The sequence below is a fragment of the Pistacia vera genome, unplaced genomic scaffold (genome assembly GCF_008641045.1).
Source record: "Pistacia vera cultivar Batoury unplaced genomic scaffold, PisVer_v2 Contig95, whole genome shotgun sequence".
Classification (NCBI taxonomy): domain Eukaryota; kingdom Viridiplantae; phylum Streptophyta; class Magnoliopsida; order Sapindales; family Anacardiaceae; genus Pistacia; species Pistacia vera.
The window spans coordinates 70,001-124,414 of record NW_022196834.1 but is presented as its reverse complement, the minus strand read 5'-3'; the positions used below and the strand labels follow the sequence as shown (position 1 = coordinate 124,414).

The following is a 54,414-nucleotide window of genomic DNA, read 5'->3' as shown; positions in this document are numbered from 1 at the left end:
ATCATTCATTCACAGAAGTAATCAAAGAAGACCAGTAAAACTCATCTAGGTCATTTCATCACGGATCAGTTTTGATAAACAATATGAGATCAATCAGCCGATTTTAAGGGGTAGTCAATGATATTATTCTCTATTGCTTGTCAAAATCAGTGAGAAGGTGGCCAATAGTCATAGTTGCTGTGCCTGAGTTCCCTCTAAATTTCTAATATTTATACAGTGGTCTCTGGAAAGTCCAAGAGAAGTTCCAAAAATCAAGCCGTTAATGCAAAAAGGATGATGCTTTCTTTATTTCTTGTCAAAATCAGTAAGAACGTGGCCAATGGTCATAGTAGCTGCGCCTGGGTTCCCCCTATATTTCTACAGTGGTCTCTGGAAATTCCAAGAGAAGTTCCAAAAATCAAGCCGCATTAATTCAAAGAGGATGACGCTTTCTTTCAAGAAATGCTCATTCATGTTAGTTCACAAGATAAAAGGAACAATGGTTGGAGTTGGACCATGCAAAGTTCCAAATTTTAACTAACAAAACTGTTCATCAACTTGCTAACTGCAAAATCTAAAATTCTCTCTGATATAACCTTTAGAGACTCATGTGATTCAACTGTCTTTTTGTATTCCGTGACTTAGTATGCTACAGACAAATTTAAGTTTCTACGCAATTCAACACCAGTAATCACGGCATCCAAAGTTCAAATCACGCCTACTTAACCCCTTATTTTCTCACTTAATTTATGCAATTTTAAGACTTTAAAGATAATCAACATTGAATGTCTGCGTCTTATTTTATATGTAAAACTTTTAATTCGAGAAAAATACCAGTGACTGCAGAGAATTATACTCTGTAGCCTTGTCATTAATATCTTTTTAGCACGACTTTAATGCCCCTGATTTTAAACTCCGGATAAAGTTGGAGTATTTTTCTCACTACAAACGTCCAAATTTATGCAGCTGATCCCGTGAGTAGCATGACTCTCGCTCTCAAGCCTCAACGACCAACGACTATCCAAACTTAATTCCTGCTTGGTTTTTTCTATAAATTGCTTCACCACCTCGGCATACTCAAATCCATCAGCCTCACTTACCTCATTACCTAGCGTCCCTGCTACTTAGTAGTAGTTTTGTAGTACTGCATGTTAGTATCCAATTCTAATCTCTGATTTTGGGGAAGCTGCTAAGAGGGAAGAAAATGGCTCCTTCTTCTAGTACTACATTTTCACTAACAATGATGATTCTTAGCTTAAGTCTTCTTTCTCTTAGCTTATTTTGCTCTGCATTTACCTCTCAAGATTACTCTGATGCTCTTGAAAAGTCCATCCTGTTTTTTGAGGGACAGCGGTCTGGGAAGTTGCCGTCTAACCAGCGGCTCACATGGAGGGGAGATTCCGGGCTGTCTGACGGTTCCTCTTACCATGTATAGCGTTGTTAATTATATGAGTTATAATGCTTAAAATTAGGCAATTAATAATGTTAATAAACGTTACATTTGTGCGTTACTTGGTTTTGAATTTCAGGTGGACCTAGTGGGTGGGTATTACGATGCAGGTGATAACGTAAAGTTTGGCCTGCCTATGGCTTATACAACTACGTTACTGTCGTGGAGTGTGATTGAATTTGGTAGCTCAATGAAGAACCAGGTTAATAATGCCAAAGCTGCCATCCGTTGGAGCACGGATTATCTTTTAAAGGCAGCTACTGCAACTCCTGGCACCTTATATGTCCAAGTAGGCAAAACAAAATGCTTTATTATTGTTAATTAGTAGACTAATTAACCACTATAAAACTTTAACATATTCAGAGATGCATACTAACTCGCACGAAGAATAACAAATCTTTGCATGAAATTTGATTGGTGTCTCATTCAGCTCATTTAAAGTGTGTCATTGTAGAATAACACATGTAGAATTACACCATAAAACATGCAGATTGTAGAAAACGTTAAGAAAATAAAGAAAGCCTTTTATCTGCGTGTGTTATAGTTTTGTTTCATGCTCATGCTACAGGTAGGAGATCCAAATATGGATCACCGTTGTTGGGAGAGGCCTGAAGACATGGACACGCCACGAAATGTGTACAAAGTCTCCACTCAGAACCCAGGGTCTGATGTAGCAGCAGAGACAGCCGCAGCATTAGCTGCAGCTTCTATTGTGTTTAAAGATTCTGACCCTTCTTACTCCTCCAAATTGCTTAAAACTGCTATGAAGGTTAGAATAACATGCATACAAACTGCATAATTTTTACTAGTAATATAATATCTGTTTACAAGAATGAAGATTGTTTTCGTGTAGGTATTCGATTTTGCAGACAAGTACAGGGGTTCTTATAGTGACTCCCTCCACTCAGCGGTTTGCCCATTTTACTGCTCTTACTCTGGATACCAAGTAAGACACATCAAATGGTTCTTGCTTAATTTATTAAGTTAAACATCATCATCACCATCACTTACCCCAACTCTGTTAACTAGGACGAGCTTCTCTGGGGTGCATCATGGCTACATAGAGCTTCACAGAACAGTTTATACTTGTCTTACATCGAATCCAATGGCCAAACTTTGGGAGCAAACGACGATGACTACTCCTTTAGTTGGGACGACAAGCGAGCAGGAACCAAGGTCCTTCTTTCCAAGGTTTATTCTAAAACTCAACTCCTCACCCTTCTGCAATATTTCAAAATTGAACAAAAGCTTATATAAGTTGTGTCATTTCACAGGCGTTCTTAGAAGAAAACACACAAGAATTTCAATTATACAAAGCTCACTCAGACAACTACATATGCTCTTTAGTACCAGGATCATCTAGTTTCCAAGCTCAATATACACCAGGTCAGCCATACAATTCCTGTTGTTTCCTCTGTTTTTCAATTGATAAGTAACCACTTCATTATTATAATGTTTAATTATCTTTACAGGGGGACTTTTGTATAAAGCAAGTGAGAGCAATTTGCAGTATGTAACTTCCACATCTTTGCTCCTCTTGACATACGCCAAGTATCTTAACTCAAAGGGAGGAGCTGTCAAATGCGGGACTTCAACTGTAACAGCAGGAAATCTCATAACACTGGCGAAGAAACAGGTGGATTACATTTTAGGAGATAATCCAGCAAAAATGTCTTACATGGTGGGGTTTGGAAAGAAGTATCCACAGCATGTTCATCACAGGGGCTCATCGCTTCCATCAATTCATGCACATCCTGGTCACATTGATTGCAACAATGGGTTTCAGTACCTCTACTCTTCCTCATCCAATCCCAATCCCCTCGTTGGAGCCATATTAGGTGGTCCTGATAATAAAGACAGTTTCTCTGATGATCGCAATAATTATCAGCAATCCGAACCTGCTACTTATATCAATGCACCGTTTGTCGGTGCCCTTGCTTTTTTCTCATCCCAAACCACCGCAAACTAAATCAATGTATCTTTGTCGTCTCTTTCTTGATGATTGGCAGTTCGGTAGTGAAGTTAACCGGATCTAAAACGCTTCCAGTTCTGCTTGAAATATGTAAGACTTTTTAGTGGCAGTGATATGTTCCAACTATGGATCTGAATAGGTGTGGCTGTTGTCTTGTTGATGTATTACCTTTGCTATTTCCATATCCTTTTACTTTAAATATGGGATATAAATTAAGTGATCCCCTAAAGTTTCATGTAATAACAAAATCCTCCTAAGATTTGTTAAAAAAAAAAAAAAAAATTCTCTAATCATTAGTAAACCGTTAAAACTTGCAATATTATGAGTTCATAAATATTTATCATATTATCCTCCTAACGAAAACAAGTAATATTATGTATAAAGTTGAAAGAGTAATACTACGCCTACAAACTTTCTCTCACAAACATGATATGCCGGCTAACAATTGACCACTAATGTGTCACATTGCAAATTCCTCCAAATAATTGATAATTTCTACTTTGCTTGATATTCTTTTGGATAATTGATAGTTTTCTACTTTACAACATTATTAGATAAAATAAAAACTAGTGTAGTTTTTTTTTTTTTAAATAAAAAACTTAATATTAATGTGAAGTACCAAAATGAAAAAAAATATATATATTTTTTTCAAAATATAAAAAATTTCAACTTTTGTAAAGAATTATTGTTCTTCCTATACATTAACAGTCATAAGTTGGAATTAGGGAAATTGGGATTTCAGCTTTGTTAACCTAGTATCACTCTTTTATAAATTAGATCCTAAATTATTATGTTTTTTTTTTTAAATTTACACAAAAAATAATTAAGAAAATAAAATGAAGTCATATTTATTGTCACCTTTTCATTTTTGTAGGAGTTGGGCCTTGTACATTTATAAAGTCAAGTCCATCCCCCTAGCCCATATTCATATTGTCCTGACCAATAAAGCCATACCTCTCTTATAATTTATTTATTTATTATTATTTTTTGTGATTGTGGTGTTTGGACCAGTCTGCGCACACTTCAACTAATCATTCAGGATCCTGAAGTTAACGACCAAATAAACCCTCCAGTGGTCACCCCTATTAACAACCAAAGGAAATCAAACTCAATACTTCTTGAGTAATACACTCAATAATCCCTATAACTCCACCCAATCACCTAAAGGTGGCTATTATGATTTACTTGTTTACCAGTTCAATTATATCACAAATTGCTAGAGACTTTGCATAATAGAGCCCATCAAGTTAATGCAACAGACTAAGCCATCATTAGTGACCATTTCTTCCCATTAACCGATAAAATCCAAAACTAAGTTAGCAAGATTAGAATTTGATTTTTCGACAGTCAATAATTAATACTATGTATATAAAGTTGTAANTCCTATACATTAACAGTCATAAGTTGGAATTAGGGAAATTGGGATTTCAGCTTTGTTAACCTAGTATCACTCTTTTATAAATTAGATCCTAAATTATTATGTTTTTTTTTTTAAATTTACACAAAAAATAATTAAGAAAATAAAATGAAGTCATATTTATTGTCACCTTTTCATTTTTGTAGGAGTTGGGCCTGGTACATTTATAAAGTCAAGTCCATCCCCCTAGCCCATATTCATATTGTCCTGGCCAATAAAGCCATACCTCTCTTATAATTTATTTATTTATTATTATTTTTTGTGATTGTGGTGTTTGGACCAGTCTGCGCACACTTCAACTAATCATTCAGGATCCTGAAGTTAACGACCAAATAAACCCTCCAGTGGTCACCCCTATTAACAACCAAAGGAAATCAAACTCAATACTTCTTGAGTAATACACTCAATAATCCCTATAACTCCACCCAATCACCTAAAGGTGGCTATTATGATTTACTTGTTTACCAGTTCAATTATATCACAAATTGCTAGAGACTTTGCATAATAGAGCCCATCAAGTTAATGCAACAGACTAAGCCATCATTAGTGACCATTTCTTCCCATCAACCGATTAAATCCAAAACTAAGTTAGCAAGATTAGAATTTGATTTTTCGACTGTCAATAATTAATACTATGTATATAAAGTTGCAATCCCAACTCTGTTGAAAAAGAGTTTGTTTGCTAGTTGTTGTCCTAGTCTTTTGGGAACTTGTTCTGTTCAGCAAGTTAGCTTTTTTCATTTACCTAGTCTGTAGGTGTTAGTTTTGGCACGTTGTGTAGTGCCTATTTTCTTGCTTTTATTTGTTATGTATAACCCTATATAAAGGCAGTTCTTTTTGTTGAATAAACACATAGACAATTACTTTCTCTTATTTACTTTTGTCCTTTAGTTTTTATTAAAAGTCTGTCCTCTTTTACTTGTTTCAGCAGAAACACTACTTTTTCGCTTCTTTATTTGTAACATTGGTATCAGAGCCTGGGAGAGAGAGAGAGTGAGAAAAGTAAAGTTGAGAGTGCCAAACAAAACAAAAAAGAGAGTCTGTGAGATAGAGTCGTACAAGCAGCAGTTTCATTTCTATTTCACCTAGTTTCTTGTTTTTGCAACAGTAGTAGAAGAGATCGATGGCCTCTTAAACTTTTGTGCAGCCAGCCATTCCATGTTTCGATGGCCACTATGACCATTGGAGCATGCTAATGGAGAATTTTTTGATATCAAAGGAGTATTGGCATATTGTTGAAGTTGGAGTAGCATAACCAGTAGCAGGCACCATACTAACAGACCAACAGAGAACTGATTTGGAAGGGAAAAAGTTGAAGGATCTCAAGGCAAAGAACTATCTCTTCCAAGTGATTGATTGTTCAATTTTGGAAACCATTCTTTGCAAGGACACCTCCAAGCAGATTTTGGACTCCATGAAGAAGAAATTTCTAGGGACAGAAAGAGCGAAGCGAGTTCACCTTCAAGCACTTCATGCTGAATTTGAAGCTCTCCGAATGAAGATAGGTGAATCAGTTTCAGAATACATTTCAAGGACAATGGCAATCACGAACAAGAGGCAGATTAATGGAGAAAAGCTCGAGGATGTCACCATAGTTGAAAAGATTCTTCGATCCTTGATAGCAAAATTTAACTATGTTGTTTGTGTGATTGAAGAATCAAATGACATCGACACACTCGCCATTGATGAGCTACAAAGCTCCTTGCTTGTCCATGAGCAAAAAATTGTCCAGCAGGATAAGGAAGAACAAGCCTTACAAGCTGCAACACATACCAAAATTTCAGGTCCTGGCAGAGGTAAATGGAAGGACAAAAAGATCATGCTACTGATTCAAGAGGGAAATGGAAAAGCCATGATAACAACCACTCAAATGGCTATAAATCGAAGTCTGCAAACAAGTCAAAAGTTGAATGTTTTCGATGTCACAGGTATGGCCATTATAAGTCTAAGTTTCGAACTAATCTGAATAAGCAATGTAGAGAAAGATCTAATTTTGCAGAGAAAGAAGAAGTTGTTTCCCTCTTGATGGCATGTCATGCAAATCAAGGCACCCACCAAAACTTGTGGTATATAGATACTGGCTGCAGCAATCATATGTGTGGGGATAAGTCAGCGTTCTCAGACTTGGATGAAACATTTCGCAACTTTGTAACTTTTGATGACAACTCCAAAGTTTTTGTCATGGGCAAAGGAAGTGTACGAATTCACTCCAAAGAAAAATCTGATCAGATTATTTCTAATGTCTTTTTTGTTCCAGATTTAAAGACCAACTTGCTTAGTGTTGGTCAGCTTCAAGAGAATGGATACTAGATTTTTATTAAAGATGGAGTTTGTCGCATCCAATATGAGAAATTAGGCTTAATTGCTCAAGTCAACATGACTACAAACTGAATGTTCCCACTGTATCTAGACAACACTACTCAGAATTGTTTCTCTACAAAATTGATGGATGAGGGATGGTTGTGGCATTTTCGCTATGGACATCGGAATTTTGGTGGACTAAAGACGCTACAACAGAAGAACATGGTGACTGGACTTCCACAAATTCAGACTCCTTCTCAAATTTGTGAAGAATGTGCTGTTGATAAACAGCATCAAGATCATTTTCCTAAAGGAAAATCATGGAGGGTGAAGAAGGTGTTGGAGCTAGTTCACTCTGATATATGCGGACCCATTAATCCAACATTGAATGGTGGTAAACATTATTTTATAACGTTCATTGATGATTATAGTCGAAAAACTTGGGTTTATTTTTAACAGGAGAAATATGAAGCTTTTCAGCTTTCAAAAGCTTTAAGATGCTGGTCGAAAAAGAAGCAGGCAAACCTATTAAGATTTTTCGCAGCGATCGTGGTGGAGAATACACCTCACACGAATTTGTAAAATTTTTGTGAGAACCATGGTATTCAAAAGCAATTTACAGCAGCATATTCGCCATAGCAAAATGACGTTTCAAAGAGGAAGAACTATACAATTCTAAACATGGTGTAGACTATTCTGTCAAAAGGTCATATCCCAAGAAGTTTTTGGCCTGAATCAGTCATCTAGAGCATTCACATTTTGAACAGAAGTCCTACTATAGCTGTTCAAAACATGACACCTGAAGAAGCATGGAATGGGCACAAACCAGGTGTCAACCACTTCAAAATCTTTGGTTGCATAACATATGCTCATATTCCAGATCAAAAGAGGAAAAAGCTTGATGACAAGGGAGAAAAATGCATTTTTCTTGGTGTTAGTGAGATGTCAAAAGCATACAAATTATACAATCCTATCACTAAGAAAATTGTCATTAGTCGTGACGTAATTTTTGATGAAGGAAGATTCTGGAAATGGGATGAAAACACTACCAAACAACAAATACTAGCTAATTTTGATGGTGAAAATGAAGAAGAAAGGTAGCAGCCCTTACAAGAACAAATTCCCGCAATTTTTGTACCTGCAATTCCACCAAATAAAGCTCCAACTTCAACTAAAAATTCACCACCAGCAGTAGAATATGATGAAAATGTTGATGCAACAGCAAGTTCGTGTTACTAGCGTGTTAGAAAGAGGCCAGTATGGATGCAAGATTATGAGGTAACTGGGATTGATCAATCTGAGGATCCACCTACTCATTTTGCTCTATTTTTAGATTGTGATCTGTTAGACCGATCGTCACGATCACAAAATTAAACCTAAGTACCATAGTTAGCGGTAAGCAGGGTCAAATCCACAGAGAGCAAGACTAACGACCTAATGTATATTTGAGTTAACGAAAGAGAAATTGGCAAAATGATTGATTAAAACTAAGGAAACTAATTACTTGCAGGAAATTAAAAGCATTAAATAAATTGCTAACTAAAACACAATATTAAAAGCGTTGTCGCTACGGGTTCGGTTTGACTCAAGACCAACTCTCACAATTCCTCTCCTCGCTCTTCAATTTCCTAATCCTACAAGGCTAGGCAAATCAATAGAAATATCTCCCGGCAATCTAGGCATAATCTATCCTGTCTCCCCGTCGTCTTAGTTACAGATCGATTGGTTAAAGACTATCATTGACTAACCGAAAAATGCTAAACCCTTAAACACCACTAGTTGGTACAACGTTAACAAGTACAACCTATCAACCTGTATCATCCAATCAACTAATTACACAATAAATGCATTCCTAGTAGAGATGACATTAAACGCTACTACAACTTGATTGCAATCAGTACCGAAGCAATTTAAAGTCATAATCAACATTCAATAATCTCAAACCGACATTCAATTATGCGAAAAGTTATATATCAATAAACGTTCTCAATGGACATTATCAATTCAACACGTCGAGTATCAGAATAATATTAAAGTATCGCAAACAAACTGAAACGAAAACAAATATAATCTGAATACAAGAAACTTAACCAAATATCCAACATTCGGGCTCATCCAACTAGTCGAGAGCTAATGAGGAGATCAGTGGAGTCAATCTCGATCTCGCCTACACCGTAACGGACAACCGGGAACTCAGTCGCTCATGGTGGTGATGACGGAGGCTGAAACAGTGGAAACGGAGCTGATCATGGCGAAGAGGAGGTAACCGACAGCGATATGATGCGAAGAAAGGCTAAAAACGACCAACGGACAGCCCAGAATACGAACAGCCCAGAATACGAACAGCCGCACTTCGTCAGAAAACGTTAATTTTCCGACGGGTCTCCGGAAAACGGTGGCGGAAATGGGATCCGAAGGTACCGATGGAAAGCTCTGGTGATGGGGAGTTCAGATCAGGTCCTGGGGAGGTGAGAAGTAACCGGAAATGAGCAGGATCTGGCCTGGAAGATGAAGAGTCACGACGGCTAAATCGGGGATTCCGGCGGTTTTCGCGGCGGCTGAAGTTAGGAAAGTGTAGATCCGGCTATGGGGAAGGAAGATCTACCCTTGGGGAGCTGGAACGTCGCCGAAAAATGGCCAAAACTGGCCGGGAAGACGAAACGACGCGGTGGTGGAAGGCGAAGCGTCGCGGCAACGTTTGGTTCGCGGTGGTGGCTTGTGGTGGAGGCTCGCCGGCGGAAGATGAAGGGTCGCCGACCTGGAAGATGAAACGTCGTCGGTCGGCGACCAAATTCCGGTGGGAGGCTAGGGTTTTGGGTTGGTTTGTGCGCACGTCCCCCTTTTCACGATGGTCACCTGGAAGTTTATACCCATTGCGACAAATATCCATTTGGTCCCTGCATATTAAAAATGACAAAATCAACCCCAATATTATGACAATTTGACCCCTGAATGGCATAAATGAGACAACATCAGCCCTAGAAAATAAATCACATCCTAATATCAACTTACACAATCTCAAATTTCAATCCAAACATGCCAAATTAGTAAGAAAAACTCAAAATATGATTTTTAAACATAAATTCATAATTTCTCTTAATTGTCTCAATATAACTTCAATTCAATAACACATAGGGTCTTTTTGTCACCAAAGTAGAGTCACTTTCATGACTCTAACATGATCCTACAATTTTTGAAGATGCCGTCAAAGAATCGAAATGGAGGAAGGCAATGGATGATGAAATTACTGCCATTGAAAAAAACAACACATGGGAGCTGACTGATCTTCCTAAAAGGCACAAGACTATAGGTGTCAAGTGGGTTTACAAAACAAAGCTGAAGGAGAATGGAGAAGTTGACAAGTACAAGGCGCGCTTGGTGGCCAAGGGCTATAAGCAAAAATTTGGTGTTGATTACAAAAAGTGTTTGCTTCGGTTGCAAGGCATAATACAATCATATTGGTGATTGCATTGGCAGCTCAAAACTCATGGCCTATTTTTCAGTTGGATGTGAAATCTGCATTTCTATAAGGAGACTTACAAGAACAGGTATTTGTTGATCAACCTCCTGGTTATGTGAAGCTAGGTAATGAGAATAAGGTATATAAGTTGAAAAAGGCTTTCTATAGGCTGAAACAAGCTCCAAAAGTTTGGTACAGCCATATAGATGCTTATTTTTTGAAGGAAGGTTTTAGAAGATGTCCATATGGGCATACTCTTTTTATTAAAATTGAAGATGGAGGAAATATGTTTTTTGTATGCTTATATGTAGATGATTTAATTTACACTGGAAATGATAGGGCCATGTTTGAAAATTTTAAAAAGTCCATGATGAGTAAATTTGAAATGTCTGATCTTGGAATGCTGCATTATTTTCTTGGCATTGAAGTTGTTCAATCAGCTACTGGAATTTTTATTTCTCAAAAGAAGTATGTGCGAGAATTTTAGATAGGTTTCAGATGAAGAATTGCAATTCGTTGAATACACCAACTGAGTTTGGTTTGAAGCTAAATAAAGATCATAAAGGAAAGGAGGTTGATGGAACTCTTTACAAGCAGATTGTGGGAAGTTTAATGTATTTCACAGCAACAAGGCTAGATATAATGTATTCAGTGAGTCTCATCAGCAAATACATGGAGAATCCGACAGAGATGCATTTGCTAGCTGCCCTGCAAGGTACTAAGGAATTTGGGTTGTTCTACAAGAAGGGAGAGAAGTCAGACTTGATTAGTTTTACTGACAGCAATTATGCAGGGGATCAAGATGATAGAAAAAGTACTTCAGGCTATGTTTTTATCCTTGGTTCAGGGGTTGTTTCATGGTCATCAAAGAAACAGTCAATCGTCACTCTATCAACTACTGAAGTGAGTTCGTTGTTGCCAGTTCATGCACATGTCAAGCCATATGGTTGAATAGAATTCTTGAAGAGCTTCATTTCAAGAGACAAGGGCCTACTGCAATTTTTTGTGACAACACTTCAGCAATCAAACTCTCAAAAAATCTTGTTCTACATGGGAGAAGTAAGCACATAAATGTGAAGTTTCACTTCCTAAGAGATCTTACAAAGGCTGGAACAATTGAGCTCATCTACTGTAGAAGTAAGATCAACTTGCAGATATATTCACAAAGCCTCTAAAATTTCCTTTGTTTCTGAAGTTAAGAGAATTGTTGGGTGTTTGTATGTTGGATATTTGAGAGACTTCAGAGTTTTTTGTTTTGTTTTTGAATTGTGTATTAAACTGAATGTTTGAACATTAGTTTAAAGGAGGGATTGTTGAAAAATAGTTTGTTTGCTAGTTGTTGTCCTAGTCTTTTGGGAACTTGTTGTGTTCAACAAATTAGCTTCTTTCATTTACCTAGTCTGTTGGTGTTAGTTTTGTCACGTTATGTAGTGCCTATTTTCTTGCTTTTATTCGTTATGTATAAGCCTATATAAAGGCAATTCTTTTTGTTGAATAAACACATAGACAATTGCTTTCTCCTCTTTACTTTTGTCCTTTAGTTTTTATTAAAAGTCTGTCCTCTTTTACTTGTTTCAACATAAATACTACTTTTTCTCTTCTTTATTTGTAACAAACTTTAGATCTGAATAAATGGGTTATTAAAGTATCAACACCATAATAATCGTAGGATTATCTTCTTTGAATTCTTCTTAACTATACATGATTTCTTACTTTATTTGTTATTCTTCTTGATAATTAATAGCTTCTTATTTTACAACAATAAAAAATCTTACCCATTCCTAATTTTATATTAGTGTAGACCTAATACAAATTTTTTTTCATTTAGAACTTGAGTAATGCTACACTTACATCACTCTTTTACACAATTTTCATTACATCATGATATGGCATATGTCACAACCACACAAATTTTTAATTATTTTGAATTTTTAATATTATAATAGAATTTGTGTGGTTGTAGCATATGCCACATCATGATGTTTACAAAATGGTGTAAAAAAATGGTGTAAGTGTAGCATTACTCTTAGAACTTATACTATTATTTATGAGTTGACGAATATTTACATAATTATCTTTTTAAAGAAAACTAATATTAGGTATATAATGCTTGAATCCAAACTCTCCATCCTAAGTCTAGGGATGGGCATGGGTCGGGTTGGGGCCGAAGACCCCTGTCTTTGGTCTCGGCCCAAAAGTCCAAAGGGATTCTCCGATCCCAACAGTCGAGCCGAGCCGAGTTTTTGACTTAATGAGCTCGACTCGTGAAAAAGAAGAAGAATTTGAGCTGAGCCTCTAATTTCCTGACTCGACTCGACTCGTAAAGAGAGAAAGAGAGCCTGGCTTGTGAGCCAGCTTAATGAGCCGAGTTAGAGCCAGCTCGTAGCCAGTAAAAAGCATGAAATTTTTTTTTTAAAAATTCGGTGCAGATTTTCTCTCCCTCATATATTACTCTTTCTCTTTCACTGCTTTTTCCTTTTAATTTATTATTGATCTACTTTCCCTTCTTTTCTCTCTCTCTCTCTCTCCAGACTCCAATGGCTCACGTTTCTCTTTCTTTTTTTTTTCTTTTTATCCTTTCTTTCCCCCTGTTTCCTTTGCTCTCTCTCGTCTCCACCAACTCTGAAGTTATTTTCTTCCTCTTCTCTTTTGTTACTTATTACTTTTTGCTTTCTCTTCTTTTCTCTCTCTAACGACGCATGTTTCTCCTATTTTCTCTTTCTTTCCTTCTTTCTCCCTTTTTCCTATTTTCTCTTTCTTTCTTTCTTTCATTCTTTCTCCTTGGTTCCTTGCACTCTCCACCAAATTTGACGCCGACAACTTGCCTAAAATGGTTTGGTTTGGTTTGGTTTTAGGGGAAATGATTTTAGTTACATTTTTAGGGATTTTAACATCGGGTGTTTTTGTTATTTCGTTAATACCCAAAATATATTTTACTTTCTCAGTTGCTATTTGGCAAGTTACCAGGAGCTTGGGTAAGTGCAGAGTAGAGGTCAATGGATCAAATAGTAGTGATGGATTGAATATTCGCCACCAAAATCAGCTAGAAATCAACTAAGAACAAGAAATTCTAGTTTTGTGGTGACAAACAATCGACAAGAAATCAAATGTTGTAATAGAAATGTTTTATAGAGAAGAGACTGCAGGTTCAGATAGTGGTGATGGAGAGAACTTTTTGTCATCATAATCGACCGAAATAGGCTTTAGATAGTAAAAAAACATTCTTTGAGTGAAAAGTGATATTTTGAAACTTTTTGAGTAAGAAATGTCATTAAGGCAAACCTTGGGTGGGATAAAGTCGTTCACTCTATAAATTTAATCAATAACTTAAACCATGGTTACCGAATAAGATTTTTTTTTTTTATATTTGGTTAATTTAAAATAAAGCCAAATAAATTATTTAGGTGAAGAATATTCCTCTAATACGAAATTACCATAATGCCCAAACCGACAGACGGCCATTCTCGTAGAAACTTTCAAAATCTGGCTCCAATTTCGTAATCAAGTCAGAATAAAAATCTTTGTTTCCTCTGGTTTAACACGGTTAGGTGTAAATGAAAGGACTAATTGGTTAAGTGTTAACATTTTCTCTTGACTTCAATTCCAGACTATAAACAAACCAACCAGAATAAAAGACCAAGACCAAGGGAAAGAACAAAGAGAGAGTCGGATCCCTCATCTGTTAGATCTGAAATTTCTCTTACTCGGCAGATTGTTCTCAGATCTAATGGCTCTTTCTAAATCCTTTCTCTTCTCCTTGTTTCTATTCATTTTGTTTTCACTTTCTTTTGCTGAAATCCGATTCACGGAGATCCGATCCGACGGCCGCCCGATTATTCCTTTTGATGGGTTCGGCTTCACCCACCGTGGCCGCCTTGAGCTCAACGTTTCTAAGATCACACTCTCCAATCGTAATCCTGAACTTGACTTCTCAAAAGTCGGATTATTCCTCTGCACGCGTGACTCCTGGCTTCACGTGCTCCAACAGCTCGAAGACGGTGAGGTCACTTGTGCACTTCAATCCGATCTCATTAAGCACGTCTTCACCTTCAAGAATCTCAACGGAAAATCGGAATTCTCAACTCTCTATGTTGAAAATGATTCCGATCAATACACGCTCGTTTTTGCTAATTGTCTCCAGCAAGTCAAGGTCTCCATGGACGTTCACTCGGCCATGTACAATCTCGAGGGAAGATCGAACAATCGCGATTATCTCTCGGCCGGTAAAACGGTTCTCCCTAGGGTTTATTTCCTCCTTTCATTAATCTATTTCGTTCTCGCCGGACTCTGGATCCACGTGCTGTACAAAAAGCGACTCACTGTTTTCCGGATCCACTTTTTTATGCTGGCCGTTGTGATTATGAAGACGTTGAATTTACTTTGTGAAGCCGAAGATAAATCTTACATTAAACGCACCGGTAGCGCACACGGTTGGGACGTTTTGTTTTATATTTTCAGTTTTTTTAAAGGGATCATGCTCTTCACGTTGATCGTTTTAATCGGTACCGGGTGGTCGTTTTTGAAACCGTATTTACAGGATAAAGAAAAGAAAGTGTTGATGATTGTGATTCCACTTCAGGTGGTTGCCAATATTGCTCAGGTGGTTATTGACGAAACGGGGCCCTATGGTCAGGATTGGGTTACCTGGAGGCAAGTGTTCTTGCTTGTCGATGTGGTGTGTTGCTGTGCCGTATTGTTCCCAATTGTTTGGTCGATCAAGAATTTGAGGGAGGCTGCTAGGACAGACGGCAAGGCTGCCGTTAATTTGATGAAGCTTACCTTGTTTAGGCAGTACTATATTGTGGTTATCTGTTACATCTACTTTACACGTGTGGTGGTTTATGCTCTTGAGACTATAACTTCGTATAAGTATCTGTGGACGAGTGTGGTGGCAGGAGAGTTGGCCACGCTGGCGTTTTATGTGTTTACCGGTTATAAGTTTAAGCCAGAGGCGCACAATCCTTACTTTGTGATTGATGATGAAGAAGAAGAGGCTGCTGCCGAGGCTTTGAAGCTTGAAGACGAGTTTGAATTGTAATTGGGCTGATTTGATTTTGGGACTTGAGGTAGAATCTTGCCTACTCATGTCCTTTTTTTCTTTTTGTAATTTTGAGTTAACACTAGTAGGTAATTTCATAAAACTTTGATGTATGTTTGTGAATGCCATAGTACTTGTAAGTACTGATACATGAATATTTGGGGTCACTTCTGGAGAATTGGTTGTGTATTAATTTGTTCTTCATCTAGTTAATCAGCTCAAGATGTGATAGCATATATTCTTTGATGCAAATACTTGACAGTTCATAAACTTCGAAAGAATGTATGTGCTTCTTGACATCATGATTTTAAGCAAATGCATGTTAAAAATGGACATTCGTGTTGCACAGTTGCTTTGCGCTTACTGTTAGGTGTGTCACATTGTTGTTGCTTTTAGTGACTGATCAACACTTGCTTTTTGGGTGAGGGAATAATTTTCTCTTTAATCTTTTGTTTTATATTCTCTTATGTTGTGTTGGATAGATTAAGTTTAATTTGGGGGTGAGTACTTTGAGAATGAGATCTGGTCATTGTATAGTTCCCGTTGCAAATTTTGGCTTGGCAGTAACATGTAAATTTGTGAGGTGAGAAAGTTGATTTCTGGCTATCAGCTTTTACAACTAAGTGGCAAAGCTTAGCCAAAGGTGATATGTTGTATAGGTAAGTGTCTATTAGTTAGACCATTCATTCCATGGTCTAGAATAAATGTAGGAATCTACACTTGGAAGGTTGAGTATCACTTCAATTGAATGGTGGCGTTAAGATCAGTTTCATACTTATTGCCTCCCCTGTATGTTTCAATTTTTTTGCCCTCATGTTATCGATTGTTACAGAATGGTGACTTTCCGTTTGTACCAAATTATTTTCTTAGAAAATTTTGTTTCTTTAAATCTGTGTTATTTGTTATTTTGAGAGCTTGGAATTTTTTTTTTCAATTAAAAGGAGGTAAATTAAACACTATATCCTTTGGACTAATTGTTATAAGTTTGCATATGGTGGTAAGAATTTCTTTAGAGCCATTAACATGCCTTTTAGGTTATAGTACTCCAATAGATGGGTTGGATGGTTAGCAGAAGCAGGTGTTGGTTGGGGTAGGTCTGATGTTTAAATCTTGCCAAGCCACATATCAGTGGCTGTTGATGCATCTCTACTGACTTACCATTTTTATTTCAACAACCTTGGAACATCCCCAACCAAGGTCATCATTTTGGAATTGCGTTTGGTTGGTACTGTGACTTGTAAGCACAGTATGAAATAGCTTCTCTTCCATGAAAGCAAGATGGTTTCTTTGGAAGTTGTCCTCCCTATTTGGCATTGATATCAAGCCTCTCCATTGCCCTGGTATATCACTTGTGTCTTTAAAATTGAAGGAAAAAACTTTGAAGGATCATAAAAATGCAATTGCAACTCCCATGGACTTCAAAAGTTGGAGACTTTGAACCTTGTTTACCTGCCAACCTTCTGATTAAAAGGATAATCAATAATGTCTTAAACCCTAAAATATAGAAGCAAATGTTTTGCCAATGCTTTTAGATCTTCATCTTCAACATATATACAAAGGCTATAAAGAAGTATCATAAGTGATTTTAATGAAAGGTTTGATGGTAAGTTGGCAAAGGTGATGGGGAGCAGATGGGAGCCATGTAGTTTGCATTTTTTCAGAAACATTAGATTTTGATCTGCAAATTAGGAATGACATAGCCAATACATTGCCCTTTCGGACATGTTCAAGGATGTGACACTGTTGTAATTTATGCTTCAATACTGTGAACGCATGATCTTCATACTAGGCGGAAAAAAAAATAGGGAATGATATGAAATAGACTGCTAAAATCTCATTTTTTTTCTTTATAGAATTGAATGTGTATATGATCAGGTTAGCAGTGAAGAAGATGTTTCAGCCATTGAGCTTTCCATTTCCTTGTTTGATTATGGCACAAGTGAAGAATCCTAAAAGGGAGGGGTCCAGCGTTTTAGGTCATATGGGTGGTTGAGATATGCGAATTAATTGACAATAAAGCGAGTAGAGTAGTAGGGACGCCTCCTAAAATTGTTCACTTGGACCTAACCCATCTTCAACAGTCTCGGCCAAGCCAACACTTTTAGGCTTGTGTTTCAGATCCCTCGCCCTCACAGATTCAACATTTGGGTCTCTCTCTCTCTGGAAGATCAATTCAATTTTCTGCTTATTTTTGCATACCTATCAAGGTCAGACTTGGAACACAGAAGATAGCAGAAAAAAATATGAAGATAATCAGTCAATTTCTAACCCAAAACAGATGGCTTTTTTTGTAGTTTCTAGTCCAACCTTACCGAGGATCCCTCTCACTATCTTGTGATTGTGCATGTGTAAGCACGGGTGCATAATAACACTAGGTGTGAAACAACAGATGCCATTTTTGTTTAACAAGATTTGACTTATGAGCTACTACTCTCTGGTTTAGTGACTTTCTTGACAGGCAACAAGGCAATTATCATCAGCAGTAAAATGAAAGAATTACTGGTACTGTCAAATTGCGTGGGCCCTGTGAAAGACATAAAAGGAGACATGCATGTGGAACCTGAAGAAAAATTGATGAAAGTTGGGGGACCGCATGAGATGATGATGCTTATAATGTTTAATTTGATGAAGCTTACCTTGTTCAGGCAGTACTATATTGTGGTTATCTGTTACATCTACTTTACACGTGTGGGGTTTATGCTCTTGAGACTATAACTTCGTATAAGTATCTGTGGACGAGTGTGGTGGCAGGAGAGTTGGCCACGCTGGCGTTTTATGTGTTTACCGGTTATAAGTTTAAGCCAGAGGCGCACAATCCTTACTTGTGTGATTGATGATGAAGAAGAAGAGGCTGCTGCCGAGGCTTTGAAGCTTGAAGACGAGTTTGAATTGTAATTGGGCTGATTTGATTTTGGGCTTGAGGTAGAATCTTGCCTACTCATGTCCTTTTTTCTTTTTGTAATTTTGAGTAACATAGTAGGTAATTTCATAAAACTTTGATGTATGTTTGTGATGCCATAGTCTTTTGAATTCTTCTGAATTATACATGATTTCTTACTTTATTCGATATTCTTCTTGATAATTAATAGCTTCTTATATTACAATAATAAAAAATCTCACCCATTTCCTAATTTTATATTAGTGTAGGCCTAATACAAGAATTTTCCCATTTAGAACTGATACTATTATTTATGAGCTGACGAATATTTACATAATTATCCTTTAAAAGAAAACTAATATTAGGTATATAATGCTTGATTGGTTGAATCCAAACTCTCCATCCTAACTGAATATGGTCGTGTCACCTCACATTTACTTGCTGTTCTTTTAGATTTAGAATATATCAGTACTTAGTAGGACCCTCAACTTTCTATAAAATTTACACAAAAAGATATTTAAGAAAAATAGAACGGCGTCGTATTTGTTGCTACTTTCCCGTTATGTAGGAGTTGGGCCAAACGTCAAACAAGCCCATATTCAGATAGTTTTGTCTTGGAATCCATTTCAAGTCAAAATCTAACAAGTTTCCTGTATTATAATATAAATTTGAGTAAACGACATTTACCCACCCAAGGTTTGTCTTAATGACACTTTTTCACCCAAAAAGTTTCAAAATATCATTTTCTTACCCAAAGTTTGTATTCTATTAATACCCAAAATACACTTCACTTTCTCAGTTGGTGTTTGGCGAGTTACCAGGAGCTTGGGTAAGTGTAGACTAGAGTAGAGGTCAGTAGATTGAATGATAGTAACTGATTAAATATTTGTTATCGGAATCAGTTAGAAATCAAGTAAGAATAAGAAACTCTAGCTTTACGGCGACAAACAATCGACGGGAAATCAAGTGTCGCAATAAAATGAGTTTTATAAAGAGTAGATCGAAGGTTCAGATAATGGTGACGGAAAGAATTTTTGCCACCATAATCGATCGGAACAGGCTTTAGTTAGTAAAAAAAATATTCTTTGGGTGGGAAAGTGGTATTTTGAAAAATTTTGGGTAGGAAATTATTAAAGCAAACCTTGGGTGGGAAAAAGTTGTTTACTCTATAAATTTAATCAATAACTTAAACCATGGTTAACGTGACATCATTATAAAGTATAAACCAAATAAGATTTTTTTATTTTATATTTGGTTAATTTAAAATAAAGCCAAATAAATTATTTAGGTGAAGAATATTCCTCTAGCACGAAATTACCATAATGCCCAAACCGACAGACGGCCATTCTCGTAGAAACTTTCAAAATCTGGCTCCAATTTCGTAATCAAATCAGAATAAAAATCTTCGTTTCCTCTGGTTTTATAAGGTTAGGTGTAAATGAAAGGACTAATTGGTTAAGTGTTAACATTTTCTCTTGACTTCAATTCCAGACTATAAACAAACCAACCAGAATAAAAGACCAAGACCAAGGGAAAGAACAAAGAGAGAGTCGGATACCTCTTCTGTTAGATCTGAAATTTCTCTTACTCGGCAGATTGTTCTCAGATCTAATGGCTCTCTCTAAATCCTTTCTCTTCTCCTTGTTTCTATTCATTTTGTTTTCACTTTCTTTTGCTGAAATCCGATTCACGGAGATCCGATCCGACGGCCGCCCGATTATTCCTTTTGATGGGTTCGGCTTCACCCACCGTGGCCGCCTTGAGCTCAACGTTTCTAAGATCACACTCTCCAATCGTAATCCTGAACTTGACTTCTCAAAAGTCGGATTATTCCTCTGCACGCGTGACTCCTGGCTTCACGTGCTCCAACAGCTCGAAGACGGTGAGGTCACTTGTGCACTTCAATCCGATCTCATTAAGCACGTCTTCACCTTCAAGAATCTCAACGGAAAATCGGAATTCTCAACTCTCTATGTTGAAAATGATTCCGATCAATACACGCTCGTTTTTGCTAATTGTCTCCAGCAAGTCAAGGTCTCCATGGACGTTCACTCGGCCATGTACAATCTCGAGGGAAGATCGAACAATCGCGATTATCTCTCGGCCGGTAAAACGGTTCTCCCTAGGGTTTATTTCCTCCTTTCATTAATCTATTTCGTTCTCGCCGGACTCTGGATCCACGTGCTGTACAAAAAGCGACTCACTGTTTTCCGGATCCACTTTTTTATGCTGGCCGTTGTGATTATGAAGACGTTGAATTTACTTTGTGAAGCCGAAGATAAATCTTACATTAAACGCACCGGTAGCGCACACGGTTGGGACGTTTTGTTTTATATTTTCAGTTTTTTTAAAGGGATCATGCTTTTCACGTTGATCGTTTTAATCGGTACCGGGTGGTCGTTTTTGAAACCGTATTTACAGGATAAAGAAAAGAAAGTGTTGATGATTGTGATTCCACTTCAGGTGGTAGCCAATATTGCTCAGGTTGTTATTGATGAAACGGGGCCCTATGGTCAGGATTGGGTTACGTGGAGGCAAGTGTTCTTGCTTGTCGATGTGGTGTGTTGCTGTGCTGTATTGTTCCCAATTGTTTGGTCGATCAAGAATTTGAGGGAGGCTGCTAGGACAGACGGCAAGGCTGCCGTTAATTTGATGAAGCTTACCTTGTTCAGGCAGTACTATATTGTGGTTATCTGTTACATCTACTTTACACGTGTGGTGGTTTATGCTCTTGAGACTATAACTTCGTATAAGTATCTGTGGACGAGTGTGGTGGCAGGAGAGTTGGCCACGCTGGCGTTTTATGTGTTTACCGGTTATAAGTTTAAGCCAGAGGCGCACAATCCTTACTTTGTGATTGATGATGAAGAAGAAGAGGCTGCTGCCGAGGCTTTGAAGCTTGAAGACGAGTTTGAATTGTAATTGGGCTGATTTGATTTTGGGGCTTGAGGTAGAATCTTGCCTACTCATGTCCGTTTTTTCTTTTTGTAATTTTGAGTAACACTAGTAGGTAATTTCATAAAACTTTGATGTATGTTTGTGAATGCCATAGTACTTGTAAGTACTGATACATGAATATTTGGGGTCACTTCTGGAGAATTGGTTGTGTATTAATTTGTTCTTCATCTAGTTAATCAGCTCAAGATGTGATAGCATATATTCTTTGATGCAAATACTTGACAGTTCATACTCTTCGAAAGAATGTATCTGCTTCATGACATCATGATATTAAGCAAATGCATGTTAAAAATGGACATTCGTGTTGCACAGTTGCTCTGCCCTTACTGTTAGGTGTGTAGCATTGTTGTTGCTTTTAGTGACTGATCAACACTTGCCTTTTGGGTGAGGGGATAATTTTCTCTTTAATCTTTTGTTTTATATTCTCTTATGTTGTGTTGGATAGATTAAGTTTAATTTGGGGGGTGAGTACTTTGAGAATGAGATCTGGTCATTGTATGGTTCCCGTTGCAAATTTTGGCTTGGCAATAACATGTAAATTTGTGATGTTGAGAAAGTTGATTTATGGCTATCAGCTTTTACAACTAAGTGGCAAAGCTTAGCCAAAGGTGATATTTTGTATAGGTAAGTGTCTATTAGTTAGACCATTCATTCCATGGTCTAGAATAAATGTAGGAATCTACACTTGGAAGGTTGAGTATCACTTCAATTGAATGGTGGCGTTAAGATCAGTTTCATACTTATTGCCTCCCCTGTATGTTTCAATTTTTTTGCCCTCATGTTATGGATTGTTACAGAACAGTGGCTTTCCGTTTGCACCAAATTATTTTCTTAGAAAATTTTCTTTCTTTGAATCTGTGTTATTTGTTATTTTGAGAGCTTGGAATTTTTTTTTTTGCAATTAAAAGGAGGTAAATTAAACACTATATCCTTTGGACTAATTGTTATAAGTTTGCATATGGTGGTAAGAATTTCTTTAGAGCCATTAACATGCCTTGTAGGTTATAATACTCCAATAGATGGGTTGGATGGTTAGCAGGAGCAGGTGTTGGTTGGGGTAGGTCTGATGTTTAAATCTTGCCAAGCCACATATCAGTGGCTGTTGATGCATCTCTACTGACTTACCATTTTTATTTCAACAACCTTGGAACATCCCCAACCAAGGTCATCATTTTGGAATTGCGTTTGGTTAGTACTGTGACTTGTAAGCACAGTATGAAATAGCTTCTCTTCCATGAAAGCAAGATGGTTTCTTTGGAAGTTGTCCTCCCTATTTGGCATTGATATCAAGCCTCTCCATTGCCCTGGTATATCACTTGTGTCTTTAAAATTGAAGGAAAAAACTTTGAAGGATCATAAAAATGCAATTGCAACTCCCATGGACTTCAAAAGTTGGAGACTTTGAACCTTGTTTACCTGCCAACCTTCTGATTAAAAGGATAATCAATAATGTCTTAAACCCTAAAATATAGAAGCAAATGTTTTGCCAATGCTTTTAGATCTTCATCTTCAACATATATACAAAGGCTATAAAGAAGTATCATAAGTGATTTTAATGAAAGGTTTGATGGTAAGTTGGCAAAGGTGATGGGGAGCAGATGGGAGCCATGTAGTTTGCATTTTTTCAGAAACATTAGATTTTGATCTGCAAATTAGGAATGACATAGCCAATACATTGCCCTTTCGGACATGTTCAAGGATGTGACACTGTTGTAATTTATGCTTCAATACTGTGAACGCATGATCTTCATACTAGGCGGAAAAAAAAATAGGGAATGATATGAAATAGACTGCTAAAATCTCATTTTTTTTCTTTATAGAATTGAATGTGTATATGATCAGGTTAGCAGTGAAGAAGATGTTTCAGCCATTGAGCTTTCCATTTCCTTGTTTGATTATGGCACAAGTGAAGAATCCTAAAAGGGAGGGGTCCAGCGTTTTAGGTCATATGGGTGGTTGAGATATGCGAATTAATTGACAATAAAGCGAGTAGAGTAGTAGGGACGCCTCCTAAAATTGTTCACTTGGACCTAACCCATCTTCAACAGTCTCGGCCAAGCCAACACTTTTAGGCTTGTGTTTCAGATCCCTCGCCCTCACAGATTCAACATTTGGGTCTCTCTCTCTCTGGAAGATCAATTCAATTTTCTGCTTATTTTTGCATACCTATCAAGGTCAGACTTGGAACACAGAAGATAGCAGAAAAAAATATGAAGATAATCAGTCAATTTCTAACCCAAAACAGATGGCTTTTTTTGTAGTTTCTAGTCCAACCTTACCGAGGATCCCTCTCACTATCTTGTGATTGTGCATGTGTAAGCACGGGTGCATAATAACACTAGGTGTGAAACAACAGATGCCATTTTTGTTTAACAAGATTTGACTTATGAGCTACTACTCTCTGGTTTAGTGACTTTCTTGACAGGCAACAAGGCAATTATCATCAGCAGTAAAATGAAAGAATTACTGGTACTGTCAAATTGCGTGGGCCCTGTGAAAGACATAAAAGGAGACATGCATGTGGAACCTGAAGAAAAATTGATGAAAGTTGGGGGACCGCATGAGATGATGATGCTTATAATGTTCTTTCTTTTGTTTTACTTTTTTTTTTTTTCCAGGACTCCAGACATTTAGAGCAATATTCCAATTTTGATCAAGTATTTGTCTTGTGGAATCCTATAAATCAAACCCGTTTTAAGCTTGGGAATTCCTGTGAAGCTACTTTAGGTGTACGCTAATCCAATTTTAATCAAGTTTGTTGATTAGCAGAGAACTGTATCCAAGAGGAACATTCTAAACAAAAAATTTGATGCTTTGTGGCGAAAATTGTATCAGAATCTTCTAAAGTAGAGGACAATATCTACACTTGGGAGTAAATGAAATGGTTTCTCCCCCAATAACAATTCAAGGTTTTGACCGAAAGTCACAATGGCAGGTTGTGAAAATTGATGGAAGATTGTGATAAATAGTCCATTTATATCCCTGCGGTGTAGTGTCCGTTGAATAATTTATCACTTTGACTAATTTACTCTAAATCCGGCTGGCTGTCTGGGCCACTACTTATTTATAGGAGATTGACTAGTTAAAGGCCAGCATATTATATGAAATGAATCACAAGAAATAAATTTATATTTAAGAAAAGGGAGATGGAGATGGATCAAAGTAAAGATCTGGAAAGCAAGAGAAAGATGGTTTTGATTGAGATGAGGTGCATGTGATGTTATCTTTCTTTACAATCCACACCCTCAAAGCAAAGTTCCAGGATAAACGGGCCTACCTCAATTGCTTTCTTGACAGAGAAATCACCATTAAGAAAAGAAAAAGAAAAGAAAGCAAAAAGCTAAACAAAGAAAAGCTCACATTAAAAAGAAGAAGAAGAAGAAGAAGATATATGAAGGAGGGTGATGATGATGATGATCACTAGCCCTGAGAATTCCACAAATGAAACTAACATTTCTCAAGAATCCATCAGCACCACCACTTGCCCCAGCTGGAAACTGTACGAGAATCCATTTTATAATTCACAGCATCATAAAAATCATCATCGTCAACAACAACAACAACAACAACACCAAAGCTACAAGCATATTCATAATCTAAACCTTCCTCTCTCGGCTCGTAAGATCGCAGCTTCTTTCTGGGATCTAACCTTCTTCAGGCCAATCATGGAGACTGAGCTAGATATTGCACGAGCACAGATAATTGAATTGAAAGCTGAGCTTGATTACGAACGTAAGGCACGTAAGAAGGTTGAGTCTTTGAATAAGAGACTGGCTAAAGAACTGGCTGAAGAGAGAAGAGGAAGAGAAGCAATGGAGAGAGTGTGTGAAGAGCTTGCTAGAGAGATTTCATCTGATAAAGAAGAGATAGATCGCATGAAGAGAGATATGGAGGAAGAAAGAAAGATGCTGAGAATGGCTGAGGTGTTAAGAGAAGAAAGAGTTCAAATGAAGCTCTCAGATGCCAAGATGCTCTTGGAAGAAAAGTTAATTGAATTGGAGAAAACTAAAAGGGATAAAATTCCAGGACTCATTAGTAGAGCTTCAAGTAGTTCTGGTAATCTTTCAGGAAAATTTTCCAGGTTCGTTCTGGGCGAGAAATCTATAGATGATAATATTGATATTGATTCAAAAGACTCAACAAGATTAAGTTTGGGTTCAAGTGAAAAGTTGTCTTGCAATGATAATGTTAATTGTGTTTCATCCATGGCAATCCAGCGAAGAACATCAACAGAAGCTGAGAATCCACATATAAAGCGAGGGATTAAAGGGTTCGTTGAATTTCCCAGAGTGATTAGAGCAATTGGATCCAAAAGTAGACATTGGGGAACAAAACTGGAGTGTCAAAAGGCTCAGCTAAGGATTCTACTTAATCAAAGGAATCCAATTCGATCCAATAATCTTATTTTGAGTTAAAAGAGATCGTCAGTAATGTTGTTCAGAAGTGCCTTCAATTCTATGTCTTGATTAATTTTTGTTCTTTCTTTACATGTAATATTTTTCATACCGTCTTGTTCATCCTTTATGTTTCCGCAAATGATTACCAGTACTATTACTCAGTACCCGAAACTTCATTGTTCCAAGAAGTTTTAATTATAATCAAGAATGAAGTAAATATGTTTTGGTTTGTAATTGTTGTAAAGACATTATGATAACATATTTGAGTTTATTATTGTATCTTACATACTTTGGAAATAAGAAATGTGTTTCTCAGATCTGCTGAAATGCCCATATACCTTTCTCAGCAAACAGGCGGTGGATCTTGACTTCGGATATAAATGTTTATTGAACAACTTAGAGAGGTTATAAGATTATATTAAACATTTTCAGGGAACAGATCCCATAACACTTGAAATTAGTATCCTAATTTAATAAAGTCGTTTTACTTTCCAACTCTCATATGCTGTATATGGGTTTTATAATTTCAGACTTGGGATTTCAGTTTGATATAAAAAATACAGCCAGAGAATTCGGTCCATTCCAAGATATTCTTCACCGATTCACACAGTTCTTTTTTGTCGCCATTAGATACAGAGTTTAGCAATCTGGACTCATCATTAGGATCAAACTTGTGAAAAAGCAGAAAAGTTGGAAAATGATTATGAAACATGAATCTGGATTCTGGCATAATTAATTTGAAGCACAATCTCAGGGATTAGTCATTAGAGTCATCACACTCTGGCAGTCGTGTACAAGAAAAAAAAAAAAGGCTTTTACTTTCTGGATTCGTATTCATTTCGTCTTCCGTTTTAGAATGTTCAAGTATATCAGTCTAGGCGTTACTTTTCATTTACTTGGTTCGCGGTTGTTGCTCCTGTCCTGTGTTGATCCCTCAAATCATGAGACTCTGAGTCTGAATACATAAAATAACCCATTGGAATGGTCACATAAATCACCCCACCCCACAAATCTCCAGACCCAGACAAGGAATTAATGTGTAATTTAACCTAAATTAATTATTCCTTAACCACCAATACTTATATATAACACTGAAATTACAAGTGAAGAAGCTTGTTGATGTAAATATCACTCTTACTCTCTCATCTTCTTCAGCTAGCAACTACCCAAATTGGCTTAAACTAGGTTGAGGTTATAGCTAGGTATCTAGGATGCTATATTTATAATACTTGTAGTCACCATCAGAATTAAAGCAGTAATTAGTAGTAGAAATTTTATCTCAATTAGGAATTAATGGGTCCAGACTCCAAGAGAAATATTTATTGAGACCTAATCCAAGAGGAGCCCATGCCCATCGATAGTTAGTTACTGCATCACATCCATTACAACTTGGTCCCCCCTCACCATCACACGAAAACCAAGTGGCCCCCGCTCCATCACCATCTTCAACGTTTAACGGAAATGGTGAATATTTTTGGACAGAGATCGTCAGTCAACTGAGTCAAAGTAAATCACCATGGCCAATCAATTGATACTTATGCAGAGATACAAGTTGATTAATGTTTTGGTCCAATCAAACGAAGCGGTGAGTTGAGTTACTAAATCTATGCACTTGACGTGAAAAATGGAACGTTAGATAAAATGTCTTCTCTCTCTATCTCTACCTCCCAGTGGGTTGTCAGTATTTTTGTAAGTAAGAGAAAGAGGTGTGTAGAGATGTGATTTTGTCTTTATTCTACAAGAGGTGCGAATGTTGGAAGCTTAGGAAGCAAACTCCAAACGCATGGCTCAAAATGGCGGCACCGCTAGCTACATCCATACCCACATAACCCATTTTATCTAAAATCAAACACAAAGAAAAAGAGAGAGAGTTTTTTTTTTGTTAAAGAACTAGCAGTGAAATTTAAGAATCGGTTGTTTTTTCATTGTTGATGGGAAAGTTGTTGTCCTTTTGAGGAAATAAATGGGAACAAGAAGTGAGTTTGTGGGTAGAAAGAAAGGAGTAGTGAGAGAGTGTGGGTCGGGTTTGAGGATGCAAGAAAAGCAAAGTGATGGAAGTAAGAGATTGATGGTGTTTGATGATGATAAGTTATTATCTTCTTCTTCTGCTGCTTCTTGTTGTGAGAGCTCTATTACTAGTGGTGGTTTTGTGGGTGGTGGTGGTAGTGGTAGTGGTAGGCCCTTGTTTTGTAACACAAGCAACCAAGTTGCTTGTATGAGCGATATATACGATGTTGTCGGTGTTGCTTCTGCTTCTGGATCTGCTACTAATACTGCAACTGCACTATTCCTGCCCAAATCTCTAAACTCGTCTAACTTTGACTCTTCATTTTCTTTCAATTCCTCAGGTAAAGTTAACATTTTTCTGTGTGTATATTAAGTTCTACCTCTAATCTATTTATTACATTTCTAGGTTAAAGAAGAATTTTAGTAAAGTTGTGAATCTAAAGCTGATGTAATGCCATTCTCTGCAACAGTGGGAGAAATGGCAGCTTCTGTGAATGTGAGACTACCTTTTACTGCTGCTCAGTTGCAAGAACTTGAGAGGCAGACCACGATATTCAAGTACATGATGGCTTCAATACCTGTCCCTAATGAACTTCTCTTCGCCATTACCAAAACCCCATCAATTCTTCCTCCTCCACACTCCAATAGTAATTTGTCTTTCTTTTATAGCGCTTTCTTGCATTAATATTCATGTTAATGCTAATGTTGTTCTGGTTCATGTTCTCATCTTATGTTTCTACATGGACTATCCAATTATTAATGTTGGTTATATGCTGTATTATATAGAAACAATATTTAATTCTGATGGGTCCTTGCCTTGATATTGTCAAAGATGATCAATTTATTGTTTATTAGCTAGGATTTTACTGAGCTTTACTGAACACTTATGGGTTTGATTCTAGTGGTACGAGCTTCAATGGAGTTGGGGGTTATGAGCCATAATAGCTCGGATCCGGAGCCATGGAGGTGCAGAAGAACAGATGGGAAGAAATGGAGGTGCTCTAGGGACGTGATTCCTGATCAAAAGTACTGTGAACGCCATTCTCACAAGAGCCGTCCCCGTTCAAGAAAGCCTGTGGAATTACCAGCTCACCAAATCAACAAGAACGATAATATTGTCACACAGTCTTTGAACCTTGCATCAAACACCATCAACAGGCCTTATCAAACGTCTCATCTTCTTAACCAGACCATGGGCTTATCTGCATTATCCAGTGATCAACAACCCAGGTAAGTTGGGGGTTTCAATGTTCTCTCTGCTCTGAATCTGAGGACACAATTAATTTATCAGCCATACTATATATTAATGTTATGCTGCAAACCTGCAATCCCCTTCCCTAGTTCTTATCCCTTGTCTATTGTGAATGTTATGACATGGGCCTTTTTGTTTGTCTTTTATACTTTATTGTGAAATAACTGTGGCAACTTTTTGTTCACCCGTGAAGGTGCTTGGAGTGGTTCATGAAAGGTGAGACCATTCCTGTTGCTAATAATTCCAACCAGGAATGGCCGCAAATGTTGCAGTCCAAGTTAGAATCTAAGAGAGACAGCACCATGGGTTACGCAGAGCACCTGTTCAACTCAAATTCATACATCAATTTTGGTGGTAACAGTAGTGTGCTGCAAGCTCAGGGGCTACATGACCAGTACAACCAATTTTTTAGCCCCAAATTGGTCTCCCATCAGACCCCAACACAACAGATCACTAGACACTTCATTGATGCTTGGTCTATAGGAGATGGAAATATGAGTAATACGGACGGAATCAGCAATAGGAGTCTTGTTTCTTGTAATGAAAAGCTACCGCAGTCTTCCCTTACATTATCAATGTCTGGTGGAAGTGAAATTATTGAAAGAAATGAAAACGTTGCAATGAGTACTCTTGGTACCTCAGGCTCAGAAACAGAAAATGTTGGGACTTCTAGACCCCACTGGATGAACCATATTTCAGGGATGGGTTCAACACCTGGTGGACCATTGGCTGAAGCATTGTGCCTTGGCATTGCGAGTAGTGCAAAATCAGATTCGAATGAGGCATCCCCTCATGATTGCAGCACTAGCACCACTACCACCAGCAGCAAAAGCTCATGTGGAGATGGTGGCCGCCCAGGGACCCAGTTTTAATAAGGCAATATGGGTGGTCTCTTGTCAACCTTTACTTTAAGCTCATTGTGTATGTATTAGTGAACTGGTTAATTTTGACTGAATGAGTTGAATTTGATTAGCTAAACCAGAGCTGACTACAATTCCATAAAAAAAAATTCGTGAACTTTGTTATTTTGGCAGTTGGTTGGTCAGTCTACTGCATAAAGAAGTGTTTCTAATTAATTGCAAATTTTTCCTTAGCGATTAAAAATTGTAAATTATTAAGGGAATGTTAAAGCTGAAGTTGTATCGCATTTAACTTTTGTAACAACTAGGTACCAGTTTTCCCCTGTTTAAAACAGAAAATATGAATTAAACCAGCAAAGAACAGAACTTCCACGACAAAATTGAGCATCTCGTTTCCTATAGGAAAAATGGTCGGGAGAATCTCAATAGTAGTAGTTCCATAAGAACCCGAATTCTACATATTAATTAGATTCGCCACACCTGGCATTAAATGATGATAACCCGACTTTTACTGATTCTGAACTGAAACCAAATAATTCTACCTCAACATGATTTCACATATCATGGGTTGTCAAAATCCATGCAATTTATTTTGTTTCTAGCTAATGTGGAAGGTTGAGGTAAGAGTAAATTGGCAGCTGATTTATTCCCACAAATTGAGAGAGAACCTTGATCCAGACAATGATGGAGAAATTTCGCCACCAAAACTCTCAGTATAAGACGAATAGTTTGATAGCTGCTCCATTCCATAATAGCCACCATGTAGGCTCTTGAAGCTGATGCTTCCCAAGTTCTGGCTAGAAGCATTACATGCAGTGCCAACACCACAATGTAACTCATGAGCTGGATAAGAAAGGCGCTTCTTCACTGAACCGCCACGCTCTTTCTGGGATGTTGATGACCTCTGCCTTGGTGCACTCTGTGACCGAGCCCGAGCCTTGGCACACTGAGTGGCAGCCATGTAATTTGGCACTGTAGAAGTAGCAGCAGCCCTGCTTGTGGCTGTTGCATAGCGAGATATTCCATTATTAATACAATAGGTAGACCTTAAGTTTGGAGTTACTGCGGCCGAGTAACTTATGTCTTCCTTCAGGTATCGAGGGCTTGCCGAACGCACTTGAAGGGGTTTGGTTTTGCGCGGAGAGGGTGTGACAGGTGATTGGTGGAGAGAGAAACTTTGTTGTGCCCGGTGAAGTGGAGAAGCAACAGAGTGGGGTCTAGCTTGTTTTTGTTGATGATTTTGAGACTGGGATTTTTGGAGAGTTGGAGCAGAATAAGAACAAGGCCTAGACATGTCAATTTCAACTGTCTTTATAAGGTCTCTACTATCAGTTGAAGCTCTGCTAGTAGTGCTATTGTCCCATTGCTTGGTAGCCATCCACCGATCAAGCCATTTTGTTCTTTCTTCTAAATCACTTTCATCTCCTGCAGATGGATTCCTGCGAGATTTCCACATCTTGACGTGGTATGAAGATGTTCATGAGTAGATTAGACCATTTTCTCATAAGTCCAAAACAAACCTGAATATACAGATGATAAGAATGAACTAACCTGGTTAGAGAAAGCATAAGCGAGGGCTTTTTCGCGTTTTAGACCAGCTTCCTTTCGACTCTGGAACGTTCCATCTATCCCCTGGCTTGAATGTGGACGGTCGTCCCAATCATCTAGTGTACCACTCGCACTTTTGGACTGTGAAAATAGAAAGCCTTCAGAATATATAGAGAAACGTTGTATTCATATCATAATTAAACATTAACTGGACATATATGTAAAAACTTACTGTTGACTTCCTATTTTTAATGTCTTGAAGATTAGCAGACTCCCATAAACTATTGATTTCAGCAACCATAGACTTTCTGCTGAGTTCANTTCTCATAAGTCCAAAACAAACCTGAATATACAGATGATAAGAATGAACTAACCTGGTTAGAGAAAGCATAAGCGAGGGCTTTTTCTCGTTTTAGAGCAGCTTCCTTTCGACTCTGGAACGTTCCATCTATCCCCTGGCTTGAATGTGGACGGTCTTCCCAATCATCTAGTGTACCACTCACACTTTTGGACTGTGAAAACAGAAAGCCTTCAGAATATATAGAGAAAGGTTGTATTCATATCATAATTAAACATTAACTGGACATATATGCAAAAACTTACTATTGACTTCCTATTTTTAATGTCTTGAAGATTAGCAGACTCCCATAAACTATTGATTTCAGCAACCATAGACTTTCTGCTGAGTTCATGTGAAAGCCTTGCTCGTTGATCACGCACCCTATCTTGTGCTCGAACCACAGCTTGAATGCATTTCAGCGTGAACTTGGTTTGTTTTCGAACATTTTGTCCCCTCACTAAAGCTTGAAGCATTACCAGCCCTTTAAGTGCACGCAAAGCTCTTCTTGCCTTGAACAAATAGATCATTTTGTTAGAGTGCTTCAAATAATGGAAGGAAGAAACTGTATAAAAAACATATGAGTCCCAGATCGAGTAATTATTATAACTTTGATATTATTTTATTGTGTTACGTGTACTTACTAAGTAGCCTCTGAAAGCTGTTTGAATAACTACAGCAGCATAATGTTCTTTAACATAATTGGAAGGCCTGGTGAGCCTAGCGATCTCTACCGCCGCTTGGGCTGTTACCACGGCAGCTTCAGCAGCTGCCGCAGTGGCTGCTGCCACTGCAATTGCGTGCCTTTGATCAGCAGCTAAAATAGGGATCACTGGTGTAGCTGCAGTAGTAGTAGTCGCGTTTGCTACCGGCTTTGCTTCACATGGTTTTGCATGATCACTGTTAGGCCTTCGAAAAAGCCATCTTCTTTTCTCTCTTTTCTGCACAAACCCAACCTCTTATCATTATAAAAAAAAAAAATCTTCTAAACACGTATCAAAAACAATGGAAATGAGCGTAAAATTATTGTTACCTTTTCTTCCTCTTCTTGCTCATGTTCTTCTCTTCTTCTGCTACTCTTTTTCTCATTCTCTTTAGTTGGGGACCTAAAAGCCCTTTTAACTATTGTCAACCAAGAGGTACCATTTTTCTTTCCCATGGAGAGGTATATACGAGAAAGCTTTGATGCATTTACATTTACAACTCTCGCAAAGGCATAAATATTGTAGGAAGAAATAAGATATAAGGTAGTAGTTTATATGGATTTGATAATACCTTCTTCACCATAAATGAAGTCAGTCAATTATTTTAGAGAGGGCAATAGAAGAAGCGTGATATTTATTTGTGCCGAACCCACCCAGGGTACGAGCTCCAACGTATGTCAACAAAACAAGCAATAGGTGTTTGGTAGTGGCATGGGGAAAAAACTAATAGAGTTGTCAGAAATTGCTTCGTAATTTGTACATGAAATTATCACAGAAGATGACATGAGAGTGAGAAAGACGGGAGTTTTTAATGTAACAAAGAATCCAAAGTTCATTGAAGATAGCTAAACCCTTTTTTATTGATTGAGCATGCTTTTAAGTTTTTATCTTCTCTTTATTAATAAACTGACCAAACCCATTGGCTTCACGTGTTATCAGCAGCTAAAGGACAATAGAGAGAGAGAGAGATGAGAGATTCATTCATCTATATGACTATCGTTGTTGAATTCTCCTCGAAGACCATCAATCAAACTTATTAGCCAGTTGGTTTGAAGAGGAATCCTGAACTGTGCATGTTTTTGGGTTGCTGGAAAAAGGTTGGCTTCATTTCCCCGTAGCTGGTCAAACTCTGCTTTACTTTCCAATAATGATTCTTGTCCCAGATATTAAATGAGGACAATCCCAACACATAAAAATTTAATCTCCGACCAGAAACTGAAAATCATGCTACTCCATCCTCTCCATTTTAACCATTATAGTCCAGTTAGTGAATTCCTGCCAAGTTATTATAATCGCATAATTGGCATTACCTTTTGTACTACACATTTTGTTAGCGCATCCTGATATAACAAAAGCTGCTACTCCTCTTCAGATTCCTGTTCTTTGATGCTACTCACTTTTACTCTGCCTCAGTTATCATAACAGTTACCCAATGACGTTTAAATTCAGTTCCCGTGATAAATTGCAGGTTCATCACTGGGCTCAAAAAAGGGTATTAAACAGTAAAAAGAAAGAAAGAATATCTGATTCCTCATTGTTAAATCTTTGCTTTTTCTGCCCTTGCTGTATATTCAGACAAATCCTGAACTTAAATCTCTTATTATTACACAACTCTTAAAACTTAAGACGATTAATGTCTTAAAAAAATATACATATGTACATGATTTGTTTTGTTACCAGCCAGAAAAAAAATCTAAACTTTTCTCTGGCTGGAGGGGAATCCTGCAATCTTCGGCTTTTGATGATTTGTAAAATAATAATTGAGGTGTGACTGTAGATGGGGTCAGCTTCATTCTGATCCAGCCCCACCACTGGGGAGAGTTGGGCTCAGCTTGTGAGCTATCCAATCCAATCAATAAGGGTGGGTGAAGCCGAAAAGGCAGCGTCAGTGAGGCCTAATGGTTTTACTACAGGTAATTCAATCACTCCCCAAATTTACTCCAGCACCATCGACTGCTCAAACTCATTTAATTTGAATTGATTTTAGCGCTCAAAGCTCGTGTACCTAAACAGTCAGTCTCAGTCCCCACTNTTCATTCTGATCCAGCCCCACCACTGGGGAGAGTTCCAATCCAATCAATGAGGGTGGGTGAAGCCGAAAAGGCAGCGTCAGTGAGGCCTAATGGTTTTACTACAGGTAATTCAATCACTCCCCAAATTTACTCCAGCTCCATCGACTGCTCTCAAACTCATTTAATTTGAATTGATTTTAGCGCTCAAAGCTCGTGTACCTAAACAGTCAGTCCCCACTCTCCCACAAATTTTTGAAAATTGAATGAACCGATCGAACCTGGTGATGACACTTCAAAAACAATTGATTAATTAAATTCATAATATAATATAAAAATTCCACCTTCAGAAAAGTCATTCCCTGTATGTATATTTTTCACTTGGGAGTTGGGAGTTGGGAGTTGGGAGTAAGATTCTATTTCAAATTTCAAAACCATCACCATGGGTTGTGTTTCATCCAATTTGCTAAACCAAGAAGACGAGTTCACTCAACTCGGTAGCTCAGCTCTGGGTCACCACATTGTCTCACTCACTTCTACCACTTATGGCCTCCTCAATCTTGATCCACCGACACCAACTCAGCCCCCCACCACCGCCTCCGCCACAACCCCGCCTACCCCGCCTCCTAGGTTCACCCTCGGTTCCATTTTCCCCAGCCCACTGTCCGAACCTTTACCCAAACTCCTCCAATCCGATCCCGAAGTCATTAACTCCTGGGAACTCATGTCCGGTTTAGATTCCGACAGTAGTTTCCGTTTCTGTTCCAAACTCAAGGGAACCTCAAAAGAAAATTCAAATCCTAATTTAAAACCTCTTAATATTAACTTTCTTAAAGTTTGCAATTCCCTCCCGAAGGATAAGAATGTCCTGGACAAGTTCGAGAAATTATGCCCACCAAGCGGTGGAAACAAACTCGTGATTTACACCACCACTTTGAGAGGTATACGCAAGACTTACGAAGAGTGCAATGCAGTTAAGTCGGTTATGGAAAACTTCGGAGTGGTTATTTGCGAGAGAGATATATCAATGGATCGTGGGTTTAAAGAAGAGTTGAGGGAGTTGATGAAAGATAAAGAGAGAGAAGCAATGGTACCACCGAGAGTATTTGTGAAAGGGAGATACATTGGTGGGGCTGAAGAGGTTTTAAAAATTGTTGAAGAGGGTTGGTTTAGTGAGTTAATTGAAGGGATTCCAAAGAGAAAAGTTAAGGGAGTGTGTGAAGGGTGTGGAGATGTGAGGTTCTTGCCATGCTTTGGGTGCAATGGGAGCTGTAAAATGGTGATGAACGTCAAGGAAGAGATGGGACAGAAGCAAGGGACTACTGTTGTGGTAAAGTGCCCTGATTGTAATGAAAATGGGTTAGTGCTTTGTCCCATTTGTAGTTAACTGTGTTCTGTTGTTATGCAACTTTCTTCATATAATAATAAATTAATAATAGTAAGATATCTCATTTTACTTGCTTATGTTTGTTAAAAGGATTTTTTTTTTTTTTTTCTTTATTGAGTTCTCCATGTTGTGTTTGTGATTTGTTTGATATGATTTTTGCTTTTGATAATTTAGCAATGATACATATGCAAAATTAGAGATGAAATCATGAAAGGGTAGGCTAGATTGTTAGAGGATCATTGATTTTGAGGAAAATTTNAAGTGCCCTGATTGTAATGAAAATGGGTTAGTGCTTTGTCCCATTTGTAGTTAACTGTGTTCTGTTGTTATGCAACTTTCTTCATATAATAATAAATTAATAATAGTAAGATATCTCATTTTACTTGTTTATGTTTGTTAAAAGGATTTTTTTTTTTCTTTATTGAGTTCTCCATGTTGTGTTTGTGATTTGTTTGATATGATTTTTGCTTTTGATAATTTAGCAATGATACATATGCAAAATTAGAGATGAAATCATGAAAGGGTAGGCTAGATTGTTAGAGGATCATTGATTTTGAGGAAAAATTAGTAATATATAAACTTATGCAGCTGAGGTACAATTTAAAATTTTCAGTCATTTGATTTTTTTGGAAGACGTTCTGTTGGGCATGCCTTCTTGTTGATATAGAGTAAAGCAATTTGTTTGGTATATAAGCTTGAACACAGGATGAATAGGCCATAAAAATAGAACTGATTTCGTTGTTTGTAGTTTCTTTTCTACTTGAAAGTGTTTTCAAGTTAATTCCTTTTAAGTGTGTTATATCACACTTCTTGATATCTCGGGAAGTTCTTCACTTGCTTCCCATGAAAATCTGCTCAAACCGCCATTTGTTATTATTTATCTTGTAAGTTGCTGGAACTTTCAAGAAAATTGAAGTATAAGAGTTCCTAAGTGTCATAGTCTGAGTCTAGTGGTTAGCCTAAGTGTCAAAGAGTGATGCAAAGAGCATTGTGTCTCGGGTCATGCGAGTCTAGAGGTTAGCCTAAGTGTCTAAAGACTAAAGAGTGATGGAAAGAGCATTGTGTCTCGGGTCCTGCGAGTCTAGTGGTTAGCCTAAATGTCTAAAGAGTGATGTAAAGCGCATTGTGTCTTGAGTCATGCAAGTCTACAGCTTAGCCTAAGTGTCTAAAGAATGATGTTAAGTGCATTGTGTCTTCAGTCAAGTCACCAGAGTTATATGTAATGTAAGAGGGAAATACTAGAGAGTATGTGAGCTGAATTAATTGGTTTTTCTGTCAAATGTTGAGAACTTCAATTATGTAGTTAATGGAATGAATGTGCCTTTGATCTTCAGTATCCAAGATTGCTGATTCTGCTGTCTTATAACTAATCATTTGCTATGGATTAGATAGTCCTAATCAAATGAAGTATGGATCTTATCTGAAAGAGATCTTCAAACCATTTAGGAATGATTACAGTTAATCTGCAAAAATGGATAAACTTCATCCTTTTCCTGCTGTACATTTAGCTTTCGAGTTAATTTCAGGGAAAAGGGCCTCCCAGCCAGTGCTAATGATGCCTCAAATTAAGTATACAGATATGATGGGGATGGGCCAGTTCCAGAACAGGAACCAAAAGAAATATATGGGAACAAACTAGAAAACTTGAAACTCATTTGCCTCATTTTATCATCCCTCTTGGGCGGGTATTGCTCTGCTGTGCAAGTTTACTTCAAAAAGCTTATAATTTTTTCCTCTCATGTTGTATTTCTAGTTGTTGCTGTTGTTATTTTTGACTTATACACAATTCTAAACTACAACTGCCATGAAAATGCTCATTGAAGAGGATTAGATTAAATTTATGCTTTGAAGCCGCTGTTTCAATCTCCTTTTGCATATTTCTATATTGGCAACAGGGTCAAGAATTTTTCTCATTGATTCAAGCATTTTCTTAAGCGTCAGTTTCTGTTCTTGTTTTAAGTTAATATTGTCTAAAGTAGAGTTGGCGGTGGGCCGTGCTGAGGGGAAAAAAAAGCACGGCCTATGATTATGTAGGCTCTGTTGTGGGCTTTAAAAAAGGCACATGGCCCGGCACAGCACGACACGAACAAATTTAAAAAAAAATAAATACTAGTCTATGTTTACAGTTAAGATATATTAGAAAATTTTAAAAATTTAGATTTTAATGAAAATGAAGATGTACAATAATTTTTAATCATAATTTCTAAATTTGTATTTGTAATTTATAATTATAACTTATAAGTAATAAAAAGTTTTGAAATTCAATTAGTAGTTGAATGTTTTATTATTTTATAATGATTATATATTTTATAATTAATATAAATACAAAATATTACTAAATATAATATATAAGATATTTTTATAATAATTATTAATAATAAATCAAAATTACCATAATTTATAAATATTAAAATTAAATTTTTTTACAAAGTACGCGGACTAATTCATGGCAAGTTATATAGTAAGTCATGTCGTGGGTTTTCAAATTTGGTGAGTCGGTACGATACAATAGAACATGAATTTTTGCAGTCTTTGGTATGCCAGAGCCCACAACACGACGGGCCTTAAATACTTAGATACGGTATGGCCTACTGCGGCTCTAGTCCAAAGCATGCATCCTCCAAAGAAGGAGCTTGTTTGAAATTAAGAGACAGTAAAGTGATTGACAGCAGGCCAGGTTTAAATCACTTGAACATGGGCTTGATTGATGGTTGTTATTGGATCAATAATAGTACCCAAAATCAAATATAACGGCCACAGGTTTTTTTTGACTTCGGATTCATTGAACATTCATCTTTTATTTACTTACAAACTCAAAAACTCTCTGGAATTCATACAGAAATGATCATAATTGTAGTAAAACATGTTTCAGATGTTACCTTTTGGCTTATAGTTTGGTCCCATCGCACCTAACAAAATCATTTGTTTATTGAAGAATCACACAGCAGTTTCCTTCAACAAAAACGTGGGTATCAATTATATCATTTACTAATTAATCCAATATTAAAATTAAATAAGACCCGGATAATGTAATCGACTAATCGTATATGGTATAATTAAGACGCCAAGATTATGGTTAAGAGGTATAAAAACAAGAGATTAAGATGGATAATTACCCAAATTAAATATTAACTAATTAACTGATGCGTTACAATTAGGGGTGTTCAAAAGAACCGATTGGAATCGAAATCGGTGGGTATTCGGGGTTTGGTTCTGGTTCCTACTCGGAACCAGCTGTCAATGGGTAGGTTTCGATTCCAAATTTTTGTAACCGTTACTATGCGATTCCGGTTCCTATAGTTAGAAACCGAACAGAAATCGGGAACCGAGACTAATATAAAATAAAATTAAAGAGTAGGGGAGTTAATAAAAACTTTTACAGAAAAGGTAATATGAATACATTTATATTTATATTTCATAACATTTAAAATAAGTTGGTTTGACTTTTGAGAATCTATCTTTACAAAGTAATAGAATTTGTAATTTTGAATTTATAATTTGTAATTTTATTTTTGTTAACAAGTGCTAGGTGAGGGGGTGTATTTGAAAGTTTTTAAGGGTTTTTTTTCCATTTTAAAAACTTTTGGGGGGTCATGAATTTTACAGGGTATCCAGAACCGGAATCGTTGTTAACCTAGTTACAGTCATCCATCACCAGACCTAATAATAAAATATTCACCAAATTGATTTAAGAAAAGTTTATAATTAAATAAAGGGTTAAGGATTTAATTAGTTAGAGATGACGATGAGTGATGTGGTTCAACTAATATAATTGTAAATCAACGACAAAATTGGTGGATTTTGAAAGAAAAGTACGCATGAAATTATATAATTATTCGTGAGCCCTTTGCTTTGGTACCTTATGGGGACATATACTTTTATTATAATTTCTTTCATGGACGACAAACAATACTTTAACAAGGGTCACCTTCTTTACTTCTATGACTAAAGACCCACAAAAAAAATATACATATTATTTAATTGTTTCTTAAAGGTATAGTGATGTCAACTTGTTTCCCAATTGATTAATTGATGAAATCGTCAAGATTTTGTTGATTAAGTTTAAAGAGAATTTAATTGACAGAGTAACTTATCTTATGTGAAAGAAATTAACTTTGTGGGCACTGGTAGGCCATTTGGTGACATTCCTTTTCGATGAAATGTTAACCACAACTAATGGTATGGAGCCACTCCCATCATTACCAAACGAATTTTTTTTCATTCTTCTTCCCATCTCATGTCTTGTCATTGTCCTTCAAACTTCCTGAGGCATTAGTTTTTGGCGCTTTATAAGTATAAAACTGTTGATTATATTAATTAATTCCCATAAACTAAACCAAAAGGTGGAAGTTTTTAGGTATGGTGTGTGATTATGGGAAGTCAGTTTTTGAAGAGATTTGATTTGGTAAATGGTGCAATGCATTAACCCACCACCGTGATAGATTAACTTGACCAAATCTTAATTATTTGGCCTCTGGATAACATATACTTGATGATGTGGTGGTGTCACCATTTCCCAACTTTTTTTTTTTTATTGAAATGCAATGACAATGTAATCTTACCTTCGATCCTAATATATAATAAACTCACACAACCAATTAATTCATTCCCTATTATATATAATTAATAATTAATTCGTGTTTTAAGCTATAGTTTTTCTTCACTTATTTAAGTGACACAAGTGTTCGTCAGTACCCATCCTTAAATTTTGATAATAAAATCAAAAAATATATGGAGATTGTTGTTATACACGTGAAGTTAGTCCACATTAATATCAAAATTGATTTATATTATAATATATAGTCAATTGATATGGGGGCTACTGGCTAGGGTTACCACTATAGTTTACAAAAATATTAATTCGGCAGCCGCAATGCATGACTATATGCTAGCTATATGGTCACCAACTGAAACTTCCGCCACCAGAACCAGAACCAGAACCCAATAGCCAAATTCTTTAGGACTTGTGAAAAAGCTGCTCCAAATCGCTTTCAATTGTATTTTCATGATTAAACTGAGGCTTAATTACTTCCTAATCCTATATATATACATCAATAAAATATTAAGGCTTTAAGGATTATACAAACATGTACGAAAAGATAAATGAACTCAAACACGTAATTAAATTACATTAATTACAAATCGACAACACAGTTAACAGTTTATATATAAAGCTTACGGCTAGATGTGTAACACTAACAGAGGTGGACAAGATGCTTCTTCATCACACTTAAATGAAGTGTTTAAGTGTAAGAAGAAAGATAGATTTTGTTGGTTCAGAGTGTGAAAGTAAGCATGTGTTCAAAATGGTGTAGTATATGCTTAAATTGACAGTTTACAGTTATCGCAAAATCTCAACCTCTTGAATTTTAAATACAAATTAACCCACAGTCATCTTGACAGCGATATCACATTTTTTTTTATTCTTTACGTCTCTACCGAGCATTCGATCATTTACATATTATTCTACCTAATTAGCGAAATTTCAAGCATTCCACACACAATGAAAACTGCTTTTTGAATTTCTGGAAACCTTAATATAATTCAGTAGTTTTCAACAGGTGGTCCTGGTGGGCAATGGGAGAAAAGTCTGTTCCACTGCTCTTGCAAAACACGTTATTATATGTTCATGAGTGCCAAGTAATATCCATTCCCATTGAAGAGAAAAGCTTTTACATGTGCTTTGGAAGTCTCGATAGCAACTTTTAAACCTCCATGTTAGATACAAAGCCATACCAGAATAATATTTGCATATATATATATATATATATGGTTCTTGATTATATTGTGGTTTCTATCAGTCCCGGAAAGGTAGTCAACTTTATAGCCAGAAAAATCCTGACAGATATGTAGGTTAATTAGGTGAGACCCCAAGATCTCACTCTTCCTCGACAACACTATAACAAATTGAATAGAGGGAATGACCTTTTACCAACGTGACCCGGGCAGGCAAGTGGGTATAATTATTTGTGAGACCCAGAATCTTACTTTAAAGTCAGCAATCTGCTATTATTAACTTGTCAAGCTTTTTCAATATGGTTAACGAATTCGGGTATGACATTAAGCCTTGGGATATCATTACACGAAGAAATTAAGATCATCAATTTCACGGCACCCAAAATCAGCAACATTCTTCCAATGACAATGGTTAATAATGGACGACATCGTTATTAGCGAAATATAATGGTTGACAAATCAGCATAGTATTGACAACCCATATCTCTAAAATATTATTATTTATAATCTGAGACTGGTAGATTTATTTAAACATTACAAGTATTAATAAAAAACTATGACACATATACCTAGACTTGAGGAGGCTTTGATCTATATATATCTTGGTTAGTGCTTTCTGTTATACCGACAGGTGGCATAAAGGATCTGATGACGACGGCGATGATGACTTGGTGAAGCTCCATAGATCATTCTCGGTGCTGTAGACTTGCGAGCTTTGATTTGATCTATGTGAATGTAGATTTGATATTTGTATATCATCACCAGAACAAAGATTGAAAACCGCATTTGGGTCACTGAAACAGGATAATTGCTTTGATGTACTATCTACTTGACCATTAAGTTGGGATGCCACGAGCTTATCCAGAGTAATCCAGTCACTAGCCCCAGTTTTGTTGTTGTTTTGAACTGAGGTTGATGTATTATCACACCCCGTACTGCCTTGGTTGATGGAAGAAGGCTCGGTTTCCCTGAGAATATCATCAATTGATTGAAAGCAAGATTTGAAGATTCGATCTTGATCGAAAGGTGAACTGTTGATGGGAATCGAAGGTAGAGTTGGACTTTCCAGCCTTGGGAGATGCATGAATCTTTCGTGGAGCACCTCGCTGATGCTTGTGTTATTTGCAGCAGTGCCGGTGAGCAGTCTCATGTTGCCGTTACTGTTGTTGGAGATGCCCATGGTGTTGGATGATTCGTTCTCCATCTTGCAACTTCCTCCCATGTACATAAGTATTTGATTGAGAACCATATCGTTGCTTGAGCTTAGCATCTGGGACTTTGAATCCAAAGAAGTGGACGAGCTTTTAGGACTGTCTAGGGTTTTCTGATAGTTCTTCTTTCTAAATACACGACAAACCACCCAACCTTCTTCAGGTGAAGAATCTGCCATTGAATTGGAAGGCTGTGTTCACAATAAACGTAAATAGGAATATTAGATTATTTATTCTTCATTTGAATGATGATATATACTCAAAGACATACTAAGACGCGCGGTGACTTACATTGGTATCATTGTTGCTTTCATCGAGTCTATACTCGTGCATGATCCAATCAGATTTTTGTCCGTGTGGGGCGCGTCCCTTGTAAAAAACCAGAGTTTTTCTTAAACCAATTCTTCTAAAGCAACTATAGATGATCTTATCACGACCTGTAGCCTTCCAGAATCCGGCAGCTGTTGCACGGTTTGTTCTAGTTCCAGTCGGGTACTTCTTATCCTTGTGACTGAAGAAGTACCAGTCGTTCTGTGGTGTTGATCCTATCTTGCATTTCTCTGCAATAACCAAAAAACGCAACACAGTGAATCCAAATCCCATGAATCCTCAACCAATAAACACCTCGTATATATTATATACAGAAATTTAAGCGTAAAGATAATACCTTGTATGTCCCAAGGCTCCAGCTTGTTAAGATCAACCTCGCGTATAACATCGAGGTCAATCTTTTCATAGGCCACTTTCTTCCTGAGGTAGTAGTGGAGAAGCTCCTCTTCAGTAGGGTGAAATCTAAAACCTGGAGGGACCTGAGACTGGCCATTAATGGATAGATTCATATCTTCTTGCATTAGCTATAGGTGGTGAAAATAAGGGAAAATGTATATATATAGAGAGGGAGAAGAGAGTAGATAGGTTAGCTAGAGAGGTATTTGTTAGTGAATAAAATGAGGAGAGAAGGTGGTAGTAAAGAATAAGATGGAGTGATGTGCGTAAATGCAGTGAAGAAGATAATTTATAATGGTGGTAGGACATGAGAATGGTCCAAAAAATGCATGAAAAGTTTTGGTATCATGGACATTAGTGTACTTAGCATGGAGCCGAAGGCTTCGAGAAGAGCCAACCACCTAAAACTGAAGACTAAAGAGAGAATGAGGTAGGGAAAATATGGACCCACAATATAGGTACTAACTGTGGGGTCATAATGCTAGCCAAAAAATGCGTTAGAGCCCAACAAATGTAATTGTATCGAGCGGGGGGCAAGCCTCAATCTTAACTATGACCTTCGACCTTAATATCTATTTGAAAAGCACCTCTAAAACCACCACTATCTTCAAAACCCATCTCTTTTTCTTTTTCTTTAAAAAATTAACATCACTCTTTTTACTTATGCAACCACCTCAACGACAAGAGAAGAGAGAGATGATGGGGTCGGAGCCACTGAGCTTTCATGGCCCCCTTACCTATGGACCTAGAAACACATGATGGGGTTTCTGGAGACTTGAGTTTCTCATCTTTTACTGTCACTTTTTTTTTTTCAGACTTTTCAATGTTGTGATGGTCCTCACTAACAGTAAGCCAGCTTATCATTATGATACAGGACAAATTATTTAATTTACCACTTCATTATATTAAGATTATGTCTAAACCGTAAACAAATAGTACAAATATCTGTGCATGCTATTTGAGGAATCCTTTCACAGTTACTTGTTAAGTCAAACTGGAAGGCCTAATAGTATTCCCATTTTGGATTGAGCTTTCTTAGGCTAGCTCTTCACTTTTCAACTTCTCACACACGTCCCCTCTTATTTACATATAAGTGATTAATTAGTTCTACATTTGAACCAAGTTATAATACTATGTTTCTTAATTGGTACTTCATGGTTTCAGGAGGGTATAATTTTTTATTATGCATCCTTTTAAGTGACAACAAACTTAAACAAAAGCTATACTATATATGTTTCTGAAATGGTACTGCATGGTGACACTGAATTTTTCTCTGGCTAGCCAATTCTATGAAAGAAAAGATAAACTTGGTTCCCTAAAAGATGAAGTATATAATATATTATCTCCTGTGAGATAAGATGATTTGAATGTCTAGGCTTTACTAGTCAAATCCATAAATACCAAAAGACTGTACCAAAAGGCTTTACTAGTGAAATCGATAGATATCAAAAGACTGTACCAAGCACCTGGTTTTTGAAACAACTAATGTCTTGACGACTCAAAGATTAGTTTAGCTTAATCCAGTTTAACACAATACTTATTACCTTGATATTCAAAAGGGCAAATAAAATGACTCGAGATAACCCACTTTGAATAAGGTTCTAATTGTATCTTTTATTTGTTTTAATCACTCAAATTGCAACACGGATTTGTCGATTAATAGATTGTTCATAAATCATACTCTGCCAAAATTCTTCGTCGTCTTGACTCTTGATTCCATAATTCATAAGTGAAGTTATAATATAACCTAAGAAATAATTATATAACTTTAATCATTTCAATTTTGGATTTCTTGAATAATACATTGGATATTTATGACTGATATAACACTAACTTTAAGCATACATTGGATATTTATGACTGATTTGTAAATAACACAGACTTTAAGCCTCAAGAAAACGTAGTAGAATAATTTCATCATTCAAATATATATACAGTATCTCAAAGTCCCAAAAATATCATCAACATTCATCCAATTAAATTCATTCTAATTGAAGCCGGCCACTAAGTTGATCTTTTTTATAATTCCCTTCAATTTGGAGTACAGCCGGGATACACAGTTCTTTTGAAAAAATCTAAACATAGATACAGTATTCAAAGGACGTAAAATAATAAATTTACCAGTAAGTCAATCCATATTATATATTAACAAGTTAATTTCTCACCGACACATACTTTTAAGCAGTATAGTAATGATAACGGGAAAGAAATTAATGACTTTCATTTAACGGTAGCACTAACACTAGTAGTAACACGTATATCATTATAAATGAACAAGTATGATGTTAATTAACAAATTCTAATGTTCATCATCGTTATTCCCTCTAAAATTCTATGAACAAATCATGACTTTGGACTACAATTGATGGAGCAACCACTTCTTACTAACCTGCACTACCTATCTCATCGCCTTATCACCTCCAATGTTGTTGCAGTTGGTTGTAGTTGATTCAATTCAATTTTATTTTATATTTTTATCTTATGCTATGATTCAAAATGATCATAAATTCCTTTAACGCACCAGGTTGACAATGGTTTGATTTCATTTAATTGATTATGGTTGTAAAGGGTGACGTGTATTATGACGGCAGACACCTGTGGTTATACTATAGTATACATTAGATTAAATTTGAGATTAAATTAAACATAATCAAATTAATGGTAGGTGATGTTGAAGTTTGCATGAGAAGCAAAGCTATGCGGCAATTTTTTAGGTTTAGGTTACATCTTCCAATGCAAAATCATATTCCAATGAGAATATGAGATTTCATATATATTAAAATTTAATTAGTATAAAGTCATTAATTAATGTTTTGACCTCTGGGTATGCTTAAATCTTACTTACTGTTTTGTTAATGGCTGTAGCTTGTTAAAGTCATGGTGACGAGAGATGATGCATTGCGCAACATACTGTCATATCCAAACGGAATTAAATTTTAGATACACAACAGACTACACTTGAGAAGACGACAAAATAAACCTAAATTTTAGTTGACAAAGTATTTAAGAAAAAGTTGATACTTTATACTTAGAACAAACCAAAAACAGTTTAGAGCAGGGAAAATCAGAAGAATAATATACCACATGGTCTCATCTGATAATACAATTCACTCTGTTGGGTTGGGCTTAGTCCATATGTGACATTTCTGGGTTACGAAGAGGTATTAGAAATCATCAGCTACCACCCCTCTGGTTCACCTTTGATCATGTTAACTTTTAAAAGTTGTTTGAGAGAGTGATATGATGGTGGATTGGTGGGTCTCATCTGATAATACAATTCAAGTCATCAATGTTAAAATCTAGGGATAACTTTCACGGTGAGAAAACAAAAAAAGTAAGGTTAGGTTATTTAAACCTCAATTAAAGTCTCTCAAGGAAGGTAATGATATCATTTACGTAAGGAATGACCCATTTTATTGTAAATGATAGAAAGTTATATAGAATAGTAAAAGTTGATGGGTTCTAATATGCAAAATTTACCTATTTTTGTCCTTTAGGATGTCACAGGCCCCATTTTACACCGACTGAAAGATTTGATTTAACGACAACTAGCTGAAGCGTCTTATAATTAAAGCGTGAATTTCTCTCTAATTAACCAGAATCTAATTAAAGCAGCTTTACACAAAGTTGCAAATCATAGGGCAATTATTATCTAATTATTGATAAATCACTGTTATGTTATGTCATGTATATCTAGATAGCTAGGGACCCTTGAATGAATGGCCATCCGGGGTAGGTATTGCCTCACCGTGACGGGTTAATCAGCTATTTAATACTTGATTTAATTTCCCCTATAGAATTTCACGAGGCTAGGGTTTGCTTTCTGGCTGAAAATTCTATTTGAGCACATGAGAAATAATTGCCTCGTTTTGAAGAATATAATCTTCAGTAGTCCATTATATATATATAAGGTCAATTACGGTGGTTATGAATCATGCATGACGATAATCACATAACTTGAATTAAATGTGAATGAAAATTTGAACTCAATTTAATAGAGGTGAGAGTACTTAATTTACGTATAAGAATTCATTTACCAATTCAAGAAAGTTTTACAGGGTCTTAGACATGTTACTTTGTGAAAATCTTACATGAAGTTGGAGGTTTTCTAAAAGAGAATTAATTAGGGGTGTAGTTATACTAAGAGTAAACGACATATTCCCACCCAAGGGCGGATTCAGCCACTTTGAGGGTAGGCCTCATATTTGAAAAAAAAAAAATTATTAATATACAGGCCATAAAAAATTGTTAATTAACATATATATCCAGACCCACCTTCAGATTTTAAAAAAAATAAGAACTATTATGCATACTATATATCTAGGTCTACAAAAAAAACTTATTATTAATATATATATATATATATTCCAAACCCAAAGAATATTAAAAGTTTAAAACTCTCTTAAGTGTTTTTCTACACAGCTTTACCTATTTTTTATGATTTTATCTTTAAATTCTTTACTCTCTCTTTCTCTTTCTCATGTTATTCGCTTTTAAAATTTTTGAAGACTGAAATTGTTAAATTTTCACTAATCAAGGTGTCATAATTAGCTCCGTTTTCTGTTTTATCAATTTTAGACATGTGTATTGTTTATTTTAATTTAGTTTATTTAAGGATTGAATCATTTTTTTTCTTTTTGAGGTTTTTTATTCTAATTTGAGAGAAAAAGATATTAATCTTGTGAATTTATTTTGTATTTTCTGTCTAAGAATGAATCTGCTTTCTCAAATTAAAACCTTAAATATATTTTAAAGGACGTTATTCTTCACCTTTCACCCACCACTTTCATACATTTTAAACGTCACCGTTCAGTTGTTCAAAATTATTAAAGAAATTTGAGTTACTATCTATGTTTATACTAAAAAAAATTCTCCTCTTTTATTAATTCATATTAAAAGTCAACGTAACGTTGACTTGATTTAAGTTTTGATTGACTTTAGCTTAATTAGGCTAGATTTGATCAACGCTATAAAAATTTATATTGTAATCTTTGAAAGCCAAAAATAAATATATTAAAAGAAGGTTTTTTTCAAGGTTTACTCAACACTTTTACTCAAAATTTTGCTTCTCATAGATTTATTCAAGTAAGAAAATATTGTGTTATTGTATATTCTTTTTTCCCAGGTTCTTAATATTGTATTATTTTTTTAATTTAGGTTTAGTGATTTTTTAAAGTTTTCACTAGTTATTTGGTAAATAATGGCGGAGTCGCCGCGGAGGCCCCTCTGGACAAAAATTCTGGATCCGCCACTGTTCCCACCCAAGGTTTGCCGAAATCTCAAGTTGGTACCCCTGGTTATATTTATTCTAGATTTGCACCATTAAAGTGACGGAAAAGTCTTTGATGTAATAGTAAAAGGGTAAATTGGTCATTTTGCATGGACAGCACACGTTGGCAGATCGTCGCCTCTAACAGCCCTTTGGCACCCATTAGCAAATGGTGCCTTCAACATTTTTTGCCCTTTTTCCGACGATTCTTCCACCCAAAATCACCATTGTCACCATCATTTGAACCCCCATCCTCCCCTCTACAAAACCTTACCCTTCACAACCCCTCATCACTCGCAGATCGCTGGCCATGGCAGCCGCGACATGTGACTGGTTTTTGCCAATTTTCAGTTGTTTTGAACGTTGACAACTCCAACCACCACCACCATTTGACTCGCATCCTCCCCTACAAAAGCCCTAACTTCCTAGCCACGATAGTTCATCATTTTCCGTCCACCACTTCACCCAAAAAGGGCCGATGAACACAAACTCTTGGCCCATGAATGGCGACTAAATGATTGCTGGGGATATAGGGGTTTTATAGAGTTTGAGACGCTTGTTGTAGTGGTGGTTTCCAATTGGATTTTCACCACCAGAATCGACCAAAATCCGATGAAGAATAGAGAAACCCTAAGTCTAACGGCGCCGGCGATTGGAGGGGCCAAGGAGTTGAGAACCAGAGGGGTTTTGGATGAAAAACTATAGGGAGGGTGATGGAGGAGACCAGGGTTCGACGCCATTAGAAACAGCCCAAATCGGGCAAAAATTGAGAGGGTGTGCAATGACCAAGGGTGTTATTGAGATAATTTGAAAATAAATGGTAAGTTTTATAATTCTACTAATTTAGGGGTTAAAACATAATTTATTAATTTAGAGTTAATGGCATTATGGTACTTGCACCCTTTATACCTTAAAAATTGTTAACAGCGTTATTTTAAGGGTGAGAATCTATAATAAATATAACTTGAGATACCAACTTGGGATTTCAACTTAGGATTTCGTCAAACCTTGGGTGGGAATATGTCGTTTACTCTTATATTAATTATAGATTTAGCCAGTTTATTGTCCATAGACCTTATCACCCTTTCTAATTAATTACAGCCTCACAATTTTCTCAACGCTTTACAATGTTATTTCAACTTGTGATCATATTCATCAATGAATTTGAAGAAAATACGCTCATTCATATTATATATATATATATAATCAGCTTCCTTGAGCCTTACAGGTTTACTTGCCCGTTGACTTGCATACATGTCAGACTCCTTGGTTCGTGTTTCAAGACGGGTCAAATGGGGAGCTCGCAGGCCAACGCCAGGAGCATGCAGGTGTCGTAGCACGCCTTGCGGCGTGCATTGCCAGCCACAATTGTGACGACGATGTCTTCGTAGACGTATCATCAGCCTGAGCTTGGGCCGCCGTCGCAATCTGCATCGGTCCACGCCCCGAGCTAATCGACAGATCGGCTTGACACCGTTCCACATCCGACCGGGGCGCATCGCCAGCCCCCATCCGCTTCCCTCCCGACAATTTCAAGCACTCTTTGACTCTCTTTTCAAAGTCCTTTTCATCTTTCCCTCCCAGTACTTATTTGCTATCGGTCTCTCACTTGTATATATATATATATATATGTTATGTCTAAAAAATCAGGGTTGACATAGATTCACGTCAACAAGGATTAATTAGAGTTCAGGAAGACATTGTGTCATCCAAGCGCTGCCACATCATCCAAGGACAGAAGGAGTAAGGTTGTCATCAACTTGGTAGGTAAGAGTATGGCTAGTGAATGGCTAGGAGTCATCCACTTGCCTAATCCCTGCGCAATTTAAGGATACCTACCACTTAACCAGCCAATAAGAAGCAAGGTAGGAACTGTACGATACCCGCCCATTGACAGACCCGTAATCATTGCCCAAGAACCTCTTATTATAAATAGAGAGCTCCCCTCTCTTCATCCAGATTCGGCTTCTAATAATATAAACACTCTCTCTCACTCTCTGTATTTCTTTTCTGATCGCTACTTCTGACCTAATTGTAACCTTTCTTCTATAAAAAGACAGTGGACATTGGATTCGCGTTGAGCATCCGAACCACTTTAAAAATCGTCTTCTTTTATTTATTTATTTACATTCCTAATTCACGTATAATTTTTAAGTCCGCTTAGCACTTTGCACGTGTGAATAATTGGTGTCAAAATCCAACATAAACAGTTTGGCGCTAGGAAGAGAGCCTGATTTAGTATCCACTCTTCATCAGAAATCTCTGATCAATCGATTCTGTTCGATAGCAAATGGCCCACGCTTTCAAAGCCGAGCAAGCTAGCCCTGACAATGAGGAAATCCCCCTAGTACAAGATGACACTTTTCTTGAAGTGCCCCTGATTCAGCATAGTGTCACGGCGGATATTCCATCGAGCTCACAGCTCAACCTAGCTGTAATGGATTACCTGGAGAGGTTCAATAATACCTGGACCGTTTGGACTAGGTCGTACCACCCAAGTCCGACAAGGCGATCCTACCGCCAAAAACGCCTATAGGTCGAGCTAAAGCGCGAAAACAAGTGAAGGGCTATGCCGTGTGCACTACAGCATGGAAAGACAAGGGAAAGTAGGTGGCAGATAGTGGACCAAAGGGCTCCAAAGGACCAGTGAATACTAGTAGCGAAACAGGTAGAATACCTCTAGCTTTGCAACTTGGTGATTTGTCACATCATGAACCGTCCCACGCCACATCACATGGGTACCCCCACAAGAGTACAATGCAGGGAAATCCCCAGCAAACGCGGGTAAGTTTAGACCATTGCGGAGGTCGGGCTAACTCCTCGAACCTTTCATTGCCTTCACATGACTCCAACCAGCATGTGTCAAGATATGCAAGAGCTTTCGACCGAGGTAAGGAAGAGTCTGATATGCGGTCTTTCCTCAACCGTAATCGTAAGGGTCGAACCTATGTTATGAAAAGTAATCCCTTGATAGTTGCGTTGCCTCAGATTGAGGAGTTACAGTGAGCTCTGGATCAGCTTAGAACTCAGCAAAATGAGTATGGGTAAGTAGCTGAGGCATCTCCCTTCTCCCCAACAATGTTAGCTACTCCTTTCCCGTCAAGATTTAGAATGCCCGATATGTGAGCATTCGATGGGAATTCTGATCCGCAGAATCACCTCTATGAGTTTAATGACCTCATGGAGCTTCACCAAGTTTTCAACTTAGCCAAGTGTCGCTGTTTGGTAGTGACCCTGACTGGCCACGTCAAGCGCTGGTTTAGATTGCTTCCGCCAGGATCTATTAACTCGTGGTAGCAAATGAGCTCATTATTCTTGAGACACTTCCAGGCAAATAGGAAGTTCTCAATGCCGTTGAGCTATCTAAGCAACATACGGCATGAGAAGAATGAATCATTCCAGTCCTACATTGACAGGTTCCACAGAGAGCTGCACAAGGTGGCTAATATACCTGAAGAGTTTGTTTGGACTCTCATTATTGTGGGAGTTCGCCCGTAGACCTACCTGTGGAAAAAGCTGCAATCCGAGGACAACATTTCCCTCATCCGCTTCTACGATCTTACGGAGAAGTACCTCCAAATCGAAAATTTTGTGGCCGCTCTCAATCGCCACGACCCCAGTCCTTCAACCAGGGCTTTTGATCGGGGGGAGGGTAATAGAAGAGCTGATCACAGATAGGCTAATGACGATCAGCGGAAGAGAAAGAAGCAACAGTTTGAGCCCAAAAAATCCTATGCCCTAGTTCCTCATCGTGATTGCGACGAGAATCAGTATACTCCTTTAAACGCGTCAGTATCGACTATTCTAGATAAGTCAGAAGAAGCTAGCCTGGTCGGAGAGCCGACGCCCATGAGCAATCCCTCCTCAACGAGAAACAGTAAGAAACATTGTCACTATCATTGGGATAATGGGCACCACACCGATGAGTGTTGGGCTCTCAAGCAAACAATTGAAAACATCATCAAGCAAGGGCACTTCAAGGAGTATGTTGATGGTCTAACTCCCATTCGGGAGAAGAATAAAAAAGAACATGGGAAAAAGCAGACCACACCTCGTGGGGAATTCTCGAGGTGCCTAAGAAAGGTACACTCAGGAAGCTCGCCATGACCCCGTGAGTGTGATGAGCACGATGCCGCAACCCTTTAAGGTTCGCATGGAAGAAGAGATTACCTTCTCAAAGAAAGACGTTATGCGATTGCATCATCTCCATGAGGATGCACTCGTCATCGCGCTTGAAATAGGTCGGTGCGAAGTCCACAGAATGCTGGTGGACAATGGCAACATTGTGAACATCATATTTCAGCGAGCTCTTGAAAAAATGCAATTGGACCAGGCAGATCTGAAGCCTGCCTCTGTCCCTCTCTATGGTTTTATTGGGGATCATCTGATTCTTACGGGAACGATCACATCGGGTCGCTTGTGCAACTCGCGAAGCTTTGCATCGCGACCTCCATTCAGTTCGTTGGTCAAGTTAAGTCATGTGCTTCACGTTACCTCGGCCGATCTCCACCAACAGTTTGAGTGGGCGATCCTCGGAACGAGTCAAAACATGGCATAATCATGAAGTTCACAAAGTTCAAGTCTTGAACCTTAAGAACTATAGGGCTTCTGTTATGCCTACAAAATCAAGGCTAACATAGATTCACATCAGCGAGGATTAATTAGAGTTCAGGAATGTATTGTGTCGTCCAGGCGCTACGTCATCCAAGGACAGAAGGAGTAAGGTTGTCATCAACTTGGCAGGTAAGAGTATGGCTAGTGAATGGCTGGGAGTCATCCACTTGCCTGATCCTTGCGCGATTTAAGGATACCTACCACAGAACCAGCCAATAGGAAGCAAGGTAGGAACTGTACGGTACTTGCCCATTGACAAACCCGCAATCATTGCCCAGGAACCTTTTACTATAAATAGAGAGTTCCTCTCTCTTCATCCGGATTCGGCTTCTAATAATATAAACACTCTCTCTCCCTCTCTGTATTTCTTTTTTGATCGCTACTTGTGACCTGATTGTAATCTTTCTTCTATAAAAAGATAGTGGACATAGGATTCTCTTTGAGCATTCGAATCACTTTAAAAATCGTCTTCCTTTATTTATTTATTTCCATTCCCAATTCACGTGTAATTTCTAAATCCGCTTAACACTTTACACGTGTGAATAGTTGGTGTCAAAATCCAGCATCAACAAATATATATATTCGTCAAAACTGTAGGACCTTCATTAATGAATAAGATTATAATCAAGAATTTCTTCATCCATCGTTTCGTGGCTTAATGATTAAGAACTAATTAAGGTTTTTGTAAGCTTCTATAAGCTGTGGCCCTCGTTGGATTAATCTATATATATATATATTCGTCAAAACTGTAGGACCTTCATTAATGAATAAGATTATAATCAAGAATTTATTCATCCATCGTTTCGTGGCTTAATGATTAAGAACTAATTAAGGTTTTTGTAAGCTTCTATAAGCTGTGGCCCTCGTTGGATTAATCTATANGGGGGGGGGGGATAATGAATTT

General features: G+C 37.2%; 9 protein-coding genes across 10 annotated transcripts; 7 read left to right on the top strand and 2 right to left on the bottom strand.

Moving 5' to 3' along the window:
• The first annotated feature begins 1,074 nt into the window (after nucleotides 1-1,074).
• LOC116120894 (endoglucanase 1-like) lies at nucleotides 1,075-3,448 on the top strand. Its single transcript, XM_031406869.1, has 7 exons — nucleotides 1,075-1,408; nucleotides 1,509-1,718; nucleotides 1,998-2,198; nucleotides 2,283-2,375; nucleotides 2,459-2,620; nucleotides 2,704-2,815; nucleotides 2,902-3,448. The coding sequence occupies exons 1-7, from the start codon at nucleotides 1,184-1,186 to the stop codon at nucleotides 3,396-3,398; spliced, it is 1,500 nt and encodes a 499-aa protein (XP_031262729.1). The 5' UTR covers nucleotides 1,075-1,183; the 3' UTR covers nucleotides 3,399-3,448.
• Nucleotides 3,449-6,232: 2,784 nt separating this feature from the next.
• On the top strand, nucleotides 6,233-7,128 carry LOC116120920. The gene is made up of 2 exons (XM_031406909.1): nucleotides 6,233-6,746; nucleotides 6,818-7,128. Exons 1-2 carry the CDS (start codon nucleotides 6,233-6,235, stop codon nucleotides 7,126-7,128), a joined length of 825 nt encoding a protein of 274 aa, XP_031262769.1.
• A 6,986-nt stretch (nucleotides 7,129-14,114) lies between these two features.
• On the top strand, nucleotides 14,115-18,435 carry LOC116120897 (protein CANDIDATE G-PROTEIN COUPLED RECEPTOR 7-like). Of its 2 annotated transcripts, XM_031406875.1 has the most exons (2): nucleotides 14,115-15,367; nucleotides 18,263-18,435. In XM_031406875.1, exons 1-2 carry the CDS (start codon nucleotides 14,307-14,309, stop codon nucleotides 18,330-18,332), a joined length of 1,131 nt encoding a protein of 376 aa, XP_031262735.1. In that variant the 5' UTR covers nucleotides 14,115-14,306; the 3' UTR covers nucleotides 18,333-18,435. The 2 variants fall into 2 exon arrangements, with proteins under 2 accessions (XP_031262735.1, XP_031262734.1); XM_031406874.1 differs by lacking the exon at nucleotides 18,263-18,435 and having other exon boundaries at nucleotides 14,118-15,855.
• Nucleotides 18,436-19,910: 1,475 nt separating this feature from the next.
• On the top strand, nucleotides 19,911-21,650 carry LOC116120885 (protein CANDIDATE G-PROTEIN COUPLED RECEPTOR 7-like). Its single transcript, XM_031406854.1, has one exon. It carries the CDS (start codon nucleotides 20,107-20,109, stop codon nucleotides 21,415-21,417), a length of 1,311 nt encoding a protein of 436 aa, XP_031262714.1. The 5' UTR covers nucleotides 19,911-20,106; the 3' UTR covers nucleotides 21,418-21,650.
• Nucleotides 21,651-24,608: 2,958 nt separating this feature from the next.
• Nucleotides 24,609-26,069, top strand: LOC116120914 (protein BRANCHLESS TRICHOME). The gene has a single exon (XM_031406900.1). It carries the CDS (start codon nucleotides 24,858-24,860, stop codon nucleotides 25,866-25,868), a length of 1,011 nt encoding a protein of 336 aa, XP_031262760.1. The 5' UTR covers nucleotides 24,609-24,857; the 3' UTR covers nucleotides 25,869-26,069.
• Nucleotides 26,070-27,601: 1,532 nt separating this feature from the next.
• Nucleotides 27,602-30,199, top strand: LOC116120902 (growth-regulating factor 8). The gene is made up of 4 exons (XM_031406882.1): nucleotides 27,602-28,198; nucleotides 28,328-28,504; nucleotides 28,760-29,087; nucleotides 29,303-30,199. Exons 1-4 carry the CDS (start codon nucleotides 27,814-27,816, stop codon nucleotides 29,979-29,981), a joined length of 1,569 nt encoding a protein of 522 aa, XP_031262742.1. The 5' UTR covers nucleotides 27,602-27,813; the 3' UTR covers nucleotides 29,982-30,199.
• Nucleotides 30,200-30,296: 97 nt separating this feature from the next.
• LOC116120936 (protein IQ-DOMAIN 1-like) lies at nucleotides 30,297-33,013 on the bottom strand. The gene is made up of 5 exons (XM_031406920.1): nucleotides 32,888-33,013; nucleotides 32,499-32,795; nucleotides 32,121-32,366; nucleotides 31,521-31,658; nucleotides 30,297-31,425 (listed from the first exon to the last, which is right to left on the bottom strand). The coding sequence occupies exons 1-5, from the start codon at nucleotides 33,011-33,013 to the stop codon at nucleotides 30,613-30,615; spliced, it is 1,620 nt and encodes a 539-aa protein (XP_031262780.1). The 3' UTR covers nucleotides 30,297-30,612.
• Nucleotides 33,014-34,946: 1,933 nt separating this feature from the next.
• LOC116120935 (uncharacterized protein At5g39865-like) lies at nucleotides 34,947-35,970 on the top strand. Its single transcript, XM_031406918.1, has one exon. It carries the CDS (start codon nucleotides 35,010-35,012, stop codon nucleotides 35,952-35,954), a length of 945 nt encoding a protein of 314 aa, XP_031262778.1. The 5' UTR covers nucleotides 34,947-35,009; the 3' UTR covers nucleotides 35,955-35,970.
• A 6,080-nt stretch (nucleotides 35,971-42,050) lies between these two features.
• On the bottom strand, nucleotides 42,051-43,873 carry LOC116120909 (NAC domain-containing protein 12-like). Its single transcript, XM_031406894.1, has 3 exons — nucleotides 43,569-43,873; nucleotides 43,193-43,461; nucleotides 42,051-43,092 (listed from the first exon to the last, which is right to left on the bottom strand). The coding sequence occupies exons 1-3, from the start codon at nucleotides 43,750-43,752 to the stop codon at nucleotides 42,310-42,312; spliced, it is 1,236 nt and encodes a 411-aa protein (XP_031262754.1). The 5' UTR covers nucleotides 43,753-43,873; the 3' UTR covers nucleotides 42,051-42,309.
• Nucleotides 43,874-54,414: the final 10,541 nt, after the last annotated feature.

Bases quoted from the DNA above. Each gene is read 5' to 3' on its own strand.
- LOC116120935 (XM_031406918.1), top strand. From the start codon at position 35,010: ATGGGTTGTGTTTCATCCAATTTGCTAAACCAAGAAGACGAGTTCACT.
- LOC116120897 (XM_031406874.1), top strand. From the start codon at position 14,307: ATGGCTCTTTCTAAATCCTTTCTCTTCTCCTTGTTTCTATTCATTTTG.
- LOC116120936 (XM_031406920.1), bottom strand. From the start codon at position 33,013: ATGGGAAAGAAAAATGGTACCTCTTGGTTGACAATAGTTAAAAGGGCT. The intron at 32,367-32,498 runs GTAAGTACACGT...TATTTGTTCAAG, and splicing joins CAGCTTTCAGAGGCTACTTA to GCAAGAAGAGCTTTGCGTGC. The intron at 31,426-31,520 runs GTTAGTTCATTC...TACCACGTCAAG, and splicing joins CTTATGCTTTCTCTAACCAG to ATGTGGAAATCTCGCAGGAA.
- LOC116120885 (XM_031406854.1), top strand. From the start codon at position 20,107: ATGGCTCTCTCTAAATCCTTTCTCTTCTCCTTGTTTCTATTCATTTTG.
- LOC116120914 (XM_031406900.1), top strand. From the start codon at position 24,858: ATGATGATGATGATCACTAGCCCTGAGAATTCCACAAATGAAACTAAC.
- LOC116120902 (XM_031406882.1), top strand. From the start codon at position 27,814: ATGGGAACAAGAAGTGAGTTTGTGGGTAGAAAGAAAGGAGTAGTGAGA. The intron at 28,505-28,759 runs GTAATTTGTCTT...GTTTGATTCTAG, and splicing joins TCCTCCTCCACACTCCAATA to TGGTACGAGCTTCAATGGAG. The intron at 29,088-29,302 runs GTAAGTTGGGGG...TCACCCGTGAAG, and splicing joins TCCAGTGATCAACAACCCAG to GTGCTTGGAGTGGTTCATGA.
- LOC116120909 (XM_031406894.1), bottom strand. From the start codon at position 43,752: ATGCAAGAAGATATGAATCTATCCATTAATGGCCAGTCTCAGGTCCCT. The intron at 43,462-43,568 runs GTATTATCTTTA...TGGTTATTGCAG, and splicing joins GGAGCCTTGGGACATACAAG to AGAAATGCAAGATAGGATCA. The intron at 43,093-43,192 runs GTAAGTCACCGC...TTGTGAACACAG, and splicing joins AAAGCAACAATGATACCAAT to CCTTCCAATTCAATGGCAGA.
- LOC116120894 (XM_031406869.1), top strand. From the start codon at position 1,184: ATGGCTCCTTCTTCTAGTACTACATTTTCACTAACAATGATGATTCTT. The intron at 1,719-1,997 runs GTAGGCAAAACA...CTCATGCTACAG, and splicing joins CTGGCACCTTATATGTCCAA to GTAGGAGATCCAAATATGGA. The intron at 2,199-2,282 runs GTTAGAATAACA...GTTTTCGTGTAG, and splicing joins TGCTTAAAACTGCTATGAAG to GTATTCGATTTTGCAGACAA.
- LOC116120920 (XM_031406909.1), top strand. From the start codon at position 6,233: ATGAAGAAGAAATTTCTAGGGACAGAAAGAGCGAAGCGAGTTCACCTT. The intron at 6,747-6,817 runs GTATGGCCATTA...CTAATTTTGCAG, and splicing joins GAATGTTTTCGATGTCACAG to AGAAAGAAGAAGTTGTTTCC.